This window comes from Sinohyriopsis cumingii, chromosome 16, assembly GCF_028554795.1.
Source record: "Sinohyriopsis cumingii isolate HCF-2022 chromosome 16, ASM2855479v2, whole genome shotgun sequence".
In the NCBI taxonomy this organism is placed as follows: domain Eukaryota; kingdom Metazoa; phylum Mollusca; class Bivalvia; order Unionida; family Unionidae; genus Sinohyriopsis; species Sinohyriopsis cumingii.
Window position 1 is genome coordinate 54,786,780 of NC_142976.1, and position 60,948 is coordinate 54,847,727.

General features: G+C 40.8%; 1 protein-coding gene and 1 pseudogene across 1 annotated transcript; both read left to right on the forward strand.

Moving 5' to 3' along the window:
• Positions 1–28,105: 28,105 nt before the first annotated feature.
• LOC149780443 (uncharacterized) lies at positions 28,106–34,782 on the forward strand (annotated as a pseudogene).
• Positions 34,783–37,664: 2,882 nt separating this feature from the next.
• On the forward strand, positions 37,665–41,280 carry LOC149780444 (complement C1q-like protein 4). Its single transcript, XM_089937380.1, has 2 exons — positions 37,665–38,055; positions 40,381–41,280. The coding sequence occupies exons 1-2, from the start codon at positions 37,803–37,805 to the stop codon at positions 40,800–40,802; spliced, it is 675 nt and encodes a 224-aa protein (XP_089793506.1). The 5' UTR covers positions 37,665–37,802; the 3' UTR covers positions 40,803–41,280.
• The last annotated feature ends 19,668 nt before the right edge of the window (positions 41,281–60,948 follow it).

Genomic DNA, 60,948 nt, shown 5'->3' on the forward strand with positions numbered 1-60,948 from the left:
CGAATTTAAACGTCTCGTGGAAAGTTACCAGTTCATGGACCCACTGAACCCGAGGGATAGTTTGTATGGAGGAAGAACCGATCCCACCTGTTTGCTGTACCAAGCCGACGAAGAAAAAGGAGAAGAAATGAAATACTTGGACGTGTGTTCGCTGTATCCCTACGTGTGCAAATATTGTCGCTTTCCTGCAGGACACCCACAATTGTTGACGGAACACATCGACCTGAAAAACATTCGACAATACGAAGGCTTGATCAAGTGTAAAGTTTTGCCTCCCAAGGACTTGTACCATCCCGTCTTACCTCACCATTGCCAAGGCAAACTGATGTTTCCTTTGTGCCGTACTTGTGCCGAAACGTGCAACCAAGACCAGCCTTGTCAGCACACCCAGGAAGAACGCGCCTTGACGGGGACGTGGGTCAGCGTAGAATTGTTCAAAGCTCTGGACATGGGATACCAACTGTTAGAAGTGTACGAAATTTGCCACTTTCCCAAGACTCAACAATACCACAAGGGTGACCCCAGTCAGAAAGGCATTTTCGCAGACTACGTGGATGCCTTTTTGAAACTGAAGCAAGAAGCCAGCGGCTATCCGTCCTGGTGTCACACTCCAGAAGACCAAAAGACATTCAAAGAGAAATACCGGGCACAAGAAGGCATCACTTTAGACCACATCGAGAAAAACGAAGGCAGGCGATCGTTTGCCAAAGTGATGTTAAATTGCTTGTGGGGTAAAATGGCACAACGACCGTGTTTACCCAAGACGGAATATTTGACAGAACCTTCCCGCTACTTCCAGATGATTCACGACAAAACCAAATACATGAAACACGTGGACGTCGTGCGCGAAGATTTGATTTTAGTGAATTACGAAGAAGATCTGGACTTTGTACAAGACGACCCTTTTGGAAATGTCATCATTGCGGCTTACGTGACAGCCCATGCTCGCTTAAAATTGTACGAAGCTTTAGAACTGTTAGGGGAACGTGTCCTGTACTTTAACACGGACAGTTGCATTTACATCCATCACCCGAGTCAACAGCACCCTGACATCGAAGGAGACCGTTTAGGTGCCTGGACAGACGAGCACCCTGACGACAAGATTCTAAGTTTCGCCAGAGGCGGTCCTAAAAATTACGGCTACGAATACCGGGACAAACAAGGAAAAGTGCACACGAAGTGTAAAGTGAAAGGATTGACTCTGAATTATCGTACCAGTCGAGTGGTCAACTTTGGCGTATTGAAAGAAGCCTTGCAGTCTGGAAAAGATGAACACTTTAAAGTGACCACCTATCAACCCAACAAGATTGTACGTTTACCCACTCATCACATCGTTAGTCGACCCTTGGAAAAAGTCTATCAAATCGTGTACCAGAAGAGAGTGCGACTTCCCAATCATTTCACCTTACCGTATGGACACGTCGGTATAAAACATTGGTTGTAAGAGGATAGTCACCCACCAGAAGCATGACTTCGCCACAGCAAGAATCGGGTGAGAAATCCGATGAGAACTCCAAGTTCAAACCTTACCCTTTTCCAGTCTGCTTACCTGACTATTGTGATTGTGCCCGTCGATTGGACACGTTTCAGAAATGGGCTACGGATAGGGAAGAATTACCTTCTTCGCATATTTTAGCTAGAACAGGATTTGTCTACTTGGGACCTGAGTCACTATTGGGATACGAAGTACAGTGTTTCGCTTGCGGACTGAAGTTACGAATGGATCTATGTATCTACAAAGATTCAGCTATTCTGGAACATACTCGATGGTCTCCGCACTTTCCTTACCTTTCTATGGCCTTTCCACCCATGACACTACGGTACAATGATGACGGCACCTTAGAGACGCTACCTTCCAAAACTAGACATAAAAACATAAAAAGGAACGCTGTACAAGCTTGAGACTATATTGCGACTAGTATAAAAAGGGACTATGGTCAAGATCGATAGTTCATTGTGACTACCTACCAAGACCGAGCGAACAAGATGAATACTTTCAGAGAAACACACAAGTTCAGACAGGCACAATTCAAGTGTGCGACTTCGAAAGTGGAATGCGATTGTGAGCCTTGCGATGGGAACGATGTTGTACGCTGTGACCTTAGCGATGCCGTAAAGCATCATGGGAACTTTGTTTTCACTACCCCTATCATGGAAAGTGATGCTGTGAGTGACAAACCTGAGGGATGCGAAAGCGATGGCGCTCGTCCTCTTGGACACTTTACTGGGTTTCGTTTTAAAGGCGAATGTTCACCTTCACGTCTACCCCCCTACGGATGTCATCCAGCCCTGAGCAAACTCCTGTCCATGTCACCCAACCCTCATCGAAATGAACCTGTGAAAGACGAATATTCGTTTCCTGTGCGTTTGTCGGAATACTGCGACTTCGAAAATCGTCTTCAATTGTTCAAAGAAAAATGGCCTAAGTATCTGGGAGGACCGACCCCCGAAGAATTAGCCAGAGCCGGATTGTTCTACTTGGGCGAAGGAGATAAAGTCAAGTGCTTCAGTTGCGGTGTGTCACTTCACCACTGGGAACCACAAGATTTGGCCTACGTAGAACATGCTCGATGGTCACCGAATTGTCATTACGTACCCTTAGTGGGACCGAGACATTGACGTAACTTACCATAATCTGTTTATGGATACTTTACAAGAGAACATTCGTGCTTTGCCTGTGGAGTTGAGAGAAAGGATTTACCGAGAGCTGGTCAAAATACAAGTGAAACGTAAAGAACAATTGCATCCGTTACGTCACCGGTGTTTGAACCACTGGTACCTGAATGCTATACAAGGACTGATTGCGTTGAAAGTGTTCCATTGGACAGACATTGATCAACGACCCCCTGGTTATAAAAAGAATTGGTTTGGTATGGATGATTATATCTACTACATTGTAAACTTACTGGATCCAATTCCAGAGGAAGAGTTAACGAATTACCAACATCTTTTACGCAATATCAACTTAGTGAAAGAGGAAACTTCTGAACGAATTGTAATGTGTAGATTAGTGATGAAACGATTTAGATTCGACAATGAATTAAAACAATGTCTGTGCAAACGGTACATTTATTGTGTCAGACAAAAGAGGATTTAGTATGACCTATTCATGGATACTTTACAAGAGAACATTCGTGCTTTGCCTGTGGAGTTGAGAGAACGCATTTACCGAGAGCTGGTCAAAATACAAGTCAAACGTCAATAACAGCTTCATCCGTTACGTCACCAGATGTTTAACCACTGGTACGTGAATGGTATAAGAGAACTGATTCGTCAGAAATTGTTTCAGTGGTCAGACCTTGTTCAATACTTCCAGGCCGCCGATGATCCACGTGTTGATCATTTTGGTTACTTCGAGATTCACCTAGTGCAACGCATTGAGGAAGACAAGTTAAAGGATTACCAACATATTTTACGTGGAATCTACTTAGCGGAAGAAGAAACCTCTAAACAAACTTTGAAGTTTAGGTTACAGTATGCAAGATTTAGATTCCCCACTGGAGAACGAAGATCTCTGGCTAGAAAGTACGTGTATTGTTTCCGAAAGAAAGAGACTATAAAAACAGGCTGCCATGCCACGACTTATGTCGCATGTAATTAAACAGATTCCGTGGAATGAACTCAATGACCATATTCAAACCGTGGATCATTACCATCGATTATTACAAGAACTGTATCTATTCAATTTGGGTCGACAAGTGGTGTGTGTCTTAGTGACTTGTTTTCTGGGATTTCGTTTACCAGCCGATTCCTTGTGGACTCTTTACGAACAGTATTTACCACCCCATTCAACATGAAAGTGGTGCCTTTAAATGTTCACGAGAGACTCCATTTGCTCAAAGCCTTACATTTTCATCTGGATACTTCTCGACCTCTACGGGAAAAAAAGATTCGTCAACTGTTAGCTACCCAAGACGTGTATGACGATGTGTGTGTAGCTTGTGACTTACACCCCCATTGGACAGATGTCCGTGCCTGGAAAAAATGGGATTTTGAGGCTTGTACCCAAGAAGTGGCCCAGTATGCTCGAGAGTTGTGATCCTTCCTTTCAACGTCCAAAGAAAAAAGTTACTTTTCAACCTGTGTTAGTGACGGTGCCAGAAGAACCCGTCACCCAGGACGGGACTGTCGTGGACAGGCCTGAAAGACCCTTTCGGGAGGATACTTGTGTGACCTTACCCCCTATAGAACTGGTCAGAACTTTACCCAAAACATGTTGTACAGACACTTGTTTTTATTCCACGTTAATGATTTTCATGTGCCTTTTATCGTTGTACTTAAGCCTTTGGCTTTTATGTATTTTTGTCTTTCGTATTCATGTTTAAAACATTCAATAAACGTGTTCTGAAAAAATGTATATAAACTCTCGTCTTGTTTGTTTTCGTGTCACAAGTGACATTCCTGACACTATGGCTACTTCTGCTGTCTCTGCTCCCTCTTCCTCCACTGTCAAAGTCATCGACGAACACTTAGATCGTGCCAGTTGGGAGGCTTTGTATCTTCGCCATCCCTTTAACATGCTCACTGCTGGACCTAGCGGTTCAGGCAATACCGAATTCGTCAAACGTTTGATCGAACATAAACATCATTTGATCGATCGACCACCTCAGCGGATCGTGTGGTGTTACAAAGAGTGGCAATCGGCGTACAGCCTCTTGCGAGAAAGTCAAGGCGATTCCATCGTGTTTGTGGAAGGCATTCCTAAAGAAGACGACGGCATCGTCTCTGACTCCTGTCAAACCCATTTGGTCATTTTTGACGACATGTTAGGAGAAGACGAAGAAGAAATTAAACTGTGGTTCACGCGCAAAGGGCATCACCGTAATGCCAGTGTCGTTTACATCACCCAAAATTTGTTTCAACAAAGTAAAGCCCATCGCACCATCAGTCTCAATGCGCATTACGTGGTCTTGTTTAAAAGCCCTCGAGATAAATCGCAAGTGCAAGTCTTAGCCAAACAGTTAGGAACGCCTTGGCTGACTCAGGCGTACGACGATGCCACTCAAACTCCACACACCTATTTACTCGTCGATTTGAAACCTACGACTCCCGAGGATTTGCGATTTCGTACCCACTTGTTTCACCACTGGTGCCAAGACGGAGGGCCTGTCCTGTACACGTCTCCGTCCTCGACTTCATTTCACTCCACAAAAAAAATCTATAAAAAGCTCAGACCCTTTTCGTCTGTCTCACACAACGTCAACATGACGTCCCTTCAGTCGCATCTTCCCGTCAAATTGATTCGTGCCTTGTATGGCATAAGTCGAGAAAAAATCCACAATCACGAGCTCGTGTCTTAGAAGCTAGTCTCAAAGAAGTCTTACGATGGTTCACGGTGACAGCACGTCAATTACTCCAAGGGATCATTCAGATTCCTCATCAAACCAAACGCTTTTTTGATCGAAACAAGGTCGCTTTGACCCAACTGGCCGATCCCCGCATCGACACTCAAACCAAAAAACAAATCATTTTGAAACCTGGAGGGAGCGGTACTCTAGGAGGGGTCATCATTCGCTCTCTCTTAAGATGGGACCCTAATGCCCCAAAACTTCTCCCCAAGAAAAAAGTCAAACGAAGTTCCAAGAAGAAGAAAAAGACCAGGTCCCCAAGGAGAACTTCTCCAGTGGCGGGACCCTCCTCTTACCAGACACCACCCCGGAAAAAGAAAAGAAGCCCCCAGAAAAAGAAACAGAGAAAATGTCCCCAGAAAAAGAAAAGCCCACAGAAGAAAACTAGTCGCAAGAGAGGCACTTCGGCCAGGACGCAACCTTACACTCGCAAACCACGACCTGCCACGGCGGTGACTGTGTCTCCGGCAGCCTCACGTTCATCCATTTCTCCGTTAATGACACCAAGAACTGAAGAGTACTTGGAGACGTTGATCACACCAAGAACTTCTCCGTTGATGACCCCAAAAAGAACTTCCCTAGTGGCAAGACCCTCCAATTTAGTGGCAGTGGCTGCTGCTCACAAAGTACCTTCTCCCAAAATCAAAGTCCAAGAAAGATCGGGCATGTTACAAAGTTTACTGGATTTGTCCAAGCAAGAACTGGCTCGATTTAGTCCGTTAAGTACCCCTGCATGACGTGTCATGCCTGTCCTGAAGTTGATACGCCGTAAAGACAACCAGTGGCGACGCGTTCCAGTATAAAAAAGGCCTGTGACTAAGTAGGGGTATCAGTGTTTTTGGTGCTGAAGACTCAAAGATGTCACCCTCCAGAAAACATCCCTCTTCTAAACAACCCCAAGGAAACAAAAGGAAAGGACTGCCTCCTCGTTTAGTTAAACATGCGGACATGTTATCTGTCCTGTCCAAAGGTTCTCCACCCCTACGAAAAAAACTCATTTAATTAGCCTCCAAAGAGGTCATCGATACCGTGTCCGAATGCTGTTTGAACGTCTTGAAAGGCACGATCCCTTTGTCCAACCACCAGAAACAATGCTTAGGCAAACATCGTCACGTTCTTCGCCAAATGGTTCAAAAGAAAATTTCCATTCGTCAAAAGAAGATGTTGGTCCAACGTGGAGGCATTTTACCCCTCTTGTTAGGCTATTACTGAAAGGAGTCTTGGGAACCATGTTGGGAGGACTGGTGGGAGCAAGATAAAAAGGCCCTCTGAAGTCCCAAGATCTCAGAATCGACCCCTGACAACCCCATGGAAGGACGAAAACTAGCTTTAGTGCCTTACAAACGATGGATGGAATACCATCGTTGGCAAGAACAACGCACCCCGCATTTACCTCCCAATCCCCATTTGAGCGAGATACAACACGAATTGCAGTCCTTGATGGATCGCCAAGACTTGTCCGAAACAGAAAAATCGCAAAAGTACGGTCAACTCTTGCAAGGACTGCAACTCTTTCAAAAGAAAGCTTTAGACGAAACAGCTCTACCCACTCTGAAAGATTTTAAGACCTTGATGAAAAGTCCAGCACCATCATCACTACCACCACCACCACTACTACCATCCCCAGAGGTCACCAGAGATGCTACGCCACGAAGACCTGAGGAAGAAGAGATGCGAGAAGTGTTTCAAACACGGTCAGCAGCTCCCATTTCGAGTAAGATTACAGCATCCTTGTTGACCCCGTCCCCCACACCCCAACGAGAAGAAATGAAAGCTTGGGTTAAAAAGATGATGTCCACTCCTCCTTCGACAGAAGTGAAAAAGAAACAAGGGAAACCAGAAGTGAAAAAGAAAAGAAGACCAAAGCCATTCCATTGCCACCTCCACCACCACTACGTTCGACTTCTACTCCCGTAACCCATCGGACACGTAAATCCGTTTCTAAACCACCCTTTCGACCCACCCAAAGTAGCATCACCGAAGAGTGGCTGACTTATTAACACACAAACAAACACAAAAAAAAATGGAAAAAGTCTTAGCCAGCATTTACTACGATCCCTCCCATCCTGCAGGTCACGCAGGAGTTCAAAAATTGTATCGTGCTGCCAAAACTCGAATGAAAAGTCTCCGTTTACCTCAAGTGCAACGATGGTTACAAGAACAAGCTACCTACACTTTACACAAACCCATTCGACGCAAGTTTGCCAGAAGTCGCACCCGAGTGGAAGGCATCGATCTTCAATGGCAAGCCGATTTAGCCGATGTCTCTCATTTGGCCAGCTACAATCGTGGCTACAAATATTTGTTTTGTGTCATCGACGTCTTTTCCAAATTTTCCTGGGTCGTGCCCTTGACTTCCAAATCCAGCAACGAATTAGTGCGAGCCCTGCAACGAGTGTTGAAACAAAGCGGTCGTCACCCTCTTCGATGGCAAACGGACAAAGGTACCGAATTTCTGAACCAAGCTTTCCAAAAAGAATTAAAGAAACGTGACATTCATTTTTTTGCCACCGAGAATCCCGAAACCAAAGCTAGCATCGTGGAACGTTTTCAACGCACTTTGAAAGAACGCATGTGGAAATATTTTACGCATCACCACACTCTGAAGTACATCGACATCTTACCGCACCTGGTGCAAGCGTACAACCAATCTTACCATCGAAGCATCGGACGTGCCCCGCAAGACGTGACTCCCGACAACGAAGTGTTGGTGTTTGAGCGCCTGTTTGGTACGTCCCCGACGAGGGCTGTCCCCAAGAAAAGTGGAGATTTGGCCGTAGGAGATTGGGTGCGCATTGGCAAAATCAAACGCACTTTCGACAAAGGTTACTTACCTAACTGGACGACCGAATTGTTTCGCGTCACTGGACGAGTGCATGGCCGTCATCCTGCCGTCTATAAATTGGAAGACATGAACGGAGAAGTACTCAAAGGAACGTTTTATTTGCCCGAGTTACAACGTTTCACCAAAAAAGAAGACGACGTGTACGACATCGAAAGCATTCTCGAACGCAGAACCCGTAAAGTGGGCAAACGACGTGTCAAAGACGTCAAAGTACGTTGGAAAGGATATCCACCCAGTTTTGATTCTTGGATCGACGCTTCGCAAGTCATCGACTATAAAAAGAAGTGACCATCATGCCCTTTCACACAGATGCAGCCACGTCGACCACTCCTTCACCCAGTTCTTCTCTGCAAGATTTACGAAAACAACCTTTGTGGGTGTGGTGCGGAGAACGTGTGCCTAAAACGCAAATCGTCTTTTTCTGCCAAATCTTCGTGGTGTATTGTGTCATAGGGGCAGCCATTGCCAATTTGCAACAAGGAGACAAACAATTGTGGACCATTTTATTGAGCAGTTTCATCGGTTACCTGCTTTCTAATCCCTCCCTGAAATTCACCTCGAACGGGAACAACGGGAACCTTGTGTCCAGTGCCAGTTCCAGTCACCACTCCAACAACAACAACCCTATTTTGGGCGCAAACACGCCTCTGACGTCCAGTAACCCCTCGGACAGCCAGAGAACTCTGGAATTATGAGTCACCAAAACCAATTTTACTTAACCTTACCCAGTGACAGTTCCATGGAGGTGTTTCCCAACAACACGTTGTGCTGTTACACGGCCAAATTACCTCAGGCCATCCCATTAGATCACGAAGCCCATTGGGATGTGGCTTTAGTAGAAATCATTCACCCAACCCAAGTCCTCAATGTCCTTCCCAATCAAATTTTTTTTTTACGGTGGAAGTTCATGATGATTCATTGCAACAGTACTTGGATACCCATGTCAAATATGACAAGAAAACCCCTAGCACAAAAAATCAAAAGTGGACCACCTATCACTTGTTCATTCCCCCAGGCTATTATTTTAGTGGTCAACATTTGGTGAGCACCATAGCCTCCAGATTTGATGTCGTGTTTCTGAAAGCTTTGGAGAGTGTCAAAAAAAGTGTCACCCTGGAGTACCATAAAGTAGCTCGTCGATTCCTCATGAAATTTCCTGAAGGGGGTAAAATCATGTCCATTTTATTTTGTCCTGAATTGTTTGCCATGTTGGGCGGGGACATGGAGCTGTGGAAGATAGTAGAACAAAAACACGAATCAGCAGTCATTTACGACAACGATTCTTTTGCCAAGTTTTTTCGTGCCCCGGTAGAACTGAACCAAGGACTGAATTTGATATTTGTGTACTCCTATGTGGTGGAGTACAACGTGATGGGACACACCTCCGTGCCGTTACTGCGTGTCATTCCTTTCAAAGTGGATAGTACCACGACCAGTGACCAGGAAGGTGGAAACACTTACCACGTTCACCGCGAATTTGTACATCCTCACTTTTGCCTGTCAGCAAGTCGTATTTGGACACGGTCAACATTGCTATAAAAGGAGATCTGGGACAAAATATTCCATTCACCAAAGGAAAAGTCACGGTGAAACTCCATTTTCGAAAACGGTTTTCTCACGACTCGTAAGTCATGTATCCAGTGTACCGAGGCGTTGCTCGACAGCGAGGACACGGTTTAGGAGATATCCTAAAATCGGCTTTTCGTTCGGTGGCCTCGGTGTTGAAACCGATGGTGACACGCAGATTGCACGCCTTGACAGATCTGGCATTGACACAAGGCAAAGAATTTCTCCAAAATGTCATCATCGACAAACAAAACCCCAAAGAAGCTTTCTTGAGGGCAGGCAAAAATGTCTTGTTGCAAACGGGCAAAGACCTTTTGGGCCGACGAGACACACCTATAAATGCCCTGCACGCTACCGAGTCAGGCATTCAGCAAGGACAAGGCAGAAAGAGACGACGAAGAAAACACCCTTTCACCAGACTTCACACGTCTAAAGCTATAAAGACAAAGAAAAGAGGAACCGTTCGAGACTTAGACGTTTTCGATTGTGGAAAAACAGAAAAAAATGATGCACCGAGAGTCCTGTGCTTGTTCCAAGTCAGAACTGGATCTGTTTGCCATGCCCCCCACCATGATGACCATGCAAGAATCCCAGTGGGTGGAATTTCATCCCGTCTCCTCTTTGACGGATTCCGCTCCCATCGAGTTTGAAATCAAGGGACAGCCCGAAGATTACATCGATCTGAATAGCAGTTACCTGTACTTGAAAGTGAAAGTGATCGAACCACCCAACGCTAACCTAGACGCTGATGAAGCAGTAGCTCCCGTCAATAATTTCATGCATTCCTTGTTTAGCGAAGTGGACTTGTACTTGAATAACAAACTGGTCAGCAGCAGCATGGATACTTACCCTTATCGGGCCTACCTGGAAAATCTCTTGACGTACGGAAAAGAAGCCAAGAACACTCATCTGGATGCTTGCGTGGTATGGAAACCTGACAAAGCGACTAGGTTCAACAGCCTTACAATTGCTGGGGATGCTCAAAATACAACGGGATTTGTAGAACGACGAAACGAAAATTGCACAAAGTCGTAGTTTAGAACTGATGGATCGCTTGCATCTAGACATGTGCTTACAAGAAAAATATTTGTTGAACGGGTTGGATATCCGCCTGAGAGTGAATCGTAGCAGTGCCTCTTTCCATTTAATGGCTGCTGCTGATGCCATTTACAAAACTATCATTCAAGAAGCCAGACTCTACGTGCGTCGTGTGGAAGTGTTGCCTAAAGTGGGAAACAACATCAGTCAGACGTTGAGCAGAACGACCGCCAAGTATCCGATCCGACGAGTGGAAGTGAAAACGTTCACGATTCCCACTGGACAGCGATCCATGATCGAAGATCATCTGTTCCAAGGACAGTTACCCAAGCATTTAATCGTTGGTATCGTCAAGAATTCAGCCTTCAACGGAGCCTACAACGAAAACCCTTTTGAGTTTCAACCCTACAATGTGTCCAAAATTGAAGTCAGTCGCGATGGCAAAACCTTGTGTACCCGACCTTTCGAACCTACGTTTGGTGCCGCGAAGAATTTCTTGAGGTCGTACTTGTCCCTGTACGAAGCTACCGGTCAGTTAGGAACCAACACCAGTCACGGCATTACGTACGAGGATTACGCAGGAGGCTACACTTTGTGGGCTTTCGATTTCACTCCAGACCAAGGCAGCGACGAGGGACATTTCCACCCTATAAAATCTGGCCAGATTCGTGTGGAAATTCAGTTTACTACAAATCTATCAGAGACGGTGAACGTCCTCCTGTATGCAGAATTCGATAATACCATAGAAATCAACAGTTTGAGAGAAGTCATTCTAGACTATTAGAAGCCATGGAAGACTGTTATCCCTCTTTACCTAGTGGAGAAACTTTGGAAATGGAATGTGAGGAGACCGTGGAAGAAGAAGAAGAAGAAGAAGAAGAAGAATCCCAAGACGAAGAAGTTATCATGATGAAGTCAAGATGGCCAGAACAAGAAGCCCATTTAGTCTCCTGTTTTGCTACATTCCTGACAGATGTAATGAAAGAATTGATCAAGGAAGAGTGCTTTCGATGTCACAACGATCATCCCAGTCAAATTCAACACGACAAATGTCTGATGTTGAGCCAAGAAGAAAAATTGGACGAATATCTGGACAAAGCTTGGGGTGTCATCGAGATAGAATTCGTGTTGAACGAGTGGTATAAAGGCTTGGATAAACATTCTTCTCCTCCATTAACGTCTCTGGAGCGCTGTCGCATCGAATCTCTCTTTGACCAGAATAAGAAGTCGGAGCCAAACGCCTTTTACTTGTCAGACATTTTCAAGCAAAAGGTCAGGATCGAATTGATCACTTATCATTACCTGTGAAGAAGAAAAAAACATGGATACCTGGGAACTTTATTACCTTTTGAACCACAGTTCGTATACGGCTTCTTGGAATCCTGTCGTATGTGCTAAAGGTGAACTCCCTCATCGCAAACCTCAAGACCATCTAGCTTATGTGATCAACACGGACGACAGTCATCTCCCAGGAACCCACTGGGTGGCCGTCTACTTTCCTCAAGAAGGATGTGTGGAATATTTCGATTCGTACGGATTGCCCCCTTTGGAAGACGATATCATTGACTTTATGAGAAGAAATGCTCAGACCACCCGATTCAATAATGTGAAATTACAAGGCACAGATTCCTTGGTGTGTGGACAATATTGTGTGTATTTTCTGCATCATCGCAGACTGGGCTATTCCTTAGAACATTTAGTGACTCATTTTTATCCTCGTTCTTCTTCACGAGACGATGTGAAAGTAGATCGATGGTTCTGTGACCATTATGCTTATCTTTTGTCTCAAGCTAGGAAACGTAGTGTCCATCAATGGCCTAATGACTTCCAACAGTGGAAATCACAATTTCATTCACAACGTTGTCGGCACTATCCAAAATAATGTGTAAATTGAAAAAAAAATGTTTGTGATTTGAAAAAATGTTTGACGTTATATTGTTGGATTATTGTTAAAAATGTTAGAGTTGTTGGTTAGTGTTAAGTGATTTTGAATAAAAAATGTTGTGTTTTGAAAACAATGCCTTTGTATTTTGTTTGGCTATAAGAATGTTGATTCATGCTCTTTGACTTCTCTCTATCCCTCTCATGACACTCATTGAACGTTGCGGCTCGAAAACCGTAGAGGGATGTTTTCCTTCACGTCAGCGCTTTGACTTTAAGAACCGGGGTAGTTTCCAGTCTAACCATCCATTGTCGACTCATCCTCCTAAGAAGATGTGCTCCAAACTAGCTAAGCTAAACGAGGCCTACGTGAATTTGCATAGGGTCAGACACAGTCTGATACCGAAGCCAGAAGAGATAGAGAATGTGAGAATGTTAAAAGTCACTGAAGACCTGATAGAAGAGCTCTTCAGAGAAGAAGTGAACAGGGAGAAAGAAGAATGGATAGAGAAGTAAAGACTTCAGAGACAGCAGCAACAGCAACAACGACAGCAGCAGCAGCAGCAACCTGAACCTGACAGAGGCTTTGTCGATCGTCGTATCGACACCAAAGAGTTCTTCTTCTCTTTCCGAAGAAGCAGACCTATCGTCAGAAAGTCTATCCTCAGAGGACGTCGCATTCTTAGAAACTAAAAGATTGCCATAGCAAACAAAAAAAAAACAGCCCTTTTAAGGGCTACCCAATACTCTAGAAAAGAAATAACAATCGATTTGCCAATGTGTGTTTGTAGAGTAGTGTGAATATAAACACTGACTCTTTTTTATAGTGTGAGTGTATGTGTTTGTGTATATGATTGTGTGTTTGTAAGTGCTTACGTACATTTGTGTGGATAGTAGATTAAGATCATGTTTTTTGCTGTTTGAGGTGTAGGGAGAGTAGATTTGGGGTTTGATTGGATTGCTTTGCGTATGTGAATAGTATATTGAAGTGATTAATGAAAATTTTTTAGAATAGTGATGGGAAGTATAAAAAAGTGAGTGAGTGTTTCTTTTAGGTCCGCGCGTTTGTTTGGTCATGATCTAGGTAAGATCAATTTTGTTTTTAAGGGATGTTTTCCTTCACGTCCGCGCTTTTAGTATAAATTGAAACTCGCTTGGCAGTCTAGCTACCCTGTTCATTCGTTAACAAGACAATGAATACCAGAATAAGCAAACTTCTTGAACTCCAGATACATCTGGAATATGTCAGGCGCCTGTTAAATGAACTGGCCGCGGAGGCCATAGTAGAAGAGGAAAGAATAAAGAAGGAAGAGGTGGAGAGAAGACAGAGGGAAGAGGAGGAGAAGAAAATAGGAGAGAGGATGGCTTACAAGATACCAGAGACAGAGGATTGGGATGCTCAAGCCAATCATCCTCCCTCTGCGCTTTCAAGAAAAAAAGTAAAAGAAGACTGGGGAAGAAGATGTGTGTGTGGTGCCAGGCCTGGAAGGTGCCATCATTAACCAGGTGTCACTGGAGTTCAAAAACAAACAGCCCTTTTCAGGGCTACCCAATACCTAAGAAAAGAAATAGTAATCGATTTGACAATGTGTGTATGTAGAGTAGTGTAAATATAAACACTGACTCTCTTTCCTAGTGTAAATGTATAAGTTTATGTATATGATTGTGTGTTAATAAGCGCTAGCATAGGTTAGTGTGGATAGTAGATTATTGGGATTTGATTTTAATGATTTGGGTGTGTGGATGGTAGATTTTGGGTTAGTTTATTGTTGGTTAGCGTATGTGAATAGTAGATGATATGAAATGAGAAAAGTAGGGGATGTTTTCCTTCACGTCCGCGCGTTTTAAGTAATGATCTAGGTAAGATCAATTTTGAACGATATGGCAGATATAACAGCTAAACAAAAACTAAACGAAACCACTCACATCAACCTAGATTATAGCATATGCGAACTCAATAGCATATCTAAAACCCTCATTGATAATAAATGGCAGGAATTATGGAACACAAGCACTCAAGGCAGGAAACTAAAAACCATCATTAAAGAAGTATGTAGAAATAGGAAACCACCCAAAACAAAAGGCAGTGAACAAAAATTCATAAATAGAATACTCACGGGCAAAACCAAGCTGGCTAACAGCTTCGGACAGTACATAGGACCACAACCACATAACCCTAACTGCTACCACTGCAGGGTCCCAGAAGACATAGAGCATATTTTTAACAACTGCCATACACTTGAAAAAGAAAGGGCTAATTTTAAAGTTAAACAGCATAAAATTGGATCCCCTACAACATACCCAGAATTCTTGATGAACACAAACCCCAATATTAATCTAACATTCAAAAATATCATAAGTTTTATACACGAATCCAATCTACTCAAAAAAATCTAAGAAAGTAAATCAAAGACCAGTTAAAAATATAACAAATCACTGTTTGGGAATTATGACGGCCGGCTCGGTCTCGTGGGTTCACAGACTGACACAGCCGTTCATAGCCCGAATAATAAAAACCAGTTAAGGACGAATATTACAAAATCACTGTTTGGGAATTATGACGGCCTGCTAGGTCTCGTAGGTTCACAAACTGACACAGCCGTTCATACCCCGAATAATAAAAACCAATTAAGGCCACAAAAAATTAAAATAGGAAAATAGGAATTAATTAAAACAGGACTCCATAATAACATACAAACAACCATAAAACAAGTTTTCATTCCAAACCAATAAGATAGGGACTCAAAATAAATAAGGAATTCATGAATAAAAAAAAAAAGAAAACGAAAAAAAAAAAAAAAAAAAATTTAAAAAAAAAAATACTCCTAACCGTCTCCTTGTCTCTTAAACAACATCTGGCTGAACTTTTAAATCAAGCTTCCACAGCTATTTCTACTAACATACTCAGCCAAATCCAGGCAATGTTGGCAGACGACACTGAAGAATTTGAAACTTCCACGCTGGCAGCGGCCCTGGAAGTATCATCATCCAGCGGCGATGAAGCTGATGAACCTGCACCACCTAAACAGAGTGGAAAAAAGGAAGGCTCTGTCTACCGGAATATCGGACTGGGAAAGGCAATTGATGATATCAAAAAAGCGGGCCACTTCGTCAATGCCACAAGACCGGGTGTCCTAATGTGACGTCATCGCTGCCGACCAATCGTGGCGGGAGTCACATACTGCTTGGTTTGACACCTGGGGCATTTCAATCCAACTAAGAAACACGAGTGTGTGGTGTGACTATTCCCACTCATGTCTATTAGCCTTTCAGTCAGGTTGTTAAGGACTAGTTAGTCCTACACCTGAGTGGCTAAATTAAAAAGTACTCTTTGAGTACATAAAAGCCTGGGGGATGAGGCTCCTTTTCCTTCCCCCAGGAGTAATTAAAAATCACGCAGTGCGTGAATAAAAAAGTGGTACATGTTCAAAAGAACGAAAACCACTATAATCCAACTAACTAACTAACTAATTTTGTTTTGGGGGATGTTTTCCATCACGTCCGCGCTTTCACTATAAGAACCCACAGTATTCGTCGTTCGCACCATTCTAAGGAATAAAAAAAGAAGATGGAAGTGTCCCAACTGTTCAATGATTTAAGGCATGTTTATTTTTGGATGGTGGATGGTGAATATGGAGTTGAAAGGATTGAAATAGATTGGAGGTTAAGAACCAGTGTGCACTACGTGAACGAACTAAAATTAGCCAGGGAGATGATAGAAGGATTAATTGAAGAAGAAGTGAAGAGACTGAGAGGGCTAATAAATCCCCCTTATGTCAGAGTGGGGACATTAAAAGAGGCCCTGGAGAAGGTAGAAGAAGTAAGAAGGTCAGAGTGGCCCTTTGTCAAAAGGAGTGTTGAAAGATTGAAAAAAGGGGAAGAAAAGATGAGAAAGGTGATAGATGAAGAAGTGGAGAAAATAAAGGACAGGTGGGCAAAAGATAGAAAAGAAGAAGAAAATAGAAAGAAAAAGGAAGAACTAGAGAAACTGAACGCTAACTGGATAAAAATCCAACAGAAGTTCCGAGCCATGAGTCACCCGGACTGGATACCGGAAAATGAAAAGAAGAAGAAAGGAATGATGGAAAAAATAAGGGGATGGATAAAGGAGTTAGAAGAAGAAGAAGAAGAATAAGAAGAAGAAGAAGAAGAAACCCAAAGGCCCTTTTCAGGGCCACCCACATTTCTCGAAAAGAGATTGACTTTCAATTGCCTACACTTTTTTATTTTTTTATTTTTTTTAAAAAAATTCCATGTTAAATTCCCCTTGTCCCTAGACAAACCCAAACTATAGTTCCATGTTCAATTCCCCTTGTCCCTAGACAGACCCACACTCTATTCCCATGTTAAATTCCCCTTGTCCCTAGAGTGCCGCGACAATATTTCCCATGTTAAATTCCCCTTGTCCCTAGAGTGCCGCGACAATATTTGCCATGTTAAATTTACATAGTCCCCAGAGTGCCGGGACCCTGTTTTTAATGGTAAGTCCCATTGTCCCTAGATCGCCCCTATTTACTACTTATATTCTCCCATTTTCCTCCTCTGAACCACACTTTATACTACAATGTGAACTGAATGACATTGCCAGGGATTGGGAACTATCCAAGAGTAAAGCAGAGCTGTTTGGCTCCAAACTACAGCAGTGGAATCCTCTGGCCGGTGATATTAGGGACCCGTCAAAAGGGTCTTGTCCCATTCTTATTCTTGAAAGGTGATCTTGTAGCCCTCAAAAACACTCGTGGTGTGATGACAACCCTGAACATCGTTCATGATCCAGATCAGTGGAGAGTGTTCGATGATTCATCGAAGACGAGACTTAAATCTGTTTCGCTGCATAATGGCAATGCTTTGCCATGAATTCCAGTTGGTCATGCAGTCCATATGAAGAAAACCTATGAAAACAGAAACAACTTTTGAGGTGCATAAACTATGATCAACATCAGTGGTATCTTTGTCAATTGGTCATCAGATTTAGTCTCAGGACCTGTGGCAGTCGGAACAATGACGTCTTGTCTATTCGGTATCGATTTATTACAAGGCAATGGTCTAGCTGCAGGTAAAGTTGTGGTTAATTCATTTGTAGCTGATAATCCTTGCTTGATTGGATCCGAACTTGGATCCTACTGAAAATGAAATCCCTGATTTATACTCAGCTTGTGCAGTCACTATAGCAAAGGTAGTGAACGCTCTTGAGGAAGATGTTGATCAGGAACGTATTCCTTTAACTGATACGTGTATTGGTCAGGTTTTTGATGAGGTCAATTTTGCTCCTCGTATTCATGAATCAAAAAGTATTAATCACAGTGTTCCTCTTGTTACCACTCATTCTCTTTATTATGATCAAAGTGACAAACGACAATCACTTGTCGTCGAAAACGAAAATGATCCTGAGATCTCTTATTTGTTTCAGATGGCTATTAGCAAGACTGAAGCCAAGTAAGTACTTTTTTGTTATTTTGTTACAAATGGGTCTTTATGAGAAAATGAAGACTACCTGAGATACCCGCTGGTGGAGAGTGGTCAGAGAGCTATCAAATTGTTGTTTCTAATTCGTATTAACAGGACATTCCTAATCTAGCCCATGGTTGGTCATTTAAGTGTCAATAAGACCTATCACAAGATCGGTAGATCTTGTAATACTTGTCAGTGTCAAATGGTAGGAAAACCCATTCAGAAGATGCCTAATGCTTATTTGCATCCTATTCCTGCATTTGACGAACCATTTAGCACAATAATGGTAGACTGTGTCGGTTCATAACCTAAGACCAAGTCAGGCAACCAATATGTGTTGACCATAATGTGTGCATCCACAAGATTCACAGAGGCAATTCCTTTGAGGAATATTAAAAGTAAAACCATAGTGAAAGCTTTGATAAAGACTATTACTCCGTTTCGACTATCGAAATCTGTCCTATCTGATCAGGGGTCAAAATTGGTATATCTGGAAAATGCCAGCAAGTTATGCATGAATTTTAGTCTTCCGCCTATCACCCTCAAAGCAAAGGGAATTCACAAAGATTTCATCAAACTTTGAAAGCTATGATTCTGTTTCAAGTGTCAGATGTCTTGGTGCCACTCAATGGATTAAATCTTATATATGTGTGGTTGTTTTTTTATTAATATTTCTTTTCGATTACGGACACTAAACTAGTTAAGGCAAAACAACCCAACTGGAATATTTTCACTCTCTCTTGCACGGAAAATATTAGATATTACAAAATTGTAACCAATTTTAACGAACGTGTCAGTGCAAACGCAGTAAGTAAATAATGCATTTAGCAGTATAAACAAGCTTACATTTACAGCCGAACTAAAGAAAAGACTGATTGGTACTTAGTGTAAACAAGCTAAGACCCTTAGGGCCGTATCTAACTACAAGCAAAATCATTTATGATATTAGCTTCAGAGGAAGAATTATGTTACATCATGTTTTATTTTATGTTTTCCATTGAAAATAAAAATGTTCAAGAATGTGCTTTTGTATCTTTTGCAGTGGGTAGAATGTCTCAGAAAAATGTCAGTGAATTTTCAGATTTTCAGATGAAATGATTGTAAAAATGTGGACCATGTAACACAGGGCTCCTCGCCAAAACCTGCTTTAGAGCTTAATTTTGGTAATCTTCTGGCAAACAAAACACCGTAAACCGATATCTTACGCAGCTATCCGAGTGTGATAAGGTTATCAACCTGCTTTAGAGCTTACGTTTGGTAATCTTCTGGCAAATAAAACACCGTAAACCGATATCTTACGCAGCTATCAGTAATAGGGCACGACAAGCACTTGCTCTCTCTCTCTCTCTCTCTCTCTCTCTCAGTCTGCCTTTCATTTGTCATTTTTCCTTTCTTTCTTCTTCTTTTGCTGACTTTTAACTCTCATCCTGGCAGATAAAGCTAATTCAATAGAAAATTGTGTCTTCGAGAATACTTTACCGGTCACATTCAGGTTATGAATATGACCCTGCTACCTCCCGAATCAACACCCTATTCAAATTCGTCGTTTAGTTCATCTCGTACAGTTTGTTGTTGTTGTTCTAGGGTTTAACGCCATTTTTCAGCACATGATAGGCTATACATGGCGGCCAGTATAACTAGTGGAGGAAGAACCCTGGAAAACCCAGGGAAGAACCACCGACCCACGAGAAGATACTGGCAGGCTTTCCCACGTACCCACGCTAGCCGAGCATTGGATTCGAACCCACACAGACAGAGGTGAGATGGCAATGATCCGGAACGGTGAGCGCTTTAGACCACTCGACCACTCGGGGTCCCCATCTCGTACAGACTAAAGGCAGCAATTCTTACCCATTATCTCCCCTTGCCATCGCTAGGTGTCACCAGTTCTAAGCTGAGCGAACTACTAATAAAGATGATCGCATAGTGGGGAAATTGAGAGAGAGTCTTCAAGTAATGTGGTCGGATAAGCATTCTTGGAGAAACAATTTTCTATAGAATCTCATTTGAATACATTCCCCGATCATACTAATATTAGAGGAATGGTTAATGGCATCCTACCGTTATCTCGTGTATCCTTCTAGGGAAATGTAAAGTGTAAAACATTAACCCATTCTCCTGCTTAAAGGAACACAACCTTTGGTTACGTGATCCGTAAGCGCTCTATCAAGTGAAGATTACTGAAATCTTTGTACCGTCACATTTCTTTGGCTAATCCAGAAAAGCTAAGTTGCTGTGTTGATTTAAATCTGTCTGGTGGTCGTGTGGGCCGAAGCCACAGGATCCACTATATTCAGATTTTGTCTCTGCGAAGAAAATCCCGGAGATAAAACTCGAGAAGGTTCACTTTGCTTCCCAGGCAACAGCATATATATTGACTTGGATAGGAACGTTGTGTTGGAACGAAGGCAGAGATCACTCTAATATCATCAGCATATATATTGACTTGGATAGGAACGTTGTCTTGGAACGAAGGCAGAGATCACTCTAATATCATCAGCATATATATTGACTTGGATAGGAACGTTGTCTTGGAACGAAGGCAGAGATCACTCTAATATCATCAGCTAAAATTCTCATGAGACAGGTTTGATCATTTGAGACATCATTCCTGTAATCTGCACCATTGTACAAATACAATCTTTATCACCATTTAGTTACACTTAGCAGAGAGAGAGAGATCTTGTATTTCAATTTACAATTTGGAGGCTTGCAATATCAAGGGACAGTATAGTAGGCTAGTCTTTCCTTACTTTCGTTAGCTATCCGGGTAGATACAAATCTGAATTATCAACAAATGTAATTCAGGTTGTCCCAGTATTGAGTCATATTTAAATGGCTGAAAAGTTATGCACTACGTGTGCCTACTTCAGGGATGGAAGGGGTACAAAAGCAAAACAATGATGTATGACATGAGAATGTGTACAACAGGGTAAATCTCTATTTCACTCTCCATTCTGTATACACCTTTCTCTCCGCTAAGGAATCAAAAAGGCTTTTGAAGAACACATATATCTGAAACAACCTACGAAGACAACTTAAGTGTCTACGGTTTGCATTCGAAATTAATAATTTAAACAAGTTGTCAACGCTTTTCACAAAATATAAAAAGAGAACCGACTGGTAACAGGATACAACCTTCAAAACTCAGATCTTCATGTTGTATGCAAATAAGAAAAACAATAATGGCATTATAAGTGTAGTACTGTGCCCCTTTAGTGTTTTACGATCAAATTCAAATTGCTGTCCATGGATTACATTATAAGAAAGGCAAGAAAGAAAATATTTCGGAAATCAAGAAGAACTGTGAGTTGTTTTGGGAAACGGGAGTCGATAAAATGATGTATACAATAAATTACCAGCATAAGCTGCACTGATCGTTCAGATAAAGTTGAGGATACATCAATTACTGAAAAAGAACTTGTCGAAGAAATCAGCGATTGAAACACGAGAGAATAAAATGTCGGTCGATATACATAAGGTTTGATTTGTGTGAGTGATTTGTATGTTTAATGTAGCATTAACAATTTTTCAATTTTTCAGTCATATCGCTACGATGTCTGCAGTATGGCAGTTTATAGTGATGTCTAGCACTGGGGCATCATGCTGCAGACATGTAGCATGATGTCCCATCAAGTCACATTATCCTGACACCAGGCCGACCAGTCCTAACACTAACCTCTCAATGCTGAGTGCCTAGCGAGGCAGCTGCTAGTACTATTTCATAAGTCATTGCGTAATTCGGCCAGGGTTCGAACCGGCGACCTCCCGCATTAAAGGCTGACGCTCTAACAATTGAAATAAGGAGATACTGATCTAATTCAATAGATGATATTCTGGTTCAAAACCCTTGCCAATTTTAAGGAGAATCACGCTCACAATTCCTGTTTCTCACCTATTATATTTACTTTCCTTCTAGAAATATTTTAAAAGACGAGATCGATATCAATCAAAAATCTTGAAATTGCTGTATGGTCAATATTTAGTTGCTTTTCTTCCTCTATACAGGCATCGAATCCAAAGTCATCGGTTTCCATTGCCACTACAGTTTCATTTAACAATTTAGTTATATATCAATTTCTCGTCTTTTATGACGTTGTTTCGATTTCTCGTCTTTCATTACTGGAAGCATTTTCTGTGCCACTGGCAATCGTGTTTAGACAGAAATAATAGCTGGAGGTCAGATGGTTATACGAATGTACGCATATTCCTCCAATACCTATGATCAGGGAGCGAGCTCCGTCGTGGTAAACGTTAAGGCAGGTAGCAACATTTTCATGAGGGTGGATGCAAGTGGCAGTGACGCCTTGCATGGTAGTCGATGGACCTCATGTCCGCCGTATGTTTAAAATCAGCTTCTTCAGCATAAAATCAGCTTCGTCAGAATAGAACCAGCTTAGTCAGCATCTTAATATACACTATCTTGATTTATATTTATAAAAAAATAAGAACCATTGAAGAAAAGGACTTCGCTGTAGCTGCCTTCTCTGCTTGACTAGCTAAGTGATTCCAGGCAAAACCTTCTTCGGATTTCACACGTGTGAACCTACTATATCCCCATTGGAAGATGTTATCTTTGCCTGCCTCCTGAAAACATGAGAAGGAGTAAAACATTGCTTATCATATATCATAAAGTAATCTCTGGGCCTTTGATTTAAATATAAATGTTCATTTTCTCTGCAAGCAATAAATGCATATTTATCTCATCTTATAGTGACAGTATCGGTTAGTTCTTCGCTCACAAATTCATCTGTATTTGGACCATGGGGAAAATGAAACTGATTATACTGTATGTGAAGTAAGAAAGTGTCGTATTAGATTTTATTTAATATTTTGTTGACAATCTGAAGGGCAAAAAAGAAATAAATTAACCGTAAGCAGAGAGTGCGATTTAATCTTTCTGCAAGTGTTTACTTTAGACTATTGTTATGTACATTCAATTTATATTGTGTGCTTAACTTTTGTCCATGATTGTAAGTAGGAGACAGGGTGTTTACATAGCTAACTTTTGTCCATGATTGTAAGTAGGAGACAGGGTGTTTACATAGCTAACTTTTGTCCATGATTGTAAGTAGGAGACAGGGTGTTTACATAGCTAACTTTTGTCCATGATTGTAAGTAGGAGACAGGGTGTTTACATAGCTAACTTTTGTCCATGATTGTAAGTAGGAGACAGGGTGTTTACATAGCTAACTTTTGTCCATGATTGTAAGTAGGAGACAGGGTGTTGACATAGCTACTTTTGTCCATGATTGTAAGTAGGAGACAGGGTGTTTACATAGCTAACTTTTGTCCATGATTGTAAGTAGGAGACAGGGTGTTGACATAGCTAACTTTTGTCCATGATTGTAAGTAGGAGACAGGGTGTTTACATAGCTAACTTTTGTCCATGATTGTAAGTAGGAGACAGGGTGTTTACATAGCTAACTTTTGTCCATGATTGTAAGTAGGAGACAGGGTGTTGACATAGCTACTTTTGTCCATGATTGTAAGTAGGAGACAGGGTGTTGACATAGCTAACTTTTGTCCATGATTGTAAGTAGGAGACAGGGTGTTTACATAGCTAACTTTTGTCCATGATTGTAAGTAGGAGACAGGGTGTTTACATAGCTAACTTTTGTCCATGACTGTAAGTAGGAGACAGGGTGTTGACATAGCTAACTTTTGTCCATGATTGTAAGTAGGAGACAGGGTGTTTACATAGCTAACTTTTGTCCATGATTGTAAGTAGGAGACAGGGTGTTTACATAGCTAACTTTTGTCCATGACTGTAAGTAGGAGACAGGGTGTTGACATAGCTAACTTTTGTCCATGATTGTAAGTAGGAGACAGGGTGTTTACATAGCTAACTTTTGTCCATGCTTGTAAGTAGGAGACAGGGTGTTTACATAGCTAACTTTTGTCCATGATTGTAAGTAGGAGACAGGGTGTTTACATAGCTGACTTTTGACCATGAATGTAAACTGTAACAAGAATGTTTACATAGTATTTTGACTCCACCGTCGGTCTTGTTTACAATCAGACTAGATTTTTCAATCCAAAATATTCACATTCTGTCAAGTGAAATATGTAAAAATATGGATTTGATAAATAAATAACTCGTTCCTGTATTAGGCCAGTCTGCCGGAATCAATTTGTGATCAGCGTTTACAGTTATATTATTAACAGAAGATATAATTGACTTTTGGATCAATACTTTGAATTATTAATAGCTCATTTAACAACATTTTAGATCGCATTATTTTGTTAAATTAAGACATGCAAGACTATTGGAATTTGTTCGGAGCATTTTATATTTTGGACTTGTGAAGGACATTTAGGATTAATTTAGTATTAATTTCATAAAACTGTGTCTCTTGAATTTTACTTTATTTTGTAGAGAAAAATAATCTCTTGTTTTTACTTAAATTATTGATGTCACATTCTTTCTGTTATATATTTTAAGACCTAGAATCGTAACACTATAACATCACATCTCAACGCGGAGAATTCTTATTTTACAAGGATTCACGGTACTAAATGAACTCCCATAATAAACCTATAGAAACACTTTAACAATAAACATTGTATAAGTTTAAAATTCTAAATACTCTTGATCAACCCTATATTTCTCATTACAGACCCATTCTCGATGCAAATGTATGTGTATGCGCACTATGATAGGCTTTTTATCTTCAAGTGTTGATAAAAATGTGCTTCCAATCCCGCACCGAAAGAATCAGGTCATACTTTCACTTTCTAAGTCAAGTCTGCAAAATACTGAACCTAGATCATTTTTGTTTTTTTTAGTTATATATTAACTCACCAGAGAATTTTTTACTGAGCTTTGACTTTTTCAGCCAATCATAGCCCTCCAAGCCGGTATATACGTTTTCTGTACACCCATTTCTAGACAGGTTCCCAATTTTCCATATAGTAAGTAGCTGGAGTCCAAAAGAGTATTTTCCGCGATAAGGCTGTAACGTCATGATGTAGAAACTTTTTCTATGAAAGAAAGATGCCAGTCTGTATCCGGATGCCAATCATCTTTCAGTTATAATTGTTCGGAAACTAAATTGCAAAATAATAACAATGTGACATGCCTCCTACGGTGGTTTTGAAAATACTGGATAAAGATGGTCAATTACAATTTAAATAGCTCCAATCTCCCAATCAGCAATGCCCACAGTCTCGTCTTGGCATCTGTCCGTCGACGGGAGATGATGGTGAACCTTCAGAGTATGTTGTTGTTTCGCCTTCGTCCTGCATTGCTTTTTAGCGCGCTTTATGTTCCTGTCTTCCTCGGCTTTTTTAAAGCCTTGTCTGGCAGCTAGGCGCCAGGTGGAGCGGTCGTTAGCACTGCTCTCCCAGTCATTGACGTTGATGTTGGCCATCTTTATGTCCTTTTTGCAGACATCTTTGTAACTCAGGCGTTGCCGTCTAGTCGGTCGTGCACCATCTGTTAGCTCCCCGTATAGAAGATCCTTGGAAATGAGGCCTGGACCCATTTTCTTGACGCGGCCGAGCCAGCAAATGCGCCTCTCGCTGAGAATGGAGAACATGATGTTCTATTGGCGCGTTCCAGAACCTGTGTTGGGTACTTTGTCCTGCCACTGGATGTGCAGAATGCGCCACAGGCATCTCAGGTGGAAGCTGTTGAGTTTCGTCTCGTGGCTCGCAAAGGTGGTCCATGTCTTGCTGCTGTAACGGAGTGCGCTGAGCACGCTTGCCTAATAGACACGCAGTTTGGTCTTTTCAGTGAGGTCGGGATTATTCCAGACCCTCTGGTTTAGTCTGGTCATTGTCACAGAATTAGGCAAAGAAATAACTCGGTTTTGTTTTAAAACTATTCGACTATTTCTTGTTGTACATGCGTACAACGTTATCTAGGGTGAATGTGTTTTTTCCAGGTAAGCGACTGTATTAACATGTACCTAGCTACAGAGATTACTTGTGACGAGGTAACATGACTAACATGATATGCACGGGTATTCTACCCTGACTTGTACTCAGTCTCCTATGGATTTAAGTAAGACCAATTTCTAAAACCACACTGGTCGTTTTTGGATCACGTCAAGGAATGTACGCTCTCCATTGTTCTCCAGCCATAAGGGTAAGTGTTAAATTTACATTTTCTTTTGATATGAGAAGCTTATTCGGTTTGTAATGTCTTATCGCGTAATAATGCATTTATTGCAACGCAGATTTAAAGGACTGAATTACAAGTCAGTTAGAGTTTAAAGTATTATCATATATCTAGAGATTATACAGAAACTATTATTATGACCGATTTGGTTTTATTGTAGCTGACTGTGTTTGAAGCTGATTCTGACTGTTATTGTAGCTGACTGTTATTGTAGCTGATTGTGACTATCGCTGTGATTGTGTCTATGAAGTGTGATTGTGACTAGAGCGGTCTGAAGCTGTCCGAAGCCGTCTAAAGTTGCTTAGAGCTATCTTGAGTTTCCAGAATATTTAATGCTGCGTGCTGTCGATATGTATGTATGTATGTATGTATGTATGTATGTCTGTGCCACGGACGTAGACGTAGCAAATTGAAAAAGGTGCTGTCTGTACGTGTAACGTATGACTGTACTCGTGATGGATTCATAAAGGGTGCGAGAGGTCGATAAGTGTGGGCCAAACCAAGGAATCGTGCGACTGTACAAGGGGTCTAGAAGCATACGTTTGGATCAATTGTTGTTCCATTGCATTTTTTTATATTCATAAGATTATTTTGAATCTTCATATAATTCATATTGGAGATTATGTGAATCTTCATATAATTCATATTGGAGATTATGTGAATCTTCATATAATTCATATTGGAGATTATGTGAATCTTCATATAATTCATATTGGAGATTATGTGAATCTTCATATAATTCATATTGGAGATTATGTGAATCTTCATATAATTCATATTGGAGATCATGTGAATCTTTTATTGTGTAAAATACTGTTTGAAGCGTATCTGCAGTCCATGAGGTTTCTTGGATCTGTACTTCATATTAATTTAATATTTTTGGTTTATTTTCGATGTGTGAATGTTATGTAGAGTGATCTGAGTAAATCATATGTTGAGAGCGTGAGAGAATCATTGTGTTTTTACATATATTTTTCTTTATTAATTCATTCATAAATTTCCGTCTTTCTCACATTTTGTTTGTCTTATTCATTTAGTCCAAAAACCCACTCGGTTGCTATTCTGCGACAATGGAGTCAGAAGTGGGATCTTTGGATTAAGTGAATGGTCATCATCTTGTTTGTGAAAGTGTACACTTATTGTTTATATTCATGTGTGACCTTCTTGACAAGATAATCTTCAAGTAGGTGTTTATTTTGTTTAGTAGTTCTAGGTCTGTGGGTCTAGTATCAACACTTAATCATTTTTGTTTTGGTTACCTTCCTTAGGAATAGTTTCTTTCTTTAAATTAAATTTGTTTTCTTACTATTAATCATGTCATCCCTTAATGACTTGGTCGCCTTAGGCAAAGATTTTGGGTATGAGGGAGAAAGTTTAAGGGAATTTATTAAGGAAGAACAAGCCCGGGAGAGGGATGAAAGGGTAAGGGAGAGGGATGAAATGGTAAGGGCGAGAGAATTAGAAAGAGAAGAACAAGCCCGGGAGAGGGGTGGAAGGGTAAAGCAGATGGAAATGGCCAAACTTGAAAGGGAAAAACAGGAAACAGAGGAAAGGCGAGCAGAATTAGAGAAGGAAAAGATAGAGTTAGAAAAACACGCCTAAAGGGAAAAGATAGAAATAGAAAAACAGGCCGAAAGGGAAAGGATAGAATGGGAAAGGGGAGCTGAGAGGGAGAAGATAGAGTTAGAAAAACAAGCAAGGTTAGAAGCTTTGGAGGTAGAAGAAAGATTAAGGCAACGAGATCATGAACGTAAGGTAGAGTTAGCAACAGCTAGAAAAGGAGAACACGATTCTGCCTCTAGTAAATTAAAGGGTCCCAAACTACCCCCCTTTGACGATGAAAAAGAAAACATGGATAGTTATCTTCATCGGTTTGAGCGGTATGCCGAGTACCAGAAGTGGAGTCGAAATGACTGGGCACTGCATCTCAGTGCTTTATTAAAAGGTAAAACGCTGGATGTGTACTCGCGACTTCCTAGAGACGATGTGTTCAAATACGACGTCCTGAAGGAAGCACTTCTAAAAAGGTACGAGCTGACTGAACAGGGTTTTCGTAAAAGGTTCAGGTGTAGCAAGCCCGAGAAGGGAGAAACCTTTGATCAGTTCATCGTTAGAATAGCGAACTATTTTCAGCGGTGGATTGAATGCGGCAAAGTGGTGAAAACGTTTGAAGGGTTGACTGATTTCTTGCTCAGAGATCAATTGTTGAACACAGTTGGGCGGGAACTAAGTCAGTTTCTGAAAGAGAAAGTCTATTCAAACGTACAGGATATGGCTAAACAAGCCGATTTCTATGCCGAGGCTCATGGGGGAACCCATAACGTGGTTTCAAAAGATTTTAAGTCTGGAAACCAGTCTACGAGACCGATGCCTAAGGACCTTGTGAAATCAGGTGAGGCAAGTAGGTCAGTTAGGGATACAGGTCGTTAGGGTATACAATGTTTCTTGTGTAAGGAATGGGGTCATGTTCAAATAAAATGTCCTAAAAGAAAGGGACTTATGCATAAGGGTAGCCGTGGCTATACAGAGTAAAAGTATATCTGGTAATATGGTGCAGGTAGAACTAGGTATTCATACACGTGTCTTTTCCCCGAAGCACGAGTACCAACCGCGAGAGGTTTCGTGAACGGTCGAGAAGTTGTAGCATTACGTGACACTGGTTGCACGGCTGTAGTGATCAAACGTAGTCTCGTGCAGGATAACCAAATGCTCGGGTGGGAGTTCCCATGCATGCTACTTGATCAAACGATCGGTCGCATCCCTGTAGAAAGGATCACGGTAGAAACACCTTTCCTAACCGGAACTGTAGATGCCCTTTGTATGGGAAACCCTATTTACGATCTGACGATCGGTAATGTTGAAGGTTCCCGTCTTCCAACCATGGCAGATTTCAGGATACCTTTGGCTCAGGCAGTCGAAACGCGAGCGCAAACCAGGCGAGAGAAAAAAGCGTTTCAGAAATTATTAGTCCCTGAATCGATCTCCGGAATTTCGCGTGAAAAATTCAAGCGAGAACAAGAACGTGACGAATCCATCAAAACTGTTATTGAGAAAATCGCGTCCGGCGCAGTTAGACACTGCAAGGGTGTGGGTAGCTCGAGATTCGTTCGTAGGAACGGGCTAAGTCATAGGGAGTTTATCAGTTTGGAGGGTAAGAGGTATTGGCTAGTGGTCGTACCCCAGAGATACAGATCTCAAGTACTTAGGGTGGCCCATGAGTCTAGCATGGCAGGACACCTAGGTAAGGCGAAGACCACCAGTAGAGTAGTCGCTGAATTATACTGGCCTGGTGTTAATGGCGATGTCACACGGTTCTGTAGGTCTTGTGACGTATGCCAGAAAACCGTATGTAAGGGAAGGGTTACAAGGGTGCCCTTGGGACAGATGCCATTAATAGATACACCGTTTAAAAGAGTGGCGGTGGATATTGTAGGCCCAATACAACCAGTTACTGAAAGGAAGAACCGGTATATTCTTACTCTTGTGGATTACGCAACCAGATATCCCGAAGCCGTAGTGTTACCAACTATTGAAACGGAACGGGTGGCTGAAGCATTGGTTGACATCTTCAGTAGGGTAGGGGTGCCAGAAGAAATCTTTACGGATTGTGGTGCCCAATTCACCTCCGACCTCATGGGTGAAATAAGTAGGCTGTTATCAAACAGCTAAACACTACCCCATAACATCCGATGTGCAATGGACTGGTAGAGAAATGTAATGGTACCCTGAAAAGTATGCTACGAAAGATGTGCGCGGAACGTCCGCAAGACTGAGACCGCTATTTGAACGCGGTTCTGTTCGCGTACCGGGAAGTACCGCAAGAAAGTGTAGGGTTTTCATCCTTCGAATTGCTGTACGGAAGAACAGTTCGAGGCCCGATGCGGATGCTACGTGATCTATGGACAGGTGACGTCGCGAGCGAGGAAATTAAATCTACATACCAGTACGTGTTAGATCTGCGAGAGAAACTGGAACGTACATGCCAGATGGCACGCGACGAATTAATGAAATCGGGACGCAGATATGCCAAGTACTATAACCGCAGAGCGCGAAATAGGAAATTTCTTGTAGGAGATCAGGTTTTATTGCTTCTTCCTACTAGCACAAATAAGTTACTAGTCCAGTGGAAAGGTCCCTACGAAGTTAAGGAGGTCAAGAATGACATGGACTATAAAATTGACATAGACGGTAATTTAAAGACATTCCATGCTATCATGCTTAAGTTGTACATCAAGATACAGAGCAACAATGTAGAAAAAGGGGTCTTGAATGTCATTTGTACGGCAGTCATCGACGACGACTTGGGAGAATCAGAACACTAGGTTTCCCTTGAGTGTCCCTTGGGTGTTGCAAGGGAAGGGGTAGATCAAGTCGATGTGAATGCAGAGTTGACCAAAGACCAGCGTCAACAAATTAATGCGCTTTTGGTTAAATACTCGGATGTATTCACCGACAGACCAGGTTGTACAACCTTGGTAGACCTCAAAATTAAACTGAATACATCCCATTAGAATCAAAGGTTATCCGGTACCATACAACGCAAGAGAAGCTGTGGACGAAGAGGTGAATAAAATATTAGATCTGGGGGTGATTGAACCCTCCAACTCGCCATATTCTTATCCCGTAGTGCTAGTTAGAAAAAAAGATGGGACGAACCGATTCTGTATCGACTTTTGACAGTTAAATAAAATCACGGTGTTCGATCCGGAACCAATGCCAGATATGGAGGGTCTATTTGCGGAGTTGTCGGGCAACCGATGGATTTCCAAATTAGATCTGTCCAAGGGATATTAACAGGTTCCCATTGTTCAAGGGTCCCGTACATTGACAGCATTTGCGACCCATATAGGATTATATCAATTCAAGGTAATGCCATTCTGGTTAGTAGGTGCCAGTGCCACCTGTTGTCTTTTGATGCGCAAGTTGCTAAGAGGTTTACCAAGCGTTGATAGCTTTGTAGATGACATATTTGTGTACACGAATACTTGGAGTGAGCACGTGTTCGTCTTGGGGGAACTCTTCGATAGACTCCGCCGAGCGAACCTCACAGTGAGACCCACTAAATGCAGATTTAGATTGTTTGGGTCATAGGGTCAGTGGTTCGGGTCATTTGAAACGTCACTCCAAGCAAGTGGAAACGATTAAAAACGCACCTAAGACGGATAACAAAATGCAAGTTATTTCTTTTCTCGGTCTAGTAGGGTTTTAAAGAAAGTTTATACCAAACTTCGCAGCCATTGATAGCCCACTGTCTGATCTGACAAAGAAGGGGCAACCCAACAAAGTAGAGTGGGGACCACCACAAGATAGAGCTTTTTTGCGCGCTGAAAGAGAAATTAATCATTGCACCTATATTAAAATTGCCAGATGTTCGCAAACCCTTTATTTTAAGAACAGATGCCTCGGAAACTGGGTTGGGAGCAGTTTCACTGCAAGAGCAAGATAACAATAAGTTACCCGTAGCTTACTCGAGTAGAAAATTGCTACCCAGGGAGAAAAACTATTCCATGATTGAGAAAGAGTGTTTGGCCGTAGTGTGGGGAATTGGGATGTATCATGCATATCTTTTTGGGAGAGACTTCGTTCTCGAGACTGATCACCAACCCCTATTGTATTTAAACAAGGCCAAGGTCACTAACGCTCGATTGATGCGTTGGGCGCTGACACTACAACCATATCGCTTCCGTGTAGAGGCAATAAGAGGAGTTGAAAATATAGGAGCAGACTACTTGAGTAGGGCATGATTAGAAATTTGGATAAATTTTTACCCAGTATAGAAAATCCAGATTGCAGTATTACCAGTGTAAATAGTGTAACATATCGTTAGTAGTTATTTTTCTTTTATTCTGTGAGTTTGTTTTTTTTTAAAGTGTACATTTTTTCTCTTAGGGAGAAGGTATTGTCACAGAATTAGGCAAAGAAATAACTTGGTTTTGTCTTAAAACTATTCGACTATTTCTCATTGTAGATGCGTACAACGTTGTCTAGGGTGAATGTGTTTTTCCAGGTAAGCGACTGTATTAACATGTACCTAGCCACAGAGATTACTTGTGACGAGGTAACATGACTAACATGATGTGCACGAGTAGTCTATCCTGACTTGTACTCACTCTCCTATGGATTTAAGTAAGACCAATTTCTAAAACCACACTGGTCGTTTTTGGATCACGTCAAGGAATGTACGCTCTCCATTGTTCTCCAGCCATAGGGGTAAGTGTTAAATTTACATTTTCATTTGATATCGTTGTTTTAACTCTTGGGGATCATAGTGCAATACCTTCCAGAGAGAGAAATAACAAAAGTTACGTCTCCTTCGATTCTTTAACTTTTTAATCAGACGTGACGATGACAAAATGAATCACCAGATGAAGATGAATGAGAAGACCAACGCTGTGTATATAGCTATTTTCTTCGATACCATTTACACGATAAACATATACATGGGCATTGGACATCACTATACTGAATATGTAACACCAAAATACTAAACGCACACAAACAATAACACATACAAACATTGGTTTACAAAAGTAACTGAGAAACGAACCTAACATCCAAAATGTAACTAACGCCAGATGTTGGAGATACAAGGATAACTCTATATGCCAATCCATGTGGACGAAAACAAAGAAAAAGAGATTATTATTATGAATCACCTGACGAAGAGGATGAATGAGAAGAAGACCAGCACCGTGTACAATGGTTATTTTCTTCGATACCATTTACACGATATTGAGTAACATATTGCACCCATAAATGTTGAAGTTGACTCCTGTAAAGTCGTTGGAAGAGTGAACAATGGAACTGGGAACTAGTTAATAGAAGTCGGCGGTTGCATGTTAGGCAGGTGCAATGCAAGCAACTGTAATACTCCTCGCCTACCATACGTACATCAAAACATGTATATAGGCGTTGGACATCATTGTACTAAATATGTAACACCAAAATACTAAACGCACACAAACAATAACACATACAAACATTGGTTTGCAATAGTATCTCAGAAACGGACCTAACATCTAAAATGCAACTTACTCCAGATGTACGGACGGGCAAGGGTAACTCTACTCGGACGGGCAAGGGTAACTCTACTCGGACGGGCAAGGGTAACTCTACTTGGACGGGGAAAATAGAAAGAGATTATTATTACATTAAATGAAAGAAATATTATAACATTTTGAAGTTATGTATAAATTTGTTTAAGGTATATAAATAACGAATATTTAATCTTATTAACGTGAAGAAAGACATATAGACTAAATGACATAGATTTATCATACTTAATTAAACGAATTACCATGGTTTGTTGAGGGGCGAAGGATGTGAATATTTTGTAATGGAAAATATTGGAAATGCAAGGACACTACATGGCATCTGCCGCTCTCTCTAAAGTAACCTCATAAATAGATTTGACGTATCTTATCTTTATAAATAATCACATATAAAACTAATTTTCAGAAAGTTATTTAACAACACATTACATACGTACTTTTCAGATAAATATTTTCAGCCGGTACGTCGTAAATTTTGTACAAAATGATGTGAAATTAGTGTGTGTGTCACACTAACTGCAAACACAAGGTCTTTTAGATAAGATTTTATCACGTTGTGTTGAATTCACCATAGTCTTTTCTATGATGACTGTCAGAAAAAAAACACACATAGAGTTTTTGAAAACTTTGCTGAAATATCCAAAGCATGCTACTAAAAAGCGATATCTAAAATCTATTGCAGTTTATTTTATGTGGGAAACGTTCTCTTTTTGTTTTAAATACATGGATTTATTTTTCTGAGCAGGATTTATTATTATTATTATTATTATTATAGAGCATCATCACAGATAGTTTAAAGTTAGAGCTAAACTTTGAATATATCTAACAGTACCGTTTCAATAATATATCGCTGAGGATTACATTGATGAGTTCGCTCTTTCACCTTTTATTATATTTCCCAAAAGATTTTTGCCTTACATACCTTTTTTATTGTGTGGAAAATCATCAGTTTCTTCTTTATCTTAGAGTAATATGTTATGTTCCATCAAATATAAATCCAACGTGATTGTCAGTTCTAGAGTCTTTAGATTGTAAAAGAAATGTAATTATACGTCCTTCAATCAGGATCGGTGTTTAAGTTGTATCACAAACACGCGCACGCACGTTTCATATACATGTCGTTTCGTGTTTTGACATACCTAATTTTTACGATTGAGACACGTGTGTGTATTGTTATTGTGTGTGTATGCGAGCGCACAAAGACACACAGTAGCAATACACACACACAACAGCATAATAATTACTTACCTCAGTAATGTAATCATTTAATTCTGAGAAAAAGTTTGAATAACCTCGATTAAGTTAGTATATATTAATCAGTGTTAAGTCTGCAATTGGTAGGCGAAATATCGAGCATTATATTGTTTCCCATACTATCGTATTTTAGCATAGTTTTTTCTTCTACTGTGAACAGCACATGGAAATTTATTCTTGAAAAGAAACTAATGGCAACCCCTTTTCATTGGACTAGAAAGAGCTACAGAAATATGTAGTCACATTATGAAATTTTCCTGATTTTTTGTAAAATAAGTGTCCTGCTGAAAATAAATAAAATAAATGGGATCTATATTTTTGCACTCCATATTCTATTAAATGTATTGGAAACCCCATGCTAAAACTGGCCTTTTAGTGTCAACAATGTATTTTTTATACTATATAGTACATGTCGTTGGCCCTGAGGACTTAATATTGCTAACATCTAGCAGGAAAGCTCTTGCGCGTGTGAGTTATCACTTCCTCTGAAAAAAAATCTAGCGAAATTGGAACATGTGTACGCTGTAGGGCTCATGGTCTGCATGTTGGTAGGGCTCATGGTCTGCATATTGGTAGGGCTCATGGTCTGCATGTTGGTAATTAATATTAGTTACGCTCTTACGCATATGCGTCATTATTTTCTCTAAGTTGTCGCTGGATAGTTTTGTATTGTGAGATCCCTAATTTGTACGATCGAGACATGAGCCTAATTTTGCATGTTCCTCATGTTTAAGATTCACACGGAAAATAAATCTGTAATTTGGCTTTGAGTAACGTTAAATAAAGAAATGGACTGGCTTGTTTGATGACTACCTTTCACGATAAGTCTGGCACAGGAGAGCAAATGCGTATATCGGCTTAAAATGAATGACCAACATAGTTTACGTGTTTAAATATGTCTGCTACAAATGTAAATATCTCAAAATAGAGATGATTGAGGGGTGATAAGCAGTGTGCACATTTATTGTAACAACAGCAAACCTCAATCATGAATAGGGCCTATATTGTTTGCTTTGTGGCGTTATCAGATCAACATATTCATACCAAAAAAGCCTTTACTGTCAGAAACGAACACTTTAAACGAGGGCATTGGGTAGTGTTGGTTCCGTATAAAAGCTGTTTTACAAGGAATTAACACCTTAATCAAATTTGTACAAGTAAGCTTCATCCAACAAGAACTGATAAGGTTTCAATTTGTATCTTTAACGTAGAATCATTCCCATTTTTCAGCAATCTGCCATCGTCTTGATCCAAATTTACCAAAGAGAAAAATCAAACAAAAATTACCTGCCAACTGAGATCCGAAACATTCTTCGGCCTCCGGGCGTGCTCAGGCTTTTCCGCCAATGACTGGAAAACAATGATTTTTGCAGAAAAGTCGTGATATTTCCGATAGATCCTGTATCTAAGAGCGTCATTACTCTATACATCATCTCCTCTAAGAAAACAGTACATTCATATTTAGAATCCAATAATGATAAATGTCCCAATACTGCATACCAGTAAGACATTTTGCTTTAATGTGATTATCTTTCAATTTGTGGCGAATCCACCTAAAGGTGTATAATTTGCTAGGATATAGAGTGGACGGAAGCACGGCCACTTGGGACACTTCTAAACCAACTTGGGCTTGTACCGTTGCTTACAATTTGTTATAAAAATGTATACTTTATATCATTCATTTATATCAGTATAATTTATACTGACTGCACTTGATTCCATTCTCGCCGTCAACACGTTTAACCCATGGAGGATCAATCAATATAACGTTCTGTTTCTTTTCTTCTTTTTTTTCCTTTTTAGCGAGGGATAAACAGGTAGACACGAGGTCATTGGATTAGAACTCATGACGGTGGCCTAATGGGAGAAGAACTCCAAAAGTCCAGTATTTATAACGTTTTGATGGCATAATTTTAACCATTTAACTATTAAGAAAATTTATTATAGGAAACGTTTATCCGGAACATTTTTTTCAGACATGTGAGAGGAGCTGGCTCCACCTCCCCATCCTATCCACTCTGGTACTCTGTGCTTCATTATTCAGAACTCCAAGTCCTTCTGTCTCAATTTTCAGGATACAAGAATTGGCTAGTTTTTGTTTGGGAGATGATGGTGGGGGGGGGAATGTTGGAACCAATACCCGTTGTATTTTTGTCTTTTATCCATTTCAGAGTGAGAGAAAGTTCGCGGTTCAACTCCTGTCTTAATATCTCTTTTGATGAATCCTAAGTTCTAACTTTGTAGTTTGTACCAAACGCATAAATGTGATATCCGCATATTGTTCAAAGCAGTTTAAATAAGCTCCTTCACCCTCATTGTATCTTCATTTCTTTTCATTTTTAGCTGTCCCCAGTTGAAGGCCTCATTGTCTTATTTTTTTAAACTTTATTTCCAAGATTTGAAGTGCCACGTGTTGTCAAATAAAACACCATATACAGACTTTTTAATTTCCTTATGGCAAATTGTTTTTGGAACAAAGGCAGGAGGAGAAAGATGCTGTACAATCCTATATAAAGACTGAGATACCACCCCTTTATTTCATTATGAGATACAAACCCTTTGTTTCGTTATGAGAAATTGAAAACGTGAATGGAAGTATTATATTTAGGATAACAATTGCATTTAATTTGTCTCACTGTTTTATAGACGGCTTTCGGCAACATGGCTTAGGGACACATGTTCTGTAGCAGATAAGACGAAACTCGTGACATTTTTCTTTACGTAAATAAATACCGTAAATCGAGGTTTATCTTCGTCGGAAATCAATACATTCCTTTCAAACATTAAAAACTTTGAGCAAGTATAGTTTAACTAACTGTATGATAATAATGTATACAAATAACTGTTTGTTCAAAATTAGCTAAGATCAATCAGTGACCATTCATGAACTACATTTGATATATAGAATAAACAATAAAAAATGTTGTACATCTATATTTTTGTCACTTGTCAAATATCATTGTGAACGCACTGTGTAGAACCAGAATACTGAATGTTGAAAATTCTGTGAAACCTCTCATGCGACATATCTTTAACAGGGCAGCAGCAGAGGGCGAACCGACCAGCTTAAATAAAATAAACGCTTGTTGAAGAAGTTTTAAAGCGACCCTATAAAAAAAGGCAAACCACGCCCCTTAACTACGTCACGTTCCTAATGAAAGGTTATTATAAATATAACTGCGGTGGTTTATTGGGGAGCAGAAGCGGTTCTACGGTCGTTGACAACGCACGTTATAACCAGTATGTCTTCGTTTTCTTGCACTCTGATGTTGGTTTTTGGCGCTTTCTCTTTTAAAGAGGTTCCAGCCCAAGGAGTCAACGACTGCCCAAGGTTCGACTATGAATACAAATTATTAGAAAGACTTGTAAAAACTGAATATGTCCAGAAAGAAATGGAGACGAATCTGTTTCAGCTTCAAAAGGAAGTGAGGACCCTTAAAACAAATTTGGAAGAAAAAGATATTCAAATTCTGAAGCTGCTGGATGAATCGAAAAGTGAGTACCCGATTGATAATTCCTATTTTTCTCGCATTCGGATCCGCTTTTGTATTATGACTTGTTTAGAACTGAAACAGTTTAGTTATATTCGTACGATGTTTGATAAGGGGCATAAATACATTAGACACTTCAAAATTAAGTAGACTTAAAATATAGCTCTACCTGGAAAATAAGCCGGCCAAACTCCAGCAACGTTGTTTTGCATGAAACCCAGCATCATAAATAAGCCACCTTTTATAAATTCACACTTTACATGCATAAAAATAAAACATATGGAAAGATAGAAACTTGGGTCTTCATAGAAACGTCTATTGTATGAGAGTCTAACACAAACATATATATCGATTATATATCCTTATCGTGAAAGAGATCTTGAAGCTATGTATTATTTTTTAAAGCATGAATAGAAAAAGGCAGTCACAAATCATCGTAACAGTCCCTACGTGTATAAAAAAAATATTTAATACGAGATGTGTTCATTGTACTGCCTTCACTTGCCGTTGTAAAAAAGCGTTATCGACATTTCGCTACACTCAGATATACATCTTGTATTTCAATTTATCAGATGAAGATTTTCAATATCATGATAAAGAATCAATGGCAAGTCTTTCATTACTTTGTTAGTTATCCGAATAGATACCAAAACAAAATTGTCAACAAGTTCTTCAGTTGTAATTCAAGTCCCAGTATTAAGTCATATTTAAACGGATGAGTAGTTCTATATTATGTGGATACTTCAGAGATGGAAGGGTAACCAGAGATTAAACATAACGTATAACATTAGAACGCGTTAACCAAGTAAACCTCTATTTCACTCTCCATTCTCTCCGCTAAGGAATCTAACAGACTTCTGAAAAACATATCTTTAGCAATCTATGTAGACATAATAATTGCAAATGTCTAATTTTTCCGAGTAAATAAAGCATGTGAAACAAATAATCAAATGCTTTTCACACACCATAAGAAAACGGTGGATAACAGGATACATGTTTGAAAAACTCATTTCGTCTTGATGTTAGAACAGTAATGAAAACAATAATGGATATTGTGCCCATTTACTCCTGTACGAGAAAATTCAAATTGCTGTTCATAGATCACGCGTTAAGAAATGCAAGAAAGAAATATTTAGGCAATCAAGAACTACTTTTTTATTGGGAAAGCAAGCGGAAAAAATTATCGATGGAATAAATTACTAGCAGAAGGTTAGCTTTATTCAGCTAAATGCGAGGACACATGTTACTGAAGAGAACTTTATAAAACCAGCGTGTGAGATGCATAAAAATAAAATGCCGTCGGAATGAGTGCTACTACTAAATGCCAGTCTTTTTTTTTCCTCGGCACCGCTCCGGTGGCCTAGTGGTTAGAGCGTCCGCCTCGGATGCGGGAGGTCGTGGGTTCGACCCCCGGCCGAGTCATACCAAAGACTTACAAAAATGGTACTAACAGCTGCCTCGCTTGGCGCTCAGCATTAAGAGGTTAGTGTTAGGACTGGTCGGCCCGGTGTCAGGATAATGTGACTGGATGGGACATCATGCTACATGTCTGCGGCATGATGCCCCAGTGCTAGACATCACTATAAACTGCCACATTGCAGACATCTTTGCGATATGACTGAAAAATTGTTAAAGCTACGTTAAAAATCAAAATCACATCACATCACACTTTTCCTCGGCAGCAACAAAGGTACATTATTCTCATTAAAGAGACAATATTCCTATTCCAACTGCTGTCAATTTTGAGCACAATCACATTCGCCGTTCCCGTTTCTCACCTTCACGATAAAAGTAGCTGACTGGACCATTGTTACATTACGGCTAAATAGTCATTGTCTTCAGAGGGACGGAATTTTATCTTCCGCGTCATCTTAAGAAGTATTCGAATAATTTTCTGAATTACATTTGGAGACATCTATAATTCATTTTGTAAAGAACATGGTTTAAAAGAGCATAACCGAAATATTTACTATATATATATATATATATATATATATATATATATATATATATATATATATATATATATATATATATATATATATATATATATATAATCGGTGCGGATGTGATGATCATTCAAGACAAGCTTTCCAGCTGATTTTCAGCAATAGTCTTTATTTCAATGGCTTCAAAACATCAGGAATTATATAATTTGTATACTTGTATAATATTTATAAAATCTGCATGTCAAAGGAATTAAGAAAAATATAAAGATGTCACTTTTGTATAGCCGTTTCAGTTAGTTATGATTTTGCATTTAAAATGTGCAAAAATCTTGAAATTGCTGTATCGTAAATTATTTGTTGCTTTGTTTCCTTCTAAACAGGGATAGAGTCCAAAGTGGTCGGTTTTTCCGTTTCCTCTACGGTTCAATTCAACAACCTAACTGCGCATCAAGTGCTCGTCTTTAATCACGTTATTTACGACCCGTACCACGCTTATGATAAAATTACCGGTATCTACACCATTCCTGTATCCGGGACCTACCTCATTACTGGAAGCGTTTTCTGCGTCCCTGGCAAGCGTGTGCAGACAGAGATAATAGCTGGAGGTCAGATGGTTACACGGATGTACGCATATTCCTCAGATACATTTGACCAGGGAACGAACTCCGTAGTGGTGGACCTTACGGCCGGTAACACCATTTTCATGAGGGTGGATCAATATGGCAGTGACGGTCTGCATGGTAATCGATGGCCCTCCATGTCAGCCATTTGTTTACAACCTGCTTCGTCAACATCTTTGTAGACATTTTCTTGATTAAACAAATAATTACTACTGATTAAAGAAAAGGACATTGCCGTAGTTATCTTCTCTGACTGACTAGCTAAATGATTCTATATCAAGCTTTAATGGTATTTAACACATGTGACTAGTATATATACCCAAAGGATTATGTTATCCTTGCCGCCTAAGAACATTAGGAGCTGAAACAATCTTTCACAACTGTCTGGGTCTTAAATTTAAATATGAATGCACGTATTTCTGTACAAAACATAAACGCATATTTTATCTCCTTTGATAGTCAAAATATAAATTAGTACATATGTCACAACTTCAGCTGTAAATGGGGTTAAAGTAATTACCTTGTTTTTAGACCAATCAGAGAGACAGATTGACTATACTGTATAAGGAGTAATAAAGTATCCTATTAACTTTATTGACTTTTTTTATGACAATCTGGAAAGAAAGAAATAAACATTTGTGAGAAGACAGTGAAATTTGATCTTTGTACAAGTGTTTTCTGTCATCATATTTCATCCGTACGGAAGGCGAATAATTCATGTTTTACCACGCCTTACACATGTCTAGATTTGTCACGGTACTAATTGAACTCCCATTGTAAACCTATGGAAACACTCTGTCCATGCCCTGAAACTACGCTTGCTTTGTCCCGATTCAATTTTTATAAACGATCTGCACATGCCCTGAAACTACGCTTGCTTTGTCCCGATTCAATTTTTATAAACACTCTATCCATGTCCTGAAACTACGCTTGCTTTGTCCCGATTCAATTTTTATAAACACTCTATCCATGTCCTGAAACTACGCTTGCTTTGTCCCGATTCAATTTTTATAAACACTCTATCCATGCCCTGAAACTACGCTTGCTTTGTCCCGATTCAATTTTTATAAACACTCTATCCATGCCCTGAAACTACGCTTGCTTTGTCCCGATTCAATTTTTATAAACGATCTGCCCATGCCCTGAAACTACGCTTGCTTTGTCCTGATTCAATTTTTATAAACGATCTGCCCATGCCCTGAAACTACGCTTGCTTTGTCCTGATTCAATTTTTATAAACGATCTGCCCATGCCCTGAAATTAAGTTCGCTTTGTCCCGATTCAATTTTTTATAAACACTCTGTCCATGTCCTGAAACTACGCTTGCTTTGACCCGATTCAATTTTTATACACGATCTGCCCATGCCCTGAAACTAAGTTCGCTTTGTCCTGATCCAGTTTTTATAAATGCTTTATCCGTGCCCTGAAACTACGCTTTCTTTGTCCCGATTCATATTGTATCAGAATTTAAACCGAGTGGGTTTTGGATTAAATGAATAACACAAACACAATATGTGTGAACGTCGAGACTTATGTATTGTATGAAAAGATGGCATAAAACAAAACAAAAAAAAGACAGTCTATGTTGTAATATCCTACTCTCGCACGCACCCTATACACATTCAGAAAAGAAAGAAATATCTGTATATAATGATAATAACAAGGATTGAGATGATGACAACGCTGAAATTCCAATCATAATGATGACATCGGTTCATATAACCGATATACTATATATAAATATGATAAAACAAAATGTCAGTTCCGACCCACGCCGGGTGCACTCTGGTTCAACTTCCTAACACAAAATATCACAGTTCCACTTTCCACCCTCCACCAGTTTCGTTGTTTCAACTACTATCCCTCCAGTCTCAGTTTGGCGCAACAACGCCTCCCACAAATTTCCGTCTGGCGCAACAACGCCTTCCACCAGTTTCAGTCTGACTCAAACTACACCTCCCCCTCCACCAGTTTCAGCTACAAATAGATGAAACTGGTATCGTAAAATACGAAATACGCGATCACACAAAATACTCAAATACATGTATACGAAATGGATACATGTATATGAAATGGATACATATCCACTCCACAAATGCCTATAGTCCATTACATTATATCAATGTCCCTAATGTTTTATACAAACGGAAAAAATACATTAAACCCGCACTCTACGTGTGACTTTCTGCTCACAGTCCTACACGTGAAAAGGAATAAATTATAACAGTGAATTGTCTGGTAAACGTGGTTATATTATCTATCGAAGCTTTATCAAATTTACGATAATAAAATAAGTATGTCACGAACACACTGAAAAGCATAAATATACAAGTAAATCAAAATTATTTAACAGTTGTCACTGTGGCGTTTGGTAGGGTTGGGGTGGGGTGCTCTCAATATATTCTTAAATTACTATGGAAGTCCCTCCCAGGCTCGATTTTGTAGGAAGTGAAATTAGTGATAGAGGTAAAGCTCCGAGACCCCAGCCAGCAATGCCGACAGTTAATTTATTGAGAACACAAATGTGAAATTCAAAGGAAGAACAATTTAATAAAATTCAATATTCCAATGATAATTTCCCAATCACTCTTCTTCCTCTCGACCAAGTGATAGCCTATTGCGTCCTGTGATTTATAGTGTGCGATCGCTTTTCCACCTGTCCTTGTTTTCTACTCCTTCCGACTTCCCTCCCAACTCTTTTTCCTTGACTGCTTCTTCTCCAAATTTTCCTAGACTCCTTTTTCTCCTCCTTCTTGTCTCTGCTCTCCGACTAACCTTTGATTCACAATCGACTTTTCCACTAGTCTCTATTCCGTCTCTCTCCTAGAGACTCGGGACTAAACCACACCGGAAGTCTGTCCACTAGAAGTTTCCTGTGAAAAGACAAGGACGTTGGCATATTTCCTTAGCCATCTCGTCTCACACTAAACCAACAATCAATCATCCGATAAAGGCTATTACATTTTCGGTCACGTATTCGTGCACATCGTAATACCCATACCTTCTTGTATGGTAAACAACGTCGTAATAAAAGCAAGGTATCAACTACTTATCATACAGACATCAATAAATTGCGTCACATCCGTATATATATATATATATATATATATATATATATATATATATATATATATATATATATATATATATATATATATATATATTCTTAAATCTAATTATACTGAACAATAGCACAGCAATCAGACGCATCTCTGTTCATTACACTCCCACAAGTGTACACAACTATTCAAATATCCATATTAACTAATTTTACACACTGCAACCGTTTTCCAAAGCTACCATTCAACAGTTGCAAAATCTAAAATGTCACATGAATAAATGCACTCGTTTACTACGAATTCACCAAATAACGAATTACAATATTAATTCTAACCACGAGCTAGCAATCTACATAAGTCTTTACATAATCATAACTCATTTCTCAAATACGCATGTAAATTAAACACTACAAAGATAACGATTCTAGTAATAAAGTATACATACTGCACATAATTACAATTACAATACCGTAATATTCTGCAACAATCGAGCAAATAACTCACCGACCTTTACGAATCTTTGTCTTTCATTAGAATTTCCTAAGTTTTCCCGCCAATTCACGAGTGGCTTCCCGGAGTTATTGCTACAACTTCTCAGCACGATGTTTCACAACAACTGGGTTTCTAGTCTAAAGTACTCGGTTAAATTCGGGTTGAAATGGTGACCACACGACCACACCCTCTCTCAATTCCGATTGGATATCGATTCTCCCCATGTTCTATTCAACTTAGCAGACAATGAACCGGCCGTCTGTCAACGTGGTGATATTTACGACGCCAATATGGGTCCTTTGTTCTTGAGCAAAGCTTTCAACATCCACATGTGATTTTTGACACCCAACAAGCTGGGCTCTCGTAACAATTATGAACAGGACCACTATAGCCGCGGGGTATAACATATATACAAGGGTTCTAACCAATTCCTTTGTTCTTGACTTACGTAATCGCCGGCAGGCAACGTGATAATCACTTACCCACTGTAGTTTTACGGTTCCAAACCGACACTCCGTGAAAAGATCCAAGCGATAATGGACCGCTTGCAATAAAACCTTACTATTTATACTATATAAAAAAAAACAAGACGTTCAAGACCCAGGGGTGAAGTACCCGTACATGTTAAGAAACATGGGCATCACGCTACGAGCAACTTACAGCGAGATGTATTCATTTAGTAACTATATGTCAAGGTAATAAAACATGCTATTCTAGTTAATGATGTACGCGTCGGCAAAAATCAAATATACGTTGTCATCGTTTAATGCAAAACCGAATTCTTTTCTTGCCTTTTCCGTGACACATATTTTATTAATTCTCCGTACGTGCCCTAAAACTATATTTGCATTGTCCTGAATAATTTTTTGTAAATGCTCCGTCCGTGCCCTGAAACTACGTTTGCTTTAATATTGCAACCCGATGAGAGCTTGAATAAGATTGTTCATTTTGTTCTCTTTAAATTATGTACAAAATACAAACTAACGTATTCGAATCACAAAAATTTTGAGCACTTATTGTTTAGTATCAATCTCAGCTTTCCGGTCGAGCGACTCTGTTCTTACCGGTAAAAGTAGTTCATCGAACAATTTCTTGATAAATATTGACATGGTCACAAGACAACGTCTGAACCAAGAAAATTACTCGTTACAAGAAATGTTCCTTTTAATTTCAGTCATCATGAGGATCGCAGTAGCTGTGAAACTGACCTAAGGTACAATTAGCAACCCATCTGATGGACATATGGGCAAGAGTAATGCTATATGTCTTTCCTCGTTGGCCAAGAACAAGAAAAAGTGATGATGTTACATGAAGAAATGCGATATTGAGTAAAAAAAATTAACACTTCGGAAAATAATTTTCAAAGTGCTTTCTAACAATATGAATCATGTATATTTTGGGTGAAAAATACGCTCAACTGGCATCTCTGTAAAATTGACAGAAAACTTAAAATTAATGGATCACTACATGCAGAAGGTCTATCAACAAATGTTTCTGATGTCGTGTTGAATTCATCCATACTATATTCTTTGATGACTGTCGGAATCAACCCGCATAGTTTAAAAAAAATAACTTTGCTGCTATGTCAAAAACATTGTTGACAAGCTATATCTAAAATCAGCTGTAACAGATACTGATCCCTTTATAAGTTCTAAATACCTACTGGGCGTTTATCTTGTGCTTTAGTTAAATCATATTGAACTAATTTTAATTCAACGTGATGGTAAACTAAAATAAAAATTAACGGCCGTCCAAAATTGTAGTTACGCCATTTTCTCATGAGTCCGTTCTCATCATGCATATTGCATCTTCTCTCACTACAAAACAGGACCGGATAGTAGTTAAGTGGGATACCGTAGCCTCAATGGGAATTAACATTACAGACCCCCCTGGGAACATATAGCCTCAATGGAAATTTAACATGGAGAAAAATCGTGGGAACATATAGCCTCAAGGGAATTTAACATGGAGAAAAATCGTGGGAATATATAGCCTCAAGGGAATTTAACATGGAGAAAAATCGTGGGAACATATAGCCTCAAGGGAATTTAACATGGAGAAAAATCGTGGGACGATATAGCCTCAAGAGGAATTGAACATGGGAATAGGGACTATATAGCGTCAAAGGAATTTAAACAGGGTGGGACTGTATAGCGTCAAGGGAAATTGAACATGGGATTTTTTTAATTTTTTTCTAAATTTAAAAAAAAGGGGGGGGGGGCTAGGCAATCGAAAGTCTTTCTCTTTTCGAGAAATGTGGGTGGCCCTGAAAAGGGCCTTTGGGTTTCTTCTGCTTCGTCTTCTATTTCCTCCATTTCCTCATCCAACCCCTAATCTTTCCCCAAATTCCTTTGTTCTTCCTCTTTTCTTTTTCTGGTAACCAGTCTGGGTGACCCATAGCTCTGAACTTCTCTTGTATCTTGATCCAATTTTGATTGACTTTGTCAAAGGCCTCTTTCTTCTTTATTGTTTCCTTATCCTGTCTTTCTTGACTCTATTTTTCTTTTATCTTTTTCACCTCTTCAGTCATCACTTGTTTCATTATTTCTTCTCCTTTTTTCAACCTGTCCAGCCCCCTCTTCACATATGACAACTCCGTCCAATACACTATATGTTCTAGGAAGCACCGGACTTGGATGACATAATCCAGTGCTTCCTTCAAACTCCCCACTCTGACATAAGGTGGGTCAATAAATCCTCTTGATTTGTTGACTTCATCTTCTATCATTCCTTCTATTATATGTCTGGCGACCTTTAGACGTTCGACTTGACTGGTTACCAAGTGTTCTTTATCTTCATACTTCCATTCCTTTTGTATCCTTTCTATAGCATATTCTGCATCTATCATCCAGAAATAGATATGCCTCAAATGATTAAATAAATCAGTCACTTGCGTCATCTTCTCTATATTATTCTGTAGAATGGTGCGAACGACGAACTTTGTAGGTTCTTATAGTTAAAGCGCGGACGTGAAGGAAAACATCCCCCTAAGACATAAAATTGATATTACCTAGATCATGACCAAACAACGCGCGGACGTGAAGGAAAACATCCCCTTACTTTCTCATTTCATTTAATAAAACCCAAACTATACTCTCCACATACGCTAAGAAACAATAAACAAACCCATAATCTACTATTCACACAAACTTACGTGAGCAGTTACAAACACAAACACAAACACACAAACACATACACTCACACTATGAAAAAAGAGTCAGTGTTTATATTCACACTACTCTACCTACACACATTGGCAAATTGATGGTTATTTCTTTTCTAGAGTATTGGGTAGCCCTGAAAAGGGCTGTTTTTTTGGAACTTCATGGACACCTGGTTAATGATGGTACCTTCCAGGCCTGGCGCCACATACACATCTTGTTCCCCAGTTGCTTTTTACTTTTTTTAGGGAGAGAGCAGAGGCAGGATAAATAGCTTCAGAATCCCAATTTTCTGTCTCGGGGATTCTGAAAATTCTTCTCTCCTTTTCCTCCTCTTCTTTGTATCTTCTCTCCACCTCTTCTTTGTATCTTCTCTCCTCCTCTTCTTTGTTTCTTCTCTCCTCCTCTTTCATCCTTCCCTCTTCCACAATCGCTTCCGCGGCCAGTTCGTTCAACAGGCGCCTGGCATATTCCAGATGCACATGAAGTTCCAACAGTTTCGATAGTCTGGTGTTCATTCTGGTGTTGATCAATCAACAAGGGTAGCTGGACTGACGAGTGACTTTTAATTTATACTAAAAGCGCGGACGTGAAGGAAAACATCCCCCTAAAAACATAAAATTGATCTTACCTAGATGATGACCAAAACAACCCGCTGACCTAAAAGAAACACTCACTCACTTTTTTATACTACCCATTACTATTCTAAAAAAATTTTCATTAGTCACTTCAATATACTATCCACATACGCAAAGCAATCAAATCCCAAATCTACTCTCCCCACACCTCAAACAGCAAAAAAAACATGATCTTAATCTACTATCCACACCAACGTACGTGAGCACTTACAAACACACAATCCTATACACAAATACATACCCTCACACTATAAAAAAGAGTCAGTGTTTATATTCACACTACTCTACCTACACACATTGGCAAATCGATTGTTATTTCTTTTCTAGAGTATTGGGGTAGCCCTGAAAAGGGCTGTTTTTTTTTTTTGTTTTTTTTTTTGTTTGCTATGGCAATCTTTTAGTTTCTAAGAATGCGATGTCCTCTGAGGATAGACTTTCTGGCGATAGGTCTGCTTCTTCGGAAAGAGAAGAAGAACTCTTTGGTGTCGATACGACAATCGACAAAGCCTCTGTCAGGTTCAGGTTGCTGCTGCTGCTGCTGCTGCTGCTGTTGTTGTTGTTGTTGCTGTTGCTGCTGCTGTCTCTGAAGTCTGTACTTCTCTGTCCATTCTTCTTTCTCCCTGTACACTTCTTCTCTGAAGAGCTCTTCTATCAGGTCTTCAGTGACTTTTAACATTCTCACATTCTCTATCTCTTCTGGCTTCGGTATCAGACTGTGTCTGAGCCTGTGCAAATTCACGTAGGCTTCGTTTAGCTTAGCTAGTTTGGAGCACATCTTCGTAGGAGGATGAGTCGACAATGGATGGTTAGACTGGAAACTGACCCGGTTCTTAAAGTCAAAGCGCGGACGTGAAGGAAAACATCACTACGGTTTTCGAGCCGCAACCTTCAATGAGTGTCATGAGAGGGATAGTAAGAAGTCAAAGAGCATCAATCAAACATTCTTATAGCCAAACAAACCACAAAGGCATTTTTTTCAAAACACAACATTTTTTATTCAAAAATTACTTAACACTAAACAACAACTCTAACATTTTTTAACAATAATCCAACACTATAACATCAAACATTTTTTAAAAAAATGACAAACATTTTTTTTTCTCAATTCACACTCTACTTTAAACAGGGCTGACAACGTTGTGAATGAAATTGTGATTTCCACTGTTGGAAATCATTAGGCCATTGATGGACACTACGTTTCCTAGCTTGAGACAAAAGATAAGCATAATGGTCACAAAACCATCGATCTACTTTCACATCGTTTCTAGAAGAAGAACGAGGATCAAAATGAGTCACTAAATGTTCTAAGGAATAACCCAGGCTGCGATGATGCAGAACATACACACAGTACTGTCCACACACCAAGGAATCTGTGCCTTGCAATTTCACATTATTGAATCGGGTGGTCTGAGCATTTCTTATCATAAAGTCGATGATATCGTCTTCCGAAGGAGGCAATCCATACAAATCAAAATATTCCACACATCCTTCTTGAGGAAAGTAAACGGCTACCCAGTGGGTTCCTGGGAGATGACTGTCGTCCGTGTTGATCACATAAGCTTGATGGTCTTGAGGTTTGCGATGAGGGAGTTCATCTTTAGCACAGACGACAGGATTCCAAGAAGCCGTGTACGAACTGTGGTTCAAAAGGTAATAAAGTTCCCAGGTATCCATTGATTTGTGTGTGTGTTTTTTTTTTCTTCACAGGTAATAATAAGTCATCAATTCGATCCTGACTTTTTGCTTGAAAATGTCTGACAAATAATCGTTTCTTCATTTCGTCTCCTCACTTTGATTCAGGAGAGCTTCGATACGATCGATCTCTTGAGTGGTTAATGGTGGACAAGAATGTTCAGGCAAGTCTTTATACCACTGATGCAACACGTCTTCGTCCGAGATGAGACTCCAAGCTTCGTCCAGATACTCGTCCAATTTTTCTTCTTGACTCAACATCAGGCATTTATCGTGTTGAATTTGACTGGGATGATCGTTTTGACATCCATAGCAATTTTTCTTGATCAGTTCCGTTATTTTTTCCACCAAGTGTTTGGCAAAACAGGAGACTAAATGGGCTTCTTGTTCTGGCCATCTCGACTTCATCATGACAACTTCTTGGTCTTTGTCTTGAGATTCTCCTTCCACGGTCTCCTCACATTCCATCTCCAAAGTTTCTCCACTAGGTAAAGAGGGATAACAGTCTTCCATAGCTTCTAATAAATCTAGAATGACTTCTCTCAAACTGTTGATTTCTATCGTATTATCAAATTCTGCATACAGGATAACGTTCACTGTCTTGTCCAGTGGTTCTGCAAACTGAAGTTCCACACGAATCTGGCCGGATTTTATAGGGTGAAAATGTCCCTCGTCGCTGCCTTGGTCTGGAGTGAAATCGAAAGCCCACAAAGCATAGCCTCCTGCGTAATCTTCGTACGTAATGCCGTGACTGGTGTTGGTCCCTAACTGGCCGGTGGCTTCGTACAAGGACAAGTACGATCTCAAGTAATTCATCTTCGTGTCACTAAAGTCAGGTTCGCAAGGTCGGGTACACAAGGTCTTGCCATCGGGACTGACTTCGATTTTCTTCACCTTAAAGTGTTGAAAGTTGAAAGGATTTTGATGGAAGGCTCCGTTGAAGGCTGAATTCAGGACCATACCAAGGATTAAACGTTTGGGTAATTGTCCTTGAAACAGATGATCTTCGATCATGGAATGATGGCTAGCGGGAATGGTGAACGTTTTCACTTCCACGCGTCGTATGGGATACTTGGCGGTCGTTCTGCTCAACGTTTGACTGATGTCATTTCCCACTTTGGCTAACACTTCCACGCGTCGTACGTAGAGTCTGACGTCCTCGATTTGGCTTTTAGGATTGCCAGCCGTAGTATCAGCCAACAAATGGAAAGCGGCACTTCTACGATTCAGTCTCAAGCGGACATTTACACCGTTCAGCAAATATTTCTCTTGCAACCACATATCCAAATGCAAACGATCCATCAGTTCTAAACTCTTCTCATTTAAGATTTTGCTTCGTCTTTCCTCAAAGCCGTCATTGTCTTTATCTATTTCGTCAAACTTGGTCGCTTCGTCAGGTTCCCATAGCACACAAGCATTGAGATGAGTATTCTTGGCATCTATTCCGTACGTCAAGAGATTTTCCAGGTAGGCACGGTAAGGGTAAGTATCCATGCTGCTGCTGACCAGTTTGTTATTCAAGTACAAGTCCACTGAGCTGAACAAGGAATGCATGAAATTGTTGACGGGAGCTATATTCTCAGTGTCTTCTACTGCACCATCATCCTTATCTAGAACTTTGATTTTCAAGTACAAGTAACTGCTATTCAGATCGATGTAATCTTCGGGCTGTCCCTTGATTTCAAACTCGATGGGAGCGGAATCTGTCAATGAGGAGACGGCATGAAATTCCACCCATTGGGATTCTTGCATGGTCATCATGGTGGGGGGCATGGCAAACAGATCCAGTTCCGACTTGGAACAGGCGCAAGACTCTCGGTGCATCATTTTTTTGTTGCTGTGTCTCAATAATCGAAAACGTCTAAGTCTCGAACGGTTCTTCTTTTCTTGGCCTTTCTAGCTTTAGACGTCTGAAGTCTGGTGAAAGGATGTTTTCTTCATCGTCTCTTTCTGCCTTGTCCTTGCTGAATGCCTGACTCGGTAGCGTGCAGGGCATTTATAGGTGTGTCTCGTCGGCCCAAAAGGTCTTTACCCGTTTGCAGCAAGACATTTTTGCCTGCCCTCATGAAGGCTTCTTTGGGGTTTTGTTTGTCGATGATGACATTTTGGAGAAATTCTTTGCCTTGTGTCAGTGCCGCATCTTTCAAGGCGTGCAATCCGCGTGTCACCATCGGTTTCAACACCGGAGCCACCGAAAGAAAGGCGGATTTTAACATATCTCCTAAGCCGTGTCCTCGCTGTCGTGCAACCCCTCGGTACACTGGATACATGACTTACGAGTCGTGAGAGAACCGTTTTCGAAAATGGAGTTTCACCGTGACCTTTCCTTTATTTTGTCCCAGATCTCCTTTTATAGCAATGTTGACCGTGTCCAAATACGACTTGCTGACAGGCAAATAATGAGGATGTACAAATTCGCGGTGGACGTGATAAGTGTTTCCACCTTCCTCGTCAGTGGCCGTGGCAGAATTTACTTTGAAAGGAATGACACGCAGTAACGGCAGGGAGGTGTGTCCCACCACGTTGTACTCCACCACATCGGAGTATACAAAGATCAAATTCAGTCTCTGGTTCAGTTCTACCGGGAAACAAAAGTACCTCGCAAAATGTCCGTTGTTGTCAATGTCTGCGATGTGAATTTTTTGGTCTGCTTATCCGTGACCATATTGAGGTCTCCACCCAAAATGTCATACAATCCAGGGCAAAATTTAATACGTATACCTTTTTCCTCACTTTCAAATTTGATGAGTAGACGGTGGGACAGCTTGTGGTATTCAATGGTGACACGTTTTTTTAGTCCGGTCAGAACTTTGTCAAATGCTGCATAGAATTTGTCAGCGATGGCCTCCACCAGATGTTGACCACTAAAATAATGGCCTGATTTAATTTTAAAGTGATAAACGTAAAGAGGAGAAGTGTCACTGCTGAATATTGGGGCCATGGGAAGTGATTTATGTTGAGAAGTGGTCGTCATGGTTTGCTCCACTGTTGGGTCCAGAATTTCGACGTCAAAAGTGTTTTGAGTTTCAGTGATGTTTTTGATTTGTGTTGGGTGAATCATTTCTACCAAAGCCACTTCCCAATGGGCTTCGTGATCTAAGGGGATGGCCTGAGGTAATTTGGCCGTGTAACAGCACAACGTGTTGTGGAGAAACACCTCCATGGAACTGTCACTGGATAAGGTTAAGTAAAATTGGTTTTGGTGACTCATAATTCCAGAGTTCTGTGGCTGTCCGAGGGGTTACTGGACGTCAGAGGCGTGTCTCCGCCCAAAATGGGGTTCTGATTGTGGTTGTTGTTGGAGTGGTGACTGGCACTGGCACTGGACACAAGGTTCCCGTGGTTCCCGTTGGAAAGAATTTCAGGGAGGGATTGGGAAGCAGGTAACCGATGCAACTGCTCAATAAAATGGTCCACAATTGTTTGTCTCCTTGTTGCAAACTCAAATTGGCAATGGCTGCCCCGATGACACAATACACCACGAAGATTTGGCAGAAAAAGACGATTTGCGTTTTAGGCACACTTTCTCCACACCACACCCACAAAGGTTGTTTTTGTAAATCTTGCACAGAAGAACTGGGTGAAGGAGTGGTCGAGGTAGCTGCATCTGTGTGAAAGGGCATGATGGTCACTTCGTTTTATAGTCGATGACTTGCGAAGCGTCGATCCAAGAATCAAAACTGGGTGGATATCCTTTCCTACGTACTTTGACTTCTTTGACACGTCGTTTGCCTTCTTTACGGGTTCTGCGTTCGAGAATGCTTTCGATGTCGTACACGTCGTCTTCTTCTTTGGTCACACGTTGTAACTCGGGCAAATAAAACGTTCCTTTGAGCACTTCTCCGTTCATGTCTTCCAATTTATAAACGGTAGGATGACGGCCATGCACTCGTCCAGTGACGCGAAACAATTCGGTCGTCCAGTTAGGTAAGTAACCTTTGTCAAAAGTGCGTTTGGTTTTACCAATGCGCACCCAATCTCCTACGGCCAACTCTCCACTTTCTTGGGGACAGCCCTCGTCGGGGACGTACCAAACAGACGCTCAAACACCAACACTTCGTTCTCGGGAGTCACTTCTTGCGGGGCACGTCCGATGCTTCGATGGTAAGATTGGTTGTACGCTTGCACCAGGTGCGGTAAGATGTCGATGTACTTCAGAGTGTGGTGATGCGTAAAATATTTCCACACGCGTTCTTTCAAAGTGCGTTGAAAACGTTCCACGATGCTGGCTTTGGTTTCGGGATTCTCGGTGGTAAAAAAATGAATGTCACGTTTCTTTAATTCTTTTTGGAAAGCTTGGTTCAGAAATTCGGTGCCTTTGTCCGTTTGCCATCGAAGAGGGTGACGACCGCTTTGTTTCAACACCCGTTGCAGGGCTCGCACTAACTCGCTGCTCGATTTGGAAGTCAAGGGCACGACCCAGGCAAATTTGGAAAAGACGTCGATGACACAAAACAAATATTTGTAGCCACGATTGTAGCTGGCCAAATGAGAGACATCGGCTAAATCGGCTTGCCATTGATGATCGATGCCTTCCACTCGGGTGCGACTTCTGGCAAACTTGCGTCGAATGGGTTTGTGTAAAGTGTAGGTAGCTTGTTCTTGTAACCATCGTTTCACTTGAGGTAAACGGAGATTTTTCAGTCGAGTTTTGGCAGCACGATACAATTTTTGAACTCCTGCGTAACCTGCAGGATGCGAGGGATCGTAGTAAATGCTGGCTAAGACTTTTTCCATTTTTTGTGTTTGTGTGTTAATAAGGCACCCACTCTTGGAAGATGCTACTCTTTTTCTCTTGGGGTACTTTCTTGGATTCCAATGCTTTGCGTGTGTGACCGGCAATAGGTGTCGAGGAGGATGTCTGAGCGGGGGATATCGGTTCTTGTTTCACTTCTGTCTTCACTTCTGTCTTCACTTTCTTTTTCTCTTGTGATGAAGAAGGGGTGGTCATCATCTTTTTAATCCATCCAATTCTGGAGGTAGGTGGTGTTGTTAACTTGCATACTTTTTTCTGGTGGAGTTTGAAACCCTTCTTCTTCTTCTTCTCCTTTTTCTGTCTTGGTCACTGGTAGTGGTGGTACTGGTACTGGTGATGGTGCTGGACTTTTCATCAAGGTCTTAAAATCTTTCAGAGTGGGTAGAGCTGTTTCGTCTAAAGCTTTCTGGTGAAAGAGTTGCAGTCGTTGCAAGAGTTGACCGTACTTTTGCGATTTTTCTGTTTCGGACAAATCTTGGCGATCCATCAAGGACTGCAATTCGTGTTGTAACTGGGACATCTCGCTCAAATTGGGATTCGGAGGTAAATGCGGGGTGCGTTGTTCTTGCCAACGATGGTATTCCATCCTTCGTTTGTAAGGCACTAAAGCTAGTTTTCGTCCTCCCATGGGGTTGTCAAGGGTCAATTCTGAGATCTTGGGACTTCCGAGGGCCTTTTTATCTTCCTCCCACCAGCCCTCCCAACATGGTTCCCAAGACTCCTTTCAGTAAGGGACCTAACAAGAGGGGTAAAATGCCTCCACGTTGGACCAACATCTCTTCTTTTGACGAATGGGAATTTTCTTTTGAACCATTTGGCGAAGAACGTGACGATGTTTGCTTAAGCATTGTTTCTGGTGTTTGGACAAAGGGATCGTGCCTTTCAAGACGTTCAAACAACATTCGCACACGGTATCGATGACATCTTTGGAGGCTGATTGAATGAGTTTTTTTCGTAGAGGTGGAGAAGCTTTGGACAGGACAGATAACATGTCCCCATGTTTGACTAAACGTGGTGGTAGTCCATTCCTTTTCTTTCCTTGGGGTTTTCTGGAGGGTGACATCTTTGAGTCTTCAGGAGCACCAAAAAAACACTGATACCCTACTTGGTCACAGGCCTTTTTTATACTGGAACGCGTCGCCACTGATTGTCTTTACGTCGTATCAGTTTAAGCACAGGCATGACACGTCGTGCAGGGGTACTCAACGGACTAAATCGAGCCAGTTCTTGCTTGGACAAATCCAGTAAACTTTGTAACATGCCCGATCTTTCTTGGACTTTGATTTTGGGAGAAGGTACTTTGTGAGTAGCAGCCACTGCCACTAAATTGGAGGGTCCTGCCACTGGGGAAATTCTTTTTGGGGTCATCAACGGAGAAGTTCTTGGTGTGATCAACGTCTCCAAGTACTCTTCAGTTCTTGGTGTCATCAACGGAGAAATGGATGAACGTGAGGCTGCCGGAGACACAGTCACCGCCGTGGCAGGTCGTGGTTTGCGAGTGTAAAGTTGCGTCCTGGCCGAAGTGCCTCTCTTGCGACTAGTTTTCTTCTGTGGACTTTTCTTTTTCTGGGGGCTTCTTTTCTTTTTTCGGGGTGGTGTCTGGTCAGAGGAGGGTCCCGCCACTGGGGAAGTACTTCTTCTTGGGGACCTGGTCTTTTTCTTCTTCTTGGAGCTTCGCTTGACTTTTTTCTTGGGGAGAAGTTTGGGGGCATTAGGATCCCATCTTAAGAGAGAGCGAATGATGACCCCTCCTAGAGTACCGCTTCCTCCAGGTTTTAAAATGATTTGTTTTTTGGTTTGAGTGTCGATGCGGAGATCGGCCAGTTGGGTCAAAGCGACTTTGTTTCGATCAAAAAAGCGTTTGGTTTGATGAGGAATCTGAATGATTTCTTGGAGTATTTGACGTGCCGTCACCGTGAACCATCGTAAGACTTCTTTGAGACTAGCTTCTAAGACACGAGCTCGTGTTTGTGGATTTTTTTCTCGACTGATGCCATACAAGGCACGAATCAATTTGACGGGAAGATGCGACTGAAGGGACGTCATGCTGACGTCGTGTGAGACAGACGAAAAGGGTCTCAGGTTTTTATAGATTTTTTTTGTGGAGTGAAATTAAGTCGAGGACGGAGACGTGTACAGGACAGGCCCTCCGTCTCGGCACCAGTGTTGAAACAAGTGGGTACGAAATCGCAAATCCTCGGGGGTCGTAGATTTCAAATCAACGAGTAAATAGGCGTGTGGCGTTTGAGTGGCATCGTCGTGCGCCTGAGTCAGCCAAGGTGTTCCTAACTGTTTGGCTAAGACTTGCACTTGCGATTTATCTCGAGGGCTTTTAAACAAGACCACGTAATGCACATTGAGACTGATGGTGCGATGGGCTTTACTTTGTTGAAACAAATTTTGGGTGATGTAAACGACACTGGCATTACGGTGATGCCCTTTGCACGTGAACCAGTTTAATTTCTTCTTCGTCTTCTCCTAACATGTCGTCGAAAATGACCATATGGGTTTGACGGGAGTCAGAGACGATGCCGTCGTCTTCTTTAGGAATGCGTTCCACAAACACGATGGAATCGCCTCGACTTTCTCGCAAGAGGCTGTACGCCGATTGCCACTCTTTGTAACACCACACGATCCGCTGAAATGGTCGATCGATCAAATGATGGTTATGTTCGATCAAACGTTTGACGAATTCGGTTTTTGCCTGAACCGCTAGGTCCAGCAATGAGCATGTTAAAGGGATGGCGAAGATACAAAGCCTCCCAACTGGCACGATCTAAGTGTTCGTCGATGACTTTGACAGTAGAGAAAGAGGGAGCAGAGACAGCAAAGGTAGTCATAGTGTGAGGAATGTCACTTGTGACACGAAAACAAACAAGACGAGAGTTTATATACCTTTTTTCAGAACACGTTTATTGAATGTTTTAAACATGAATACGAAAGACAAAAATACATAAAAGCCAAAGGCTTAAGTACAAGGATAAAAGGCACATGATAACCATTAACGTGGAATAAACACAAGTGTCTGTACAACATGTTTTGGGTAATGTTCTGACCAGTTCTATAGTAGGGGGTAAGGTCACACAAGTGTTCTCCCGAAAGGGTCTTTCAGGTCTGTCCACGACAGTCCTGTCCTGGGTGACGGGTTCTTCTGGCATCGTCACTAACACGGGTTGAAAAGTAACTTTTTTCCTTGAACAACTCTCGTGCATACTGGGCCACTTCTTGGGTCCAAGCCTCAAAACCCCATTCTTTCCAGGCACGGACATCTGTCCAATGGAGGTGTAAGTCACAAGCTACACACACATCGTCATACACGTCTTGGGTAGCTAAAAGTTGACGAATCTTTTTTTCCGTAGAGGTCGAGAAGTATCCAGATGAAAACGTAAGGCTTTGAGCAAAAGGAGTCTCTCGTGAACATTTAAAGGCACCACTTTCATGTTGAATGAGTGGTAAATACTGTTCGTAAAGAGTCCACAAAGAATCGGCTGGTAAACGAAATCCCAGAAAACAAGTCACTAAGACACACACCACTTGTCGACCCAAATTGAATGGATACAGTTCTTGTAATAATCGATGGTAATGATCCACGCTTTGAATATGGTCACTGAGTTCCTTCCACGGAATCTGTTCAATCACTTGTGACATAAGCCGTGGCATGGATTCCTGTTTTTATTTTTTTCGGAAGTAATACACGTACATTCTACCCAGACATTTTCGTTCTCCAGTAGGAAATCTAGAATACTGTAACCTACAGTTCAAACTTCGATTAGAAGTTTTCTCTTCTACTAAGCAGATTTCACGTAACATATGTTGGTAATCCTTTAACTCGTCTTCCTCAATGCGTTGCTCTAGGTGAATCTCGAAGTAACCAAAATGATGAACATTTCGTTCATTCACTAAGTCACTAACAAGATCTGACCACTGAAACAATTTCTGACGAATCAGTTCTCTTATACCATTCAGGTACCAGTGGTTAAAGATCTGGTGACATAACGGATGCAATTGTTCTTTACGTTTCACTTGTATTTTGCCCAGCTCTCGGTAAATGCGTTCTCTCAACTCCACAGGCAAGCCCAAAATGTTCTCTTGTAAAGTATCCATGAATAGGTCAGTCCGTACAATTCACAATCTTCTCCTAGAGCAAAAGTAATCCACATAGTGAGTAATTTCTGGCCACTGCCATGCAGGGTAACGTCCAAGAATGTCACTGAACTCTTTTGATGTAAACGGTCTAGAGTAATACAATAGGACGAATGCACACTTGACCCAAAGAAATCTAACACACTGGTTGACTTTTTTCACTTTCCTCTTGTGAATTTCACGACACAAAAGTTCTACAGTCACCCATTGAGATTTCACTCTGGCAAGTCCCTGCCAAACGTCCTTGTAAATCTTCTCTTGCAGTTCTTTAGGTAATGATTCAATATCGTTTTTGAAATGAAGTTTAAATACTGGTCTCGGTGATGTCCAACATTTGACTCCTAGCCAAACTGGTTTCTTCTTCGTCAACGACATGGTAAGTTACTTTAATGTCTCGGTCCCACTAAGGGTAAGTAATGACAATTCGGTGACCATCGAGCATGTTCTACGTAGGCCGAATCTTGCGGTTCCCAGTGGTGAAGTGACACACCGCAACTGAAGCACTTGACTTTATCTCCTTCGCCCAAGTAGAAAAATCCGGCTCTGGCTAATTCTTCGGGGTTCGGTCCTCCCAGATACTTAGGCCATTTTCCTTTGAACGATTGAAGACGATTTTCAAAATCGCAGTATTCCGACAAACGCACAGGAAACGAATATTCGTCTTTCACAGGTTCGTTTCGATGAGGGTTGGGTGACATGGGCAGGAGTTTGCTCAGGGCTGGATGACATCCGTAGGGGGGTAGACGTGAAGGTGAACATTCCCCTTTAAAACGAAACCCAGTAAAATGTCCAAGAGGACGAGCGGCATCGCTTTCGCATCCCTCAGGTTTGACACGCACAGCATCCCTTTCCATGATAGGGGTAGTGAGAACAAAGTTCCCACGATGCTTTACGGCATCGCTAAGGTCACAACGTACAACATCGTACCCATCGCAAGGCTCACAATCGCATTCCACTTCAGAAGCCTCACACTTGAATTGTGCCTGTCGAAACTTGTTTTGTGTTTCTCTGAAAGTATTCATCTTGTTCGCTCGGTCTTGGTAGTCACAATGAACTATCGATCTTGCCTAGGGTTCCTTTTTATATACAGACCAATACCGACGTGTCCATACGGTAAGGTGAAATGATTGGGAAGTCGAACTCGCTTCTGGTACACGATTTGATAGACTTTTTCCAAGGGTCGACTGACGATGTGGTGAGTGGGTAAACGTACAATAGTAGTAAATAGGGCCACCCTAAGGACAATGGGAATTAGCATTAAAAACACCCCTGGGCCACTCTAGGGACAATGGAAATTTAACATGGAGAAAAACGCTGGGCCACTCTAGGGACAATGGGAATTTAACATAGAGTTTGGGCTTGTCTAGGGACAATGGGAATTGAACATGAGGAATAGAGTTTGGGCTTGTCTAGGGACAAGAGGAATTGAACATGGGATTTTTTTTTTATAAATTTTTTTTAAAAAAAGTGGTAGGCAATTGAAAAGTCATTCTCTTTTCGAGAAATATGGCTGGCCCTGAAAAGGGCCTTTGGCTTTCTTCTATTTCCTCCATTTACTCATCCAGCCCCTAATCTTTCCCCAAATTCCTTTTTTCTTCTTCTTTTCATTGTCCGGTATCCAGTCCGGGTGACCCATGGCTCGGAACTTCTGTTGGATTTTTATCCAGTTATTGTTCAGTCTCTCATATTCTTTTTTCTTTCTATTCTCTTGTTCTTTTCTATCTTTTGCCCACCTGTCCTTAATTTTCTGCACTTCTTCCTCTATTATCTTTTTCATCTTTTCTTCCGCTTTCTTTAGTTGTTCAATGCCCCTTTTCACGAACTTCCACTCTGACCATTTCTCTAGCTCTTCTAAATAGCATCTCACTGCTTTTACCTTGTCCATAGACTCTTTTATAGTCCCCACTCTTACATACTCTGGTTGAATCAATCCTCTCAATCTCTTAACTTCTTCCTCTATCATCTCCTCTATCATCTTCCTCGCAAATTGTAGTTCATTGACATAGTCAAGACTTTTTCTCAACCTCCATTCCCTTTCTATCCTTTCAATAGTATACTCTCCATCCATCATCCAAAAGTAAACATTTCTTAAGTCATTAAACAACGCCGACACTTCCATCTTGTATCTGTTATTCCGTAGAATGGTTTGAACGACGGATACTGTGGGTTCTTAAACGAAAAGGGCGGACGTGAAGGAAAACATCCCCCTAAAAACATAAAATTGATCTTAGCTAGATCATGACCAAACAACGCGCGGACGTGAAGGAAAACATCCCCCTACTTTCTCATTTCTTATAATAAAACCCAAACTATACTCTTCACATACGCTAAGAAACAATAAACAAACCCATAATCTACTATTCACACAAACTTACGTTAGCTCTTAC

What these genes read in the sequence shown, in the direction of transcription:
- LOC149780444 (XM_089937380.1), top strand. Translation starts at nt 37,803, where the DNA reads ATGTCTTCGTTTTCTTGCACTCTGATGTTGGTTTTTGGCGCTTTCTCT. An exon ending in GCTGCTGGATGAATCGAAAA is followed by an intron (nt 38,056 to 40,380) that starts GTGAGTACCCGA and finishes CCTTCTAAACAG; the next exon opens with GGATAGAGTCCAAAGTGGTC.